Here is a 72,089-nt window from a genome sequence, read left to right as displayed (position 1 = left end):
ATCGCGTTAACCACAGTCCTGAACTGGGATTTAATCACGATTAATCGCAAATGTAAAATACTAGGATTTACCTGTAAATGTGTTGAAATAAAGGAATGCATGACAAACTAGTTTAAGGAAACATAACCTTTCACACCTCTGCCAGATATGAGACATAATCCTTATTATTCTTTTGTTTTTATTCAGCCATTATCAGCCTTTATACTGGCAATAAAACGTTTACCAAGCCACATCGCTTCAATCTCAGAACACATTTACCCAACTATTATCAAAAGTATTTCTAAATAAATACAAAAAAACATTTTCTTGCGACCTTACATGAAGTATTATGATAAAATGCATTATGAAGGAGAATTGGGCCTGTTCTGCAGGTGCTTTAGAGCTAACATTAGCATCATGCTACATAAGAATTTATGAGATTAATAGTACACTTTTACTCAGAACTCACTTTAAACCACATGTGTATACTTTGGGTGGCCGCGGTACATTATAAAAATTTATATAATTTTTATAATAAATTAAAAATAAATTATGGCATAATTTTTAAATAAGTATTTAAAAAGTATCAAATTATGTATTGTTTAATTACATTCCTTGATGGAAATGGCATTTAGCAATAACATTTCTGACTATATATATATGTGTGTGTGTGTGTGTGTGTGTGTGTGTGTGTGTGTGTGTGTGTGTGTGTGTTTGTTATTAAATATAATATCTTTTTAAAAAATATATTGTATTTTAAAAAGGGAAAGTATTCAAATAATCTTTTTAAAAATGTAGCAAATATAATAAATTATGAAAGCATCAACCCCTGGGATATAAAAGTGCACATAGTTAAAGAAACACCCTTATATTGCTAATGAATAGCAGTCCAAAAATGTTGACGCATATTAAAAAAAGAGGTTGCCATAGAAGTTGAGGCCAAAAGAGGCATTTCTTGTTTGTTAGAGTGAGTCAGACATTTGGCAGTGGTAAAACCCTGCTTTTACTTTTGAAGTATCAAGCTTTGTTAGCCATTATTTTTACCCAAACGGCTTGGGGGTCTATATCTGTGCTAGCAATTGTAAAATGTACCGTTATGTTAGCACGTTGGCCACTCTTGAAAGTATGTGTAGTATATCTGAGGCGTTTGATCTCATTCCTGAGATAGATCAAAACCTAATGAGCAAGTATACGTGTGTTGATCTTTCCCAGAAATCCTGCATTCGTACTGCGCTGCATGACCTTCAAGGCAATAAGATACAGGTTGCATTCTGCTCTGTTTTGCTTGATGTCTCTTAAAATATTTTATAGCACCGTTAGCATCTGGATTTTCTGTATCTAAAAGATCTACCGAGACAGTTTCTTGAGGTAGTGAAAGTCAAGTCTAGCATCCAGCTCTTAAACCTTTCTCAAGTCCAAAGACCCTCTGGAGGGAGATTTAGCAGTTAGCTCATCACACCAGATGTTTAACCCACACTGGATGAGGATTAGCATCCAGCCTAGCACTTGAATTAATGATTTTATGAGGGTGGATGTGACATTGATTTTTTTTTATATCCTCTCTAGGGTGTTCTATGGAAAGTCTCGGGAGGAACAGGAAATGCAGGAAATAGTAACTGAGTTTAATCACAATTATGCAGCGCTGATGCAATTGCATTTTGGGAATGAGTCTGGTAAATGCTGATGATCCGTCTACGTCAAACACTTGAGTGTTTTTTAGGATAAGTATGCAGAGTTGGACCGACAGATTCAGTCATTTTTCATCATCCCTGCGGGATTGAGATCTTTTGTCAACGACACAGCGGTGTTTCTCAACATCCCAGAAGGAGGACACTGTGACTGAACCATGGCATTATGGGAAGCTGTCCATTTTTCTACTCAGGCCCCATAACGGTTATAAGCCTGGACAAAATCAACATTTCTCAGTTCAGACTTGAATACAATTCCAAATTTATAGTATTCAGCAGATGCTTAATATTAAAACAAGTGCATTTTAAGTTTTTTGATGTGAATCACATGATCATTTGTCTTATGAAAAAGACTTTTACTGTAATTATGCAGATATCTGCAGTCTAAGTTAGAGATATTCAAGTTCAAGATATGAATGGTATGAAACATCTCAAATGTCTCCAACAGTGCTAAGATTTTCCAAGATAACCAAAGTCTGCAACCAAAAGTCAGAGATTTCAACATGAACTTTGATAAGACCAAATGAATGCCCAATTTAATTTTATATCATTATAATCTTACTGTATGACTGTAACAGCAAATGTCTCATTTGTGGCTGTTTTTAATTTTAGGAATATATGTTTAAATGTAGGAATTTTAGGAGAAAAAATCTGAGGCCATCATGTTTTTGTTTGCCCTTTCAAAAAACATGTTTAATATGGACATATCAGGATGGATGAATGGACATCAAGATGGATGGATGGATGAATGGACATCAGGATTAATGAATTTAGAATGGATGGTTGGATGAATGTATGACAGTGTTAATTTTGTTGACAAATAATTTTTGTCAACAACATTTTTTCACACATGAAAACGAGACTGTAACAAAACTTGTTTTGAATGGTGAAAATCTATTGACATTTTCGTAAGTTAAGTAAAAACAAGGCGAAAATGTTATGGAGGGATGATTTGGGATAAGATCCAGTCAGAATGAATCTCCTGTGTGGTTGGGATGTCAGATGCACACTTTGAGTTGTACTGATCTGTCCGACGGGACACAAGCTATCATACACTTGCTGCACAACTCATAAAACATTCAAAAACGTCAATGTCTGGGAGTAAAGGTCTCAGCAAACTGAGTCCGAAATTTTTGCACGTTAAAAAATAAATACAACCTCACGTTGTCAATCACTGCCTCCGAAAATTTCATCCGTCAAAAAAATTTTGTATCAAGTTTCTATTTTCTGCGTTTTCGCATCCGTAGCATGCATTTTGATAAAAAAGGATGGGGAATACGGAAAAACGCATGCAAAAAATTCTGACTCAGTGTGCAATGACCTTAAGAGAAGAGCAAACATATGGATAAATATGAACAATGCAAAAGAGAACTCAGTTCGGTCTGGTTTTCTGAGGGCACACACCAGAATCACGCACACAGAAAAGTGCCCCTCAGCGGAAGAGTACTGAATTCAGTTCTATTTTGCATCTTATCACACATGAATGGAGAAATCCACACAAAATTATGTCAAGTTGTCTATTTACAGTACAGATGGTTGGACGGATGTCAGGATCAATGAAGGATGGATGTACAGATGGATGGATGGATGGATGGATGGATGGATGTATGAATGGATGGACGGACGGACGGACGGATGGATGGATGGATGAATGGATAGACGGATGGATGGATGGATGGATGAATGGATGGACAGACGGACGGATGGATGGATGGATGGATGGATGGATGGATGGATGGATGGACGGACGGATGGATGGGTGGTTGTACAGATTGATGGATGTACGGATGGATTTACAGGTGAATGTATGGATGAACGGATGAATGGACGGATGGATGGATGGACGAATGTCAGGATCAAGGAATAATGGAATGATGGATGGATAGATGGATGGACGAATGGTTGAATGTCAGGATCAATGAAGGAAGTATGGATGGATAAATATTTTACTAGTTCTGAGGAACATGTTACAAAAATAAGAGGGGGAAAAGGTTAATTTTGCTAAAACTGCTATTATTATTTATATAAACACAGTAACACAGTCTCCTGAGCTTTGAAAGAGGTTTTTCAATGGGACGCTTATGACAGTCAGCATTAACAGGAATTATCTAAAGGTTTCAGCACAAAAGAAACTTTTAGTTTCAATGGTGCAAAGGAACTGAATAAATGTCACATCTGACAATCCTCGAGGAAGGACATAATAGCAGTGGAGAGTCTAGCACAGGGACACTGATTCACTCGCACACACACATATGAAACAAGAGAAAGAGAGCAGTGACTCTCTGTGAGGCCTGTACTCTGTAGCCTTTTGTTCTTATTGTGCTGTTTCTGGGCCTAAGATGGTGAGGCTGCTCTGGGTTGTATTGTTCACACTGGACCCCCTTTATTCTGCTACATTCATGGAGACTATTCACAGAAGAGAACAAAGAAAGAGAGAGGATGTGAGACACTGTTAAATGTATAATATATAAAACTGGACTGTTAAGGGATAAATTAAATAAATACTAAATAGTATAATAAATAATAAAACATTGATATTTGAATAGAAATGAAAAAATCCAGATCTCTTTTTCTCTATCAGTCTTCCTGTGTGTCTCTCTCTCCAGCTGTTTGTCATTTGGCCACCCATGTGACCCACCTACTGCCTTCACTGAAAGAGCCAAAGCACCAAACAAACTCATCATCCAACCTCACAACTCCTCTTCCGCTGTGACCGTTCAGCCCTCTTCTAACAAAGTATTGTTCATATTTTAGCTGCTGACACACACAATGTGCTAATTGCTAATTTAACCTGCCAAATGTCCAGGACGTAAAAGTAAATGAACAAAATAGCAGTTGTGTCCCAAATTATGTACTAATACGGGTAATGTCATCTCTAATGAAACACTAATGTTTATTTTTAATTACAGGATGTAATCGTTGTTTTCCAGTTGAGTGATTTAGCATCTTCTCTATGACTGCTGAGTGCAACAAAAGTGTCTTCCAGGTGCTTGTAGTGCTTGGTAACATTGTACGTTTGGTGTATTTTTTTTTTTTTATTAATTAATTGTGTTAATGAATTAATAACACATTTATTCAGAAAGTATACATTAAGTTGTCCACAAGCAAAATAATTATATTTCAAATAAATGCTGTTCTTTCTATTCAGCAAAGAATCCTAAAAATTATTTTTGGTTTCCACAAAAATATTAAGCAGCACAACTGTTTTCAACAATAATAATGTGTGCAAATCAGCATATTAGAATGATTTTTGGAGGACCATTTGAAACTGAAGAGGTGGTGTATGGTGTATAGATTGATGTGGAAAAATTCATTTAAAGCAGTTTAACATAAGGCAGCAACATAACAAAACGTGAAAAAAATGAAGGGGTATGAATACTTTCGCAAGGCACTGTGTATGTATATATATATATATATATATATATATATACAAATAGTACACAGTTGATTTGAATTGTAATACTATTTCACAGTATTTTTATTGTATTTTTTTCAAAGAAATGCACCCTTAGTGAGCAAAGACGATTAAAAAAAAACTTTAAGAGAATGTACTTTATGTAAATTTCCTGCTAAGCTCTGCATATTAGTACAATTGTACTCCAGGTTCATTGTAATTGTGATATAATTATTTTGACAGCATCTGAATGAATCATTTTGGCATGTTAGTTTCCATAAATGGTTTGATTGGACTTTTGAAGGAGCTTTGCATTGTGATCATTAGCTATATTAAAATTAACTCTCTTATTTCAAATATGCAAGGAGTTTTATATAAAGACCTCCATGCTGATTAATTGCTGAGCAGATGTTTAAACGTATACTACCCTTTTTCCATTTAAAATAATAAGCTACTTATTAGTTACTTTTAATTGCCTATTGATTAAATAAAATGGAATGTTCTCCATTCAGTTTAAGATCTTGGTAGATTAGTATGGAACATTTGCCAGTGGTTTTCAATTGATTGCTCTTGCATAAAACCTTTTCCTGTGTCTTAAAGTAGTGCAATTTTATTCATTGTATGTGTGCACTTCTTTTGTGATTATACACAGAGAACAGGCCATGACCTCAGCAGTTTGGTAGTACTCAACATTTCCTCAAAACTACCCTCAAGGCAGAGGACACATCATGATATTCATGCATGAGAAACATGAAACACATTACCTTATAATCATATTCTAGCAATTAGTCATTTTACTTCCAGATTTATGTTACTCTCTAATTTAGAAGTTTTTTTTTTTTTTTTAAATCATCAGAGATGACCAAGAGAAGTCAAAAGCCAAATACCTTCCAAAGTCAAAAGAAATAGTTTGGATTGTGGGAGATTTTTAATGAGTATTTTGGCACCACTGAGTAACCGCTCTCCATGTCGACCTCTTCAGATGACACTTGCACTGCATACAGATTATTTATTTGTGCCAGTAACCATGACACTGGAGCAAACATGTCTCTGTGTGGTGCAAGGGAGCACTGGCAGGCCAACTATATCCTGAAAAGAGACACTACGTATGTATGTTTGGATGTGTGTTGAATACACAGAGTTTAGCTCTGCCACTTCCTCTGGGTTTGGCCCTCGAGCTCCATTCTCTCAACTGCTCGTCCATCCATACAGCACAACTCAAGTGTGTGTGTGTGTGTGTGTGTGTGTGTACACTTGGACGCTCTGAGAGCTAAGACGAGGTTTTAGTCTGTGCATGGCCACAAATTTTAAAACCATGTTAAAACTCTTGGCTAAGGCATAATTTAATACAAAGCATTGCCAAAAACACAAGATCTGCTGCACAGCATTAAAACAGAAGCATGTGCGCAGGCAGAAGGTATTTTTATTTGGCTATTTGAATTTATTATAAAAATGATGAATTTGACCAGATAGTGGTGAAAAGGCATCGAACTCGCCAACATATTTGAATTATAATCTCGAAGTGAGATTTTTTTTTAGAAAAGAAAATGAGTGCTGCCTGTTTAAAACTCACCGCAATGCTACAGTGTTACATCTTGTTGCCAGGGTTTTGCTCTGTGGTCATTAGAGATTTCTGAATGGTAGCGAAGGCATTGCTTGGTTGTTCCTAGTCTACTGTCTTTGATTGCTTGACGGCCCAATTTTAAAGAACTCACCTCCAGATATTGTAATATTGCACCTTGGCAATTTGACAGGAAAATATGGTTTTCAGTCCTTAATACGGTTGCATTCACAAACTGTCTGTTTTAAGTGTTTTCACGTGTGGTTTCGGCAACTTACAGAGATGCAGTTATGAGCCATGTGTCATTTGAAGGTTTTAGATCCAGTCAGTGTTCTCCACCAGAGCTGCTTCTTTCAGTTTTGTGTTCTATGCGCTTCTCAAATGCTCCGCTCTTAAATGAAGGTTTGATGAATGAACTCGTGGCTTGATTGGACTCTTGTTGAGTCAAACAATGATAAGACTTTTTATGAACATTGATATTTTGGATATTGCTGTTGCTATGGTTACTGGTAAGGAATATGGGCTTGACTGTTGTGCATTCATGCAGACAGTATTCGAGATGCTACTATTAATTGCTGTGTGAATGGGCCTTCACACCTGTAAATAAATGCGGTTGTCAATTCCAAGAACTGACAGTGTTATCATAGCCTAACAGACTGGGCCGCACCGCACTACTCACTTGCGTATTTCTTTCCATAACATAACAACAGGAAATGGGTTGGCTCACTCTGAGTGACTTTAAGTTGTACCTCCATCCTGCCAGTTTGCAGTGCACGCACTATAGTTATGGATCATGTGGGAACACTGAGGGAACCGTGATGTTTCTGTCTGAGAGCACTTCCTGTTTCCAAGAATGGCATTCGCACCATAGTACAAAAATGTGTGTGAACTGGTGACCAAAAGGTCATAAATGTGCCATTTTCATGTAACATTGTGAGTGAAATAATTGGATTTAGCTATGTGCATGTACAGTGCCCTCCATAAGTATTGGAACAGTAAAGACAAAATTGCTCTGTTGGCTGTGGAGTCAAGACATTTGCAAATATGATTAAAAGATGAATATGAGACAAAACTGCAGAATGTCACATTTTATTATTAGCCGTTTCAACACATAGATGTTTTACCAAATAAAAAGAACAGCAGTTTTAGAGTTCATCCCACTCATTGATGTGAGCATAAGTATTGGGACAGTTGAACATAAGGCAGATATAAAAGATTAAAAGCTATCATTTAGTTGCAGATCCCTTGCGCACAATCACAGCAGTGAGTCTGTGACCCATAGACATCACCAGAATCTTGGTCTCATCCTTTGAAATACTTTTCCCAGCCTTTAATGCAGCCAATTCCAATTGTTGCTTGTTTTGGGGAGTTTCTGCCTTTACTCTCCTCTTCAGCTGGTGAAATTCATGTTCAATCGGATTTAAATCTGGAGATTGACTTGGGCAATCTAAGACTTTCCATTTCTTTGCCCTTACAAATTCCTTGACTGAACTGGCAGGGTGTTTTGGGTCATTGTCCTGATGCAATATGAAGCACTTCCCAATGAATCTGGTGGCATTTTCTTGAATATTGGTAGGCAAGATGGTTTTGTACCCTTCCAAATTCATTCTGCTACTGTCATCATACATTAAGTCATCAGTAAAGTTGAGAGGGCCTGTTCCAGAGACAGCCATGCACGCCCATGCCATGACACCACCTCCACCTCCACCATGCTTTACAGATGAGGCTGTATGCTTGGAATCATTGCAGTTCCCTTTTTTTCTCCACATTTTTGCTTTCCCATCACTTAGATAAATGTTCATCTTTGTCTCATCGGTCCATAAACACAGTTCCAAAACTTTTCTGGCTCACCTTTGTGCTTTGTTGCTAACTCTAATCTTGCCTTTCTATTTTTGGTGCTGGTCAGAGGTTTGCATCTTGCTGTGTAGCATCTGTAATTCTGTGTCAAAGTCTCCTGAGGACAGTAGATTGTCAGAGCATCACCCCAGCTTTCTGGAAGTTGTTGGTGATTTTACAGACACGTCTTTTAGGGTTCATTTTCACAGCTTTTATGATTTGTCTGTCATCAACTACTGTTGTTTTCTCAGCCGATCAGGTCGTTGTTGGTTGCTGGTGTCGCTGGTGGTTTCCAAACTCTTGATTTCTCCATGCCCTTTGTTTTTGCTATAGCTCTAATTGACTTTTCTTTTAACATCCAAATTGCTTGCTTTTCTCTCCAAGTCAGCTTCCTCATCTTCATCCTGGTTTGAGTGTGTCATCATCGAATGCAAGATTCAGAATGCAGAAGTAATGGATATAACTGATACGACACGTTCCCTGCTTTTAATATCTGAAGAATTAATGCAACAGGACACAGCTGATCACTTAGAAAGACCTGTGAGGCAACTGTTCCAATACTTATGCTCACATCAGATAGAGGGATGAAACTCTAAAAGTGCTGAACTTCTTAGCTGGTAAAACATCTTTGTGTTGAATCACCCAATAATAAAATTTGACATTCTGTAGTTTTGTCTCATATTCATCTTTTAATCATATTTGTAAATGTCTTGACTCCACAGCCAACAGAGCAATTTTGTCTTTACTGTTCCAATACTATTGGAGGGCACTGTATATACACTGTTCCGCAAAAGATGACGTTCGAAAAAAAACACATACCCTTGTGGTCGTGTTTGTGAATGGACAGCGGAACTCTTAGAGAGATCCATATGTTAGGATAGTAATTAAGGAAAGTTTGGAACATTTAATGAATCTGGATACAGAGTGGAAGTGGAAGACAAAACAAATTAGAATGCAAAGTGTGTGATGGAAAAAGGAAATAAGAGGGGTTTGGATGTGCAGATAAGTGGGGTAAAGGTTGGAGGAAACCCCTGTGAGACTGGGGGATGAAGGAAAAAATGGGAAAACTGTATGGAGGAGAAAAACAGTGATTGAGAACCACACATCCCAACCACAAACTGACAGACTGTAATTTGGAACTCCCCAGAATAGCCGGTAAACGAGAGGGGAGGAGACACTCTATAACATAAACTCCTCATCAGCACGCAAGTCACACACACACACACACACACATGCACGCACAAGATCACGGGTCACGGGAAAAACACAGAAATTGACCCTGATAAGACAAGCAGGACATAGTTAGGTCACTATCTACTGACATTCTGACAAACCTGCATTTTAAATGTATGATTTCATGTAGCTTCAGATGTAGAGGCTAAATAATGTTTCTGTTTTGACATTATGTTCATAATAAAGGAAGACTTTCAGTGTTTTAGCACATACAGCTTTTCCTTAAGGACATGTTCCTGTCAATCAGTCAGATTTTAAAGATAGAGTTATGCTATTTTGGACACATCATCTTTATTTGTGTTTGTCTATTATCTTTATAAATTATGCTTAATGTATTTACACTTGGATATTTTATTGATATGTATAATACGTATTTTAATAATTTATTAATGTTATAAAACGTTAATATGATTTAAATTGTTTAATATAAATATATAATTAATTTATAAACAGTATATATAATATTATATTATATTATATTGCTGATGATGATGGTGTGTGTGTGTGTGTGTGTGTGTGCGCGCAATTTATAAACCCTAATTATATATAATTGTAGATATTATTTATCAAAATGATTGACATAAATAAAGTAATACATACTTTATAAAGTTTATAATGATTTTCTTATAACACAAATAAAGAACACAAATATTATGTTATGGTTCTATATTTTATTGACATTGTTCTAGAGCTGAAGCAGATTATTTAAATATGTAAAATATTGATCCGCAAAATATTTCTGCTACTAAAATATATTTTCTACCCACTGTTAATGTACTGAAGATGTACAGTATAAGTGACATTTGAATTAAAAGATAAACTATTTTAAAACTATAAAACTATTTGCGAGGCCACATAAAACTCATGTTGTGTTAGCGGGTGTTTGAAATAAACCCTGGATTGATCTATATTTCATGTTATGGGTAATATCACAGTCCTGAAGCAACAGGACTGTTTCAATGCTTTTGGAGACGACCAGTTTCTGGGCATCCTCCACTGAGAGAACACAGTTTAAGTGAACAGACATGTTTCTTTGACTTAATTATAGTTTTTTCCCGACATACACACAGTTATGTGTATGCAAGACACAAAATAAATGTTTTATTCAGGTTTTTGGCAGCATTAGTAGCTTCTACTTTCTCAAATGAGATGAAGGTTGAACATCTTTGTAGTCAGTAATGCAGCTCAGGTTGTTTTGTATGTCATCATCTAGATATGAGTTTCTAGGAAAATCCCAGGAAGAGCATAAAGCTACTGATGTTCTACCTGGAATTCTGTTGTCAAGAATATCAAGATTTTCTTAGGCATGTTTGTGAGTTCTCAGATGTGTTCAGGAATGTGGTCTGGGACATGTTGCCTGCCAGTCAACTCTTATACAACCATATAGTGCGTACAGTACATAACCACCCTCTCCATTAAACACTGACAGAGTGCTACAAAAACATGTCCTTCTGACACCTATTTCCAAAATTAAATGGCAAGCCTTGCTGAAAGTCATAGTTTTATTTATTTATTGTCTTTTTTCTGATGAATAATTTCAGAGTTTTTTTCTTTCAAATTAAACAGCAACAGCAATATCATGAGATATTTTTATAGCTTAGCTCAGCATGAATTATTCTTTTAGAAAAGCGATGAAGCTTTAAACAGAATTCATATATCCTCAAAAATCATTTGAAAACAAAAAACAGGTGTTTCATATTGTTTATTTTTGTATATTACAATCTCTGTGCCTCACTTCTCAAAAATACCGTCCAATTTCAATTCCATTTAGTTATTGCAACAGTTGCACAAACCCTTTCGTGTTTGCTTTCATGCTTGATTTATGATATTTGACCTGAGCTAAAATAGTCTTTGATGTGACATGTTACATTATTCTTTGCATGCATGGAATACAATGAATTCACTGTTAAAAGAACCTCCTCAACAGCTCGGGTGTGAATTTATACTTTGCACCAGTCTGGCAATAATTTCTCACCTAAATTCACTCCTTTTGGACAGAAACTTGTTCCATCTGGTTGCATTTCACTTTCTAAGCAATCTTAATCTCTTTCTACTCGCAGTGCCACTTCTCGTATCCAGAGTCCAGTATGATGATGTAGATTAAAGCCGGCATGGCGCAAAAACATCACGCTTATAGGTAAGGAAGGTGATGATTTTTATAAATTCATTGCTCTGTTAAGTTGTGTTTTCACAGCACTCACCGTGTTTGTTTCACATCACAACCAAAGGCATGGCAATGAGCCTCAGTTTTGTCTAAGAGATCCGACCTCTGTCTCTCATGGAGGCGGATTTCAGAAGATCAGCTTGTGTGCCAGTCCAAAACAGTGGGAACCGGGTCCAGAGCAGAACAGTCTTTTTGTATTAGGTTACTGAATTACACACTCAAAAAAGAAATTTCCATATCCAGATGGCGTTCAGGTCGAACCAGCTAACTTCTCCTGACACTTTAGAAATACTTGAAGATTGCAGTCAGGATTCATTCGCATGACCTCTCCGCCTATGTGAAAGGAAAACAGATGCTTTGTTCGAGTCTAAATCTCGTTCAGACCTATACGTGCATGTAAACCACCGCTGGACTCTCTGGTTCCTGTGTAATGTTTGAATCGCATTCAAGAAAACCACTGACACCCACTGTGATCTCTGCTGTTTCCACTGCTAAGCCTGAGCACGCAAACAAACAGACTTTTTTAATAGAGTTCTACTTTTCCAAAAATCCCATGCAAATTCCAGAGAGCCGGAGAATGACCGATGTGAAAATAATGGGATAACTAACAAACGTATAGCAGCAATTCATCCGCGATGGCTGTTATTTGCGAGGGGATTCCTGAAAACCATGCAGTCTAATTGCATTTGATTTTCCTCTCACAATATCATGTGTTCGCAAAATGTATGACAACTGTGGCAGACTGTCTATGGACTGCTTGGCTTTCTGCACAAAATAAAGCTCATATACAGTGGGGATCGAAAGTTTGGGAACCCCTTGCAGAATCTGTGAAAATGTGGATAATTTTACCAAAATAAGAGTGATCATACAAAATGCATGTTATTTTTTATTTAGTACTGTCCTGAGTAAGATATTTTCCATAAAAGATGTTTACATATAGTCCACAAGACAAAAAAAATAGCTGAAATTATTAAAATAACCACATTCAAAAGTTTGGGAACCCTTGGTTCTTAATACTGTGTGTGGTTACCTGGATGATCTACGACTGTTTTTTTGTTTTGTGATGGTTGTTCATGAGTCCCTTGTTTGTTCTGAACAGTTCAACTGAGCACTGTTCTTCAGAAAAATCCTCCAGGTCCTGCAGAATCTTCAGTTTTCCAGCATCTTTTGCATATTTGAACCCTTTCCAGCAGTAACTGTATGATTTTGAGATCCACCTTTTCACGCTGAGGATGATTGAGGGACTCAAACACAACAATGGTGAAAACTTGGCCGGGGGTGAAAACTTTTTGAATTTGAAGATCAAATTGTACTTCATTTGTCTTCCAGGAAACATGCAAGTATCTTCTGTCGCGTCAGAAGGGCAGTACTAAATGGAAAAATATGATATTTCAACAAAATAAGAAAAATTTGGACATCTTCATCCTGTTCAAAAGTTTTCACCCCCCGGCTCTTAATGCATCGTGTTTCCTTCAGGAGCATCAGTGAATGTTTGAACCTTTTTTAATTGTTGTGTTTGAGTCCCTCAATCATCCTCAGTGTGAAAAGGTGGATCTCAAAATCATACAGTTACTGCTGGAAAGGGTTAAAATATGCAAAAGATGCTGGAAAACTGAAGATTCTGCAGGACCTGGAGGATTTTTCTGAAGAACAGTGCTCAGTTGAACTGTTCAGAACAAACAAGGGACTCATGAACAACCATCACAAAACAAAAAAACAGTCGTAGATCATCCAGGTAACCACACACAGTATTAAGAACCAAGGGTTCCCAAACTTTTGAATGTGGTTATTTTAATAATTTCAGCTATTTTTTTGTCTTGTGGACTATATGTTAACATCTTTTATGGAAAATATCTTACTCAGGACAGTACTAAATAAAAAATAACATGCATTTTGTATGATCTCTCTTATTTTGGTAAAATTATCCACATTTTCACCGATTCTGCAAGGGGTTCCCAAACTTTCGCATGCCACTGTAGCTCATATTCAGACTCGGACGTTACTATGGGGACAAAAGGAAAGGCTGTTTACCTTTGCTTATCCCTATGATTGGCCTGGATTTCATCAACATGCTTTTCCTGATTTTACTTGGAATTGAAACAGGTTAGCCTAAAGATCATGTCTAAATATTTTATCTTTGAGAAAATATACAAAAATACAATATTAAGTTAAGGTAAATTAATATAAATTATTTTACATCAATAATGATTATTTTCATGGCACTGCAATGCATAAATTATATAAATGCTAAATTCTTTCATAAAACTCTAGATTGCGCAGGCTGATAGGTTCTTAAAGTTACTGATGATATTCACAGCCTTAAACGACTTGGCACAAGCTGACTGGTTCACATTGTATATGCAGCCAATGAGTTTACTGCTTTACATTTAAATGGCTGGTTAGCATATACTTGAGCATTTTTCAGCATGCGTTCCTCTGAAGCCCTCCACCTTCCCCAGCTCCACCTGTATAGATCTGCTATGGGTTATTTTATATGTTATTTTTGCAGCAGCAGTATGTCTTAAATACTCACAGTATTGTATCGCTGTTGCATTGGCAGTAGCAAGTTCCCGTACTTTGCAGCAACAGCAATAATCTACAACTACAGCAATAACCAACAGCATGAGCAACTCAGCAGCATAGAAGATCTATTCCACCAAATACATTAACATTGTCATGTACATAACCATGCTGAAATCTGAGTTGTCATGATAGAAATACATTAATATTGTACTATACTGCACCTCAATATATTGCAATATAATAGCAATGTTGCAATATGTGACGTTGAATTAAATAGATTTTAAGAATCTGAACCCACAAGACCTCGTCTTTTAATATCTATAATTTTCTGAGTGCACCTAAATCTGAAACAAATGTGCTCATAGATAGTTTATTATTTTGTTAAACAACCCCCAAAAGCCCGAGCAACAAGTTAAACACATACTCTGTTTATTTGAATGCTCTTTTGGACATTAAAACTGACAGATTCTGTGAAATGAAGCTTTGTGGGTGTCCGCTGGGCACTCTTCAGGAATCAGGCCATGAAGAAAATGGGTCAAGTAGAAATGAGGGGTCAGCTGTTTGCAATATGAACTAGTGCTTGATTAACTACCCTCGGGTCATTCTCATGAGGATCAGTCATTCTTCACAGTCTCAACATGAATGATGGGTTCATGCACAGATTAGATTCACAAGTCACTGACGTGATGCTGTATATTTGATCATTTTTAAAATTGAAGGTAATTCCACTTTTAACCGTTTCAAATCATCTTAAATGTTATATGAAATATTCTAGTTATTTATTTTTTAAAAACATATTCTGTTCTAACGAGTGCTTTTTCCTGTTCAATAAAGTGGATTTATGTGTTAATAAACAATGTTTGTGTATAAAATGTGCAGATTTTCAAATACAGCAAGAAGTGGGGATGGGTACAGGCTACAGGCTTTTTTCACTGGCATAAAATATTCACAGTTTCATTCAGTGTTATTTCACAAAAGTTAACTTGTGTATTTTTAATCTGTTTTTAATCTGTAATTGTGTATTATATTGTGTATTTTTAATCTGTTCTCATTTAAAATTCTATTGCCTATTTATGAAATTGTTTGTTTTTCTTTGTTTTATAAAGTAATATTGCTTGTACATTTCATTTGATCCAGTTTTTCCAAATCCCTTTGTTTCCTTTTCTTTCTCCTGACAACCTGAGCAAGCCAAACAAGAAAATCGGTGTGACCGCTGTGGGTCTGAATGTGCAGCCTTGGTTTGATATGATTCGTGTTGAAGTGTTTTCCAGCATGTGTTCAGGGCCTAAAGGCCTCCGGTTCTCTGAACACCAGCCCAACCTGTCAAGACCAGCTCCACACTTTCATCTGATGCCATTGTGCTCAGCCTTCACAAACGTGTAAGACAAAGACTGACAGAGATACAATGTGGTTTTCTACTTACTTGAGTGACAGCAAGATTACAGCATTTCATCACTTTGTCATTCTCTGCTTTGTCAATATTTTGACAGAGGTTATTTTGTTCTTTTCTTTTGTTATAGCTCAGGTTTCAACGCCCCAGCTCAGAAAACCACATTATCTCCTCCATCATTGTGCTTCTTACTGCTGTATGCAAAGTAGAGGTTACAAGCAGGATAAACACTACTAAAACACACTGATGTGGTTCTTTTAGTACAGGCAGTATTTAGTATTCATATTTTGATAGTATTTTTTATAATATTTGCATATAAATAAATAAGGAAATTGCTCACTAATGCTGCATTTTATCAAAAATAGTAAAACTGTGAAATATTATTTATTTAAATATTATTGCAGTTAAAATACATATTTTACATTCTATAATATTTTAAACTGTAATTTATTCCCGCTATGTCAAAACTGTATTTTCAGTGTCGCATGATCCTTCAGAAATCATTCTGATTTGCTGTTTAAGAAACATTTCTTATTATTATTAAAACAGTGCTGCTGAATATTTTTGAGGAAACAGTGATAAATGTTTTAGAATTATTTGATGAATAGAAAGTTTAAAAAAACAGCATTTATTTGAAATAGATTTTACAAAGCAGCTTAGCTGAATAAGTATTAAATTCTTTGAGAAAAGAAAAATCTGCAGAAGTATGCAGCAGAAAATAAAAACCTTGTGCTTGCATTTGTTTGAGTGACAAAAGTGGGACCGCATCTTAATGTGTCAACCAGAAGGTGTGCAATTACTTCTGTCATAGTTGTGACTAGTACATTTATGACTAAAAGCTTATTTTTCCTTCTTTTTGTGAATATTTTGCTTGAAAAGTGTGCTTGTGCTATATTTGAATTAAATTTAACTTGGTTTGACATTGATTCTTTGATGCAGTGGCATTCAGACATTTTCAAGTGTAGCTTAAGTGTCCAAATACTATTTGAGGCCGCTGTACTATTCATACTCTGACCACCACATAGAACTTTCTCCAGCTTTGAATGATTGAGTGTTCAAATTACGTATGAATAATGAATTATCTAACATGTTCTTCATTCTTGCCTCTCTTTCTGTCATGCGTTTCCTCACTCTCACCTCTGCTTTGTGTTTGCACAAGGATTTTCATTCCCCAAACTATTATTCTTAATCTATATTGGTAATGCAAGAGAGATTTATTGTTCTCAGGACTGTTGATTCTGAGGATTAAACCTGCTGACATGTTGATACCTGTTGGAAATATGCCCCAAAGACCCTCTATTGACTGTTATGCTAAAGCAGGATTAAGGTGTTTTATGCAGAATTGTCGTTTAATGCTACTGCTTGTCATATAATAACGATCCAAATCCTTTTGCATAGACTGTAAAAGCGCCGTTAAGTTCAGTGGTTTGATTTTGACCTTAAAGTGCTTTTTTCATGAAATTCATGTTGGTTTTATACTGTCTCAACTAAAGTTTTGAATTGACATAATATTTGTTTTCCTATGTTTAAACATTTTAGACATGATATTTAAATTCATACATTCTAGAGAGGATTTAAGGAATATCTGCCAGAAGTTCAGACTGTAAATCAGTGCAAGCCAAGGTTGTTTTATCATAATGATGAACAGGGGGAAAAAATTATTTAAAAAAAGTTTAAAACGTGTGAATTTTTAAGACCTAATATTTGTATTCATATTGTCAAGAGGTATAATTATGAGTTAAAAGTAATACAATTTATTTTTTTTATCTAAATTGTTTTTCAAAATAAATATTCAGATATGTTTTAAATTATCAAAATATTTATGCATTTAAATCTTAATATTATTTGGAATTATTGGCAATTATTATAAAGTTATTTAGCATTATTGTTTAATTAAATTAAATTAATATTAACATTTAATCTTTTAAAATAATTTTAATTAATATTATTTATATTAATTCATATTATTTTTAAGTAATATTTATAATACAATTCCAAGCCATCTTTTTTCAAGAATTTATTTTTATTAGAGCAAATATTAATATTAAATGTTAAATATTAACATTTTAATTTACATAGAACTAAAGTTTGTTATTATTATTATTAAAGCAACTACTTCTGTGTATTTAATAACAATCCAAATCTCTTTGCATAGACTGCAAATGTCATGTTAAATTCAGTGGAGTTCCTCAAAGTGAATTTCTGTAGCATAACTGTCTCTGTAAATGTGTTCAAGCGAATAGTTGCTCAAATATAAGATTTATATAAGTTTTATGTTACGATCAATATACGGTTTGTTTGTTCAACTTCCATTTGTGCTGTTTCATGCCTTAATAGTGCAAAAATACAAAACTAAGTATGTTTGGCCAGACTGTTTGTCTGGTAGTGTAAATGCAGTGCATTAAAGTCTCATTTCAGCACATCATTGAGAAGAGAAGATTGGCCTGCTTTTGCCCTCAGTTTTCTGATAGCAGTTGATGGTCATGGTTTTATGGTTCAGTGCCTCGTGCTCCTGTTTGCCCTGTCTGTGTCCCCCGCTATGAGGTCAGTCCTGTGGAAATGCCTCAAAAAAAGCCCTGAACCGAGTCATAGTGAATCTGGAAAAACATCACGCGCTGCCCCTAAACAAAGTGTTGGCAATCAATCGGCTTCCTGGGTTTCCACTCAGCCCCGTCCAGCCCATAAAATGCATTTAGCCAGGTCATCTTTTTTCGAGGATTCTCTGTAATATCAATAAAGTCTGATGTGGTTTGAAAATGGTATGTGGTTAATGGCTTGTGGAAATGGAGAGAGCATCATCTCAGTTCAATGACGAGCTGGCAGACTCACGCTAATGTTATTTTTGCCTTTATAATGGGCAGCATTTTTGCTGGGTCCATAATTCAAGGAACATCTGCCAGAAGTTCAGACTGTAAGCTTAGACCTTGTCTAAACTGTAAGTGAGTGATAAGATGTGACATGACAAAACTAGAGTGTGCTGGTTTTGATGAACACACATGTAGATGTAACCATAAAACATGTTTATGGATCAATGACAAGGTTGTTGAATCAAGATTATTTATATTCATGTTGGTTTTATACAAAAGGTTTAAAAATGGGGGGGCAGCAATCGAGTGTTAAAATATTTTAAGTTATAAATATGAATTTTTAAATGACTATTGAAATGTTATATAGAATTACTTTTATTTTAAAACAAATCTGCTTCTGTGCTTTTTAAAAAATTATAATAATAGTAATAAAATTACTAAAACCAAATTTCTTTGAAAGAATTTCAATTTTTAAATTAGAGCTAATATTATTATTAGATAGAAATATTTTACATCAAGTTATTTATTATTATTACCAGCTGAGGTGTTCAATTTTAAATGTTTTTATGTATTTTCTTAAAAATGGTTTTGTGTGTGTGTGTTTGTGTGTGTGTGTGAGTGTGTGTGTGTGTGTGTGTGAGAATCAAATTAAGTTTTGATATATTTACAGTAGGAATATCTTCATGGAACATGATCTTTTACTTACATGATCCTAATGTTTTTTGGCATAAAAGAAAAGTTGATCATTTTGACCCATAAAATGTATATGTACATTGACCCTGGACCACAAAACCAGTCTTAAGTCGATGGGGTATATTTGTAGCAATAGCCAAAAATACATTGTTTGTACATATATATATATATATATATATATATATATATATGTACAAACAATGTATTTTTGGCTATTGCTACAAATATACCCCTATATATATATATGAAATGATCTTGACAACACAGAATTTAGTTTACCATAATCTGACCTTAAACCTGTGGAGTATAGACTTGATAGTTCAAGGAATTTTCTGAATGAAGAACAGTTGTGTTCCCCTCCATTTCTGATTTAATATGGTCTTTGGCTAATCAGTAGAAACAGCAGAGCTGGAATAAATTATAAAGAGAAAAGACAGATTGGAAATAGACAGAGCCAAAAAAAGAGAGATTGAAAAATGAAAGAGACATGGGGTAAGAGAAAAATGGCTATGGTGAGAGAGAGATTTGACTGTGCTGACACTCTGGAGACACTGAGCTTGGAAACTGTGCAAGACTGTGGTCTCGTCTGAGAGGACAAACTCACACACGTATTCTTGTGTTTGCTGAAATGGGATGAGGACATACTTGGCCCAAGTGTGTGTGTGTGTGTGTGTGTGCGTGCGTGTGTATCCATTGTGTTCACTTTTGTTTGCACATCAGAAATTCAATTTTCCAGTAAGAATGAATGTTTCCATCTCTTTATCCAGTTCAAATGTTTTTCAGATTTGCTTTGCTTAGAGATAATTTACATGGAAGCTTGTTTCCACCATGGGATATAATAATAAAAAAAGGTAATAGCAACTTTAAATTTCACAATTCAGTTTTTTCAGGCAATTCTGGGTTTGTATTTTTTTTTTCTTGCGATTCTGCGTTTAAATCTCGCAATTCTGACATTTTTTCCTAGCAATTAAGAGTTTATTTCCCACAATTAGGACTTTATTTCTCACAAATCTGAGAATTTTTCAGAAAATTTATATTAAAAGTTACAATTGAGGGTTATAAACTCACAATTGCAAGTTAATATCTCACAATACAGATTTGTTTTCTCAGAGTTTATTCATATATTCTAAATTTATATGTCAAATATGTTCTAAGTTTATATCTTTGTATGTGTTGATGAATGTCTTCTGACCGAAACGTTGCTTTTTAAACATTTAAAATAAAGGGATTAACAGTGTGCAGATCTTTTTTCTACTTTTTCTAAGTTTATATCTTGCCATTTGTTTTTCTTACAGGGTTTGTATGTCACAATTCTGACTTTTTTCTTGCAAATTTGCAAAATATATTTGTTATATTTTTTGAATTGCAAGATATTATTCCATAATGGAGACAAAAACATCAGATTTACAAGATGTAAACTCAGAGTTTAGAGGGAAAAAAGGCAATTGCGAGGGGGGAAAAAAGTGAATTCTGGGTTTATATCTTTTTTTCTCAGAATTACACATTCTGAATCTAGCAATTCTCTCTTTTTCCTCATAATTGTTTATATCTTCCAATTTAGACTTTTCTTAGATTTGCAAGCTACTATTTTGTACACTGACTTTTTTCTGACAATTACAAGACAGAATTGCAGATAAAAAGTTTCATGTTTATGCAACATGACTCCAGTGCTGCTTACTTTCATGTCAAATCGCTGCTGTTTTAGACTCGTCTTACTGCAAAAATGTGTGTCTTTGTGTTGATGTATGTCTGTGTTTGAGTGTGTGTGTGACAGCTGAGAGTGTTTAGCAGAAGTAATTAAAACTAAGTGTTCTAAGGTGTAAGACTGAGCCCTTGAACCCCCACTGAGACCCCCGAGTCTGTTCAGCTTGACTACAACTGACCCTAAGGGTGTCCCAAAGGCCTGATCTGGAATCAGATGTCTCACCATTCCTGACTGCAGTTATCATGTCACAAGGCCAAACTTGCTCTGGTCCTGCTTCCAGGCAGAATTTCTCCCTGTAGGCGGCCAATATTTCTAGATCTTTCAGCGAGGTCCGATGCCTTGTTATGTTTCACTGATTTCTGGAGAGAACGATGTACTAATAATGTAGAAAACGTCAGTCTTTATTATATTTAAAGTGTGTTGGTTTTGTGTTAACCCCCTGGGGTCTGAGGGTGTTTTGGGGGCCTGGAGAAGTTTTGACATGCCCTGACATTTGTGCTTTTTTCAGTTGCTTATAAAAATATAAATGGCTAAAGTCTAATGACACTGTAAACAGCACAAACTGGGCTACAATATGTTAGCAGCATTAACATTTTATATCTGAGCAGAGTTTTAATAATAAACACTTCGATGCGTAGCATTCATCATGCTGTTGTTTGGGAAAAACCCAACTAGTAATGTGTTCAAGTTTATGTCACAATAACAAAGGAATTACCATCCATATTACAACATTATTGTTTCGTTGGACTAAAAGTGATCTATGGGATGTTCTGTGGACCCTTATCTCTCTAACTAAACTAGGATTTCAGCAGTGGATGCGTTTGTGACTCGTTGTTAAGACGAATCTGGTATGTATTGCATTTTTATTCTGCAAATTTAGCAAATACATTCCTTATAAGTTTTCAATCGAAAAACAGCGATCTATCATCAAAGTTTGAGGCTTAGACCTTCAAAATGATATATAGTTTGTCAAGATTAACTTTTCCCGTTTCATTTATTCTATTCGTAAACAATGACACGTGCAAACAAAGATGGTTCAGTGCGCCGGCGTCCTGGTGCGGGTTAACATGTTTTAATGCAAAAACAGAAACATTACTTAGCCTACTCGTCAGATTGATCTTCTCCTCTGGATGAAATATTGCTCTTTTGAGGGAAATCCAGCCTTTAAACAGCGCATCTTCTTCCAGAAACGAACAGTAGCCGCGATGAAGGATCTTCTTCACTCTTTGTTTATGTTGGGCGTCTCCAAGCGTGCGTCTCAAGTGGATATTTACATATGAACGGCGCGAGCTGCGAGGAGGCGGGATCGCATTAGAGATAATGAGTTAGACAGGAAAGACTTGTCGTGTTGGTTTCATTCGGATTACTTCATCACAGAATATTTGTTTTCGATATGACTTACTTCATTTAAAAGGAGACACTTCAAGCTTTCTATAGATATGACTCTCATGTTTTTGTGTTGAGTATTTGCTGAGTTACACTTCATTTTAGTGACGCATTTCTAAATGCAGTTCGTGGAGATGGAGAAGACACAGAGCACACCCTGTTTGATTTCTTTATTTTATAAAATTACAAAGTTGTGTTGTTATTATGAGTGTATACAAATAAAAGTAGATGCTTTACAAATTCGATTGATGTATTACTCTTACCTGTACGATTAAAACTCACAGGAGTACTTTAAGTTCCTTTTAGGGGCTTTCAAAAAAAATGCACCAAAACGACCCCAGGGGGTTTTAAGAGAGAAAATCACAAACGAGTTCACATTTGCAGTGAGACTGAAAGGAAAGCAAATGTTTTGCCAAAGTCTCGTGCTTCTCTGATATTTCTCATGAGACGAAGGCTTCAGTATTCTCATGTGTTTCCACTCAAGTTTCAGAAAAGATCTCAAACTGTGCTCAGACTTGCTAAGACATAAAAGTCTGTAATCAAACATTAGAGATCTCCAAGATTTCTCATCAAATTCTTCCATGGCCAAATGATCTGAACAAATGTTTAATTCCTCCAAAGGCATTTAAGGAGAAACATCTGACACAAAGTTTGTAAAATCAACCTCTGAGCAATAGAATCTTTTTTTTTTTAAACAATATTTAACGGAATCCTTTTTTGTCCAGTTTAATGTGGAAAACAAAACAAAAAAAACTAACAAAATAATAATAATGATAATAATAAAGGTAATTGCAACTTTTATTCTCATGATTCAGACTTTTTTCTTAGAATTGCAAGATTTAAATTCATAATTGTGAGATTAAAATTTTACAATTACAAGATTTAAAAAAAAAACACTTAAAAACTCATTTATAATTTACAATTGCAATTCTGAGAGTAAAGGTCTAAATTGTAAGATAATATGTCACAACCTTTTTTTATTATTTATTATGTGGCAAAAATAGAATTGCAGGATAAACTCATAATTGTGAGATGTAAATTTGGTACTGGAAAAAAGTCTGAATTGTGAGATAAAATGCTGCAATTATCTTCTTTTTTATTTTTATTTTAGTTTTATTCTGTGGTGGAAACAGGCTTTCATAATTTCATGCATCCTTGCTGAATATAAGTATTGATATTAGAGTGAATTTGTTTATTCATTCATTCATTCATTCTGTCTTGCAAACACTGCAAATTCTTTCAGGAAGTGCAGATCTACTAATGTTAGGAGAAACATCTGAGACAGTATTGATAATGAAATGAAGTCTGTATGTACTAATTGTGAGTAATAAATCTTCCTCTGGGTTATATTGTTTTCAGACACACTAGATGATTGTTCTGTACTGTACAGGTGTGGATGAAGTGACTGGATTTTCCTGTTCTGTGTAATACTCATAGGTACTGCATGTGTGGAGTGCAGGTGGTGAACGGTTGTGCGTGTAAAAGCAGGCCTGTGTGTTTGCCGTGCGGTTGGCCGTCTGCTGACTGACTCTGTGGGCAGTATTTAAATGCAGAGGTCCGCTGGGCTTTCTTCAAAAATGCGGAGCAGGAAAGCCAAAATGGTGGAGCCGCGGGAAAGTTCCCTCCGACGCAGCAGTATTTGAGTGTGTGCTTGCATATGTGTAGGCCTGGATTATTTTGAGGAACATACTACTTTGTATGCAGCAAAGAAATCAGTGCTGTTTAGGACGACTGATGTTAATGTGTGAAGTTATGATACACAGTCCCATAACCCAGAATCAGATTTATCATTCAATAACTGAAAAGGCTTTCTTAATGACAAATGTATTTTAAAGTCAAGCCCAGAATAGACTTTTAACGCAAATAAAGTACTTGTGTTAGCACCGATAGCCTTGTGGGCAGCGCGTCAACATATAGCGTCATTGCTATTTTGGCGACCCGAGTTCAAGTCCTGGTTCGCAGTCCTTTCCTAATCCTGTCCCCGCTCTCTCTCACACACACTTCCTATCAATATATATAAACTGTCCTATCCTATTAAAGGTACTTGTTACTAAGGAGTACTTTTAGAATAGGATAATTTATTGTCAAGAGAGAAACGCAGTTGACGATATTTTAATGAGAAGACCAACATTAGACTGCATCAATGAAACGTGGTTTATGTTATTATGTAATGTTTTTCTTATGCAAAAGGAACTGAATGTGTGTGTACACACACACATATATTATAATTTTATCATATTTTATTGTGTATGAATATGCACACTAAACTGTAAACATATTTCAATATTATATTAATATTCATTTGTAAATAAAACTGATTGGAGTACATTTTACAAGAATTTCAGTATTTCAGTCATGCTCAATTTCAATGTGTTACTTTTTTTTACAAATTTTGGAGTGAAAATGAACAATTCTATTTCTTAATAAAGAGTAATATCAACTTAATTAATAATATCAATACCATATCAACTTAATTATATTTATATATATATATACATACATATATACAGATACACACACACACACACTACTTTTTTCACCTAATTTCTTTAGGAATCTTATATTCTTATTTTACAGCTTTAATGTTTTTGTCTTATGCAAGGATGACTGAATCATAAGTACTCTAATATGCTGAACTGTCTTGGCAATATTAAAAATGTGTTTTTGTACATCTGTGAGGTGGAAGGTGTTTTATTGTGTGCAGGTTCACATCAATAAAAGGTTGATGATATTCTATGCACCATGGAAACAACAGGCAGTGGGCTCTGCTGGCATGGAGAGCAGTTAGCCTGAAACTATATCTTCACAGATTCCTTCTCTCTGTTCTCTCCAACACTCTCCATTCCCCAGTCGTTGGAAATTCTATTCCGCTGTATTGTGTGTGGGTGGTATGGACTCATAAATTCACTTATATCCACACATACTGTACCTTTGGATGAGGGATGCAGGGAGACTTTCCTTTCCAAACCAGTGACATCCTAATTCAGCAAAACGGTTGTGGATGGAGTGGAAATGTGCAACATCACAGCTCTTCTGTGCACAATGCTAATTAAAAATCGACTGTGTCATTTCCTGAATGCACACAGTCAAACCACACTGTAAAAAATTTCTGTAAATTTACAAGGAAATTTAACAGTAAAATGCTGTTTTCATACAATAACAGTACGTTACTGTTTTTTGCAATGCATTGTGGGACAAGATGACCAGCAACAGTAAGACACTGTTATTTAAAAGCATAATACCATATTTTGCCTTGTACGTGCGCATAGGACGACATCTTAGTTTATCAGCATGAGGTAATTTTGCAGCTCTGCCTTTTATTGTTTAATTTCTAACGTACTTATTACTTTTAAATATTAAAGTTTAAACATCCAATTAAGCTTTTGGAATCTAAATTGGATTCGTGATCATGTGTTTTTATCAGCAAGTTACCACAGGAGCGTGAACCCTTTGAACGAACTGTCGTCGAATCACACACAAACTGGTAAGAAACTCTCTTTTTTTTCTAACCTGCACATCCTAAACTTTATCTGAGTAAAAAATACTGTATAATGATGTTGTTTATCTTGTGTGCATGGTTAAAAGTTTAGCGTGAGGTTCACACCGTCCATTATCTGCTGCTGTTAGTTGCAACTACGCTTTTGGTTTTATCTGTAAGTTACCAAGAACAATTCTGAATATTAACATACATTATAAAGAGCCAGCAAAGCGTAATTTGATGACAGGATAGTGTGTTTTAATCACTGAACAGTAACCGAGCAAGATATGATAGCATTGTTAGCTCGTTAGCATACTGTATAAGTTTACTCAAACTGCATTTGATTTGCTATTTACTACCATCACAATTTATGCAATGGACACATGTCCCAATCTTTATGTAAGCAAAAGATATGTGTGTATGAACAAAATTCATAATTCTTGCATGATTACTGTGAATGTGCAAACCACTGCTAGGGATTGAAAAAATAGCGGAATGACAGTCGACAGACGGTTTTATTTTATTTTTAAACTTTGTTTAAATGTTTTTTGTGGGGGATGTCTGTAATTGGTTAACTAGAGAAGCTATCTGTTCTTTACGTTATGTTATTCTTGTCCTTGTAGTTCAACTACTGAAGGCTGACTTTGCAGAGAAGCAAAGGACTCATTCTTTTAAAAATAAAGGTAAGTTTGCCTATTGTTTGTTGAAGTAATCATTCACCTAAATCTCATAATTTCTGAACCTTATGCTGTCTCAAACTCTTAGGACTTTTTCTTGGAGGACAGGTGAAGATATTGTCATGGAGAAATGATGTCTGTTCTGACCATACAGTGGAAGACCAGTGGGAACCAAACTGTCGAGCTCCAAAAGGAACATAAAGGTATGATTAATCACCAGTCATTTTGTCTGATATCAAAATATCAGACCAAAGGACCACAAATTAGAGAATGGAATTGCAAATACAGTGAAAATTGTTTTCACCCAATTGAATCACTTCAGAAAACTGACTAAACCATGTGAGTAATAATCTTTATCCTCCATTTACTGTTTGTCTGTTGCTACTTGAAAGTTTGATCCCCATTCTTTTGCATCGTAGGGACAAACAGGCATATCATCTTCATTAAAAATCATCTATTGCATCATCAGAGTTTAAATCAGCATACAGGTGAGTAAATGATCAGAAAATTATCATTTTGATTTCCTACTCTGAATCTAAGAGGCTGTAGAATATTGCAACAAGTAGCACATTGTTTTTTGTTTGTTTGTTTTGTTTAGTTTTTTAATTTGTCATTTGCAGATACTGTGAGCCATCTTAAATTGTTTTCTTTACTAATAGATGTCTGCCACTCCTTCTGACCTTGAGAATATGGGTAACCTGCCTTTGATTCCCTGCTTGATCCTTCTTGGTAAGTATATCATATTAGATATGTCTGCATTTTGTTTCACTAAAACAAAGCTCACGCTCCAGACTGACACTAGTTTCTATTATCAGCAAAATATCTACCTTAAAGGGTTACTCCACCTCAAAATGAAAATTTTGTTATTAATCACTTACCCCATGTTGTTCCCGTAAAAGCTTAGTTCGTCTTTGGAACACAAATTAAGATATTTTTGATGCATTCTGACAGCACTCTGACCCTCCCATAAACAGCAATGTAATTAACACCATCAACATCCAGAAACGTAGCAAGGAGATCGGTAAAATAGTTCATGTGACATCATAGCTATGAGAATACTTTTTTGTACGGAAAATAAATAAAATAACGACGTTATTCAACAATTTGCCTCCTCCACATCACTGAAGCACTATTTTGGAGAGTATCTACTGAACGCAAACAGTATATGCTGTTCTGTGTCAGCTGCACCACGTGGATACGTTTTCTACATTTATTTACGCTTTCATTTGAATGAAAACAACGTATCCGTAAATTCGCACACTTACGGTTGAACCCCTGATGTCACAAGGATAATTTTACTGATGTCCTTGCAACTTTTCTGGACGTTGATTGTGTTAATTACATTGCTTTCAATGGGAGGGTTAGAGAGCTGTCAGAACGCATCAAAAACATCTTAATTTATGTTCCGAAGACAAACAAAGCTTTTACAGGTTTAGAACAACATGGGGGTAAGTGATGATTTTCGTTTTGGGGTGGAGTAACCCTTTAATGTGCCTCATATTAGAAACCACTTATTATAAATGCAGTATGTATGACTTATCAAAATCATACACTGGAAAATGTTTAGAATTGAAACTTGTCTACTCTTATTCTTTAGATACTTTGCTGGTATAAATCCAGAAAAGAGGATCAAAGCTGCATGGAGAAAAGAGGTGTCTTAAATAACTGGAAAAACTGCAGAAGAAGACCCAAGATGCCGAAGACGACCATCAGTCCAGAAGTATCTCATCCTTAACTCAAACTTATGCTGTCTCAAATCTGTAGTTCTTTCTCTTGAAGGACAAATTAAGATATTGTCATTAAGAAATATTTGCCCATACAATGGAAGACAAATGGGAGCCAAACCTGTCAGCTCCAAAAGGAACATAAAGTTATGATTAATCAAAGACACCAAAATATCAGATCAAAGGACCACAAATGAGAGATTGCAATTGCAAGATGTACAGTGAAAAGTGTTTTCACCCAAACAAATTGAATCACTTCAGAAAACTGCCTAAGTATTTGAAAGTTTGATCCCCATTTTCTTTTGCATTGTATGGACAAACAGACATTTCACCTCCATTAAATTATCATCTATATCAGAGTTTAAATTGGCTAATGCTGAAAAAACATTAGCTGGTGTTCACTGAAGCTTGATTTGAGAGTATATTTGCATTTTATGAACAAAGACTTTATGTACAGTATGTTTGGATGCATGCCTGTTTTAGGGCATATTGTAAAAGTTTATCTAGTGTTGTATCAAAATAAAAAACAAAACATAACTTGACTTTGTTCTCTTTTGTAATACACGGTCAAATAGAAAATGCAGGGTATAATCTGCATTTAAAATTGAGATCATGGCATTATAAGTAGTATGTAATTTAACAGATATATGCTGCTAAATTACAGTAGTATACTGTAGATGACAAAACAGCATATTACTGTTAATTTAAAAAACAGTAGCACACTGTATTTTTACAGTATGATGCTGGCAACCTCAGCTGCCAGTAGATTACCGTTTTTTTACAGGGAAATTTTTTACAGTGCACACACTTAATCATATTCACTAGCTATTCAGACAAGCCATCCAACATTGCGATACTGAAGAGCTTTACACATGGGACAAAAACTTAATCATTGAGGCGGATGTATTTAACACTCACACCAGCATTTTACATTACAGTTGCCTTAGTATGTGGGAGTATTATAATATAGTTAATGAACAGCATTCATAGAAATGCTTCAATAGAGAATGAGAGGAGGGAAAGATGGAGTGGTTAGCATCTGGCCTGCAGATATGTTTAGGGCTTGTGGTCTCTGAGAATCTGCCTCCATCTCTGAGAAACAGCCACACACACACACACACAATCCCTTTCTCCACCGTTCCCCAGTATTCTGAAGCTACCAGTTCAGGCAGTAAACCTAAAATCTTGCACACAGACCATGTATATGTTCCGCAGGTTTATATGGTTGATGTGAGTCTATATTGCATGCAAATTTGAAGGTGAAATCGTAACTGTTTGCTTTCGCTGGTAGACATATGTAGACTTGAGTTCCTCCAGGCCAGAGATAAAGATGGAGAGATGGGATCTGTGCATCGGGTCTCACTCTGATAATTAAGGTGTAACTGTGTATGGCTTATGAAACTTTATATGTTTTGCAGTGCTGTGAGGCACACTGAGCTCAAAGATGCCTATCGTATAGAATTTTTTTTGTTAGCTATCCAACCCTAACAAAATTTTCCATGGTAACCATAAAAATATTATAGGTGCTACGGATATTGTTACCACTGTAAATAAATAGGTAACTGACTATTAGCCACAACTGTCATCAGAAGAAGCAGTTTTGTCAATCAACTGTCAATCAGTTTTGAAGCACTTTTTTGGCATTGTTTTATGTACGAAATTGCCAAAGAAACAATATACATACATAGACATGCAAACAGTGCCAACGGACAGATTTAAAATAATATTAATAATAATAATAATAAATTGTATAAAATATATATGTAATGAACCCAAATATCCCTGTTTTAGTATTTTATAGTATCTGTTAATATTTTGAATTAGCTTTTTTGTTTTCAATTTTAGTTTAAGTATTAGTAATTTTGTATGTGATTTTGTCATTTTAATTAGTTTTAGCTTTTTAGTAATTTTAATACTTATTTATTTCAGTACTTAATTTGTTTTAGTTTTGTTTTCCAATTTTTGTTAGTTTGTTTATTTGTCACAAATTTTCTCTTTTTTAATTTTATTTTAGTACTTTAACGTATTTATTTCAATACTTAATTTGCTTTGTTTTTTCTTTTAAATTTTTTGTTTGTTTGTTTGTTACAAAAATTCTCTTTTTTTTATTTCAGTTTTGTTTTAATATTTTTAGTTAGTTATAACAACATTGCAAGTTTCTTTCAGGTCAGATAATGTTTTTTTTTCACATGTTTTATCAAGCACCATGACTAAAGGGATTTTTCTTATATTTTCTGGTTCATTTCGAATCACACTAACAATGGAGCAAGTTGTAAAATTGGTACAATTCACTCCCAAAGTGTGTCTGATTTAAACAACTAATTCAGGAGCGTGTTTCCCAAATCTGGATAAAATTGGATATCACAGCTCGCTCATACTGTGTTTGTTTTCTGCGCTCTAACAGCATGATCTCATGCAACCGATTACAGACGCATATCAAGTTTTACCAACTTTTGCTAATGGTGACTATAGATTTTTATTGTCAGATGTTTTCATTTTTTGTTGCAAGTAGACTAGATTTTTCTAATCACGGTTTCATTTTTATTTTTTTTATTTTTTTATTTTATTTTCTCAGGTAGCCCTGAAATATTTACCATTCTATTATCTGCAAAGGTAATTGACAAATATATGGGATTAAGGTTTGAAATGCAGAAGGTGAGTGTATAAACATTCAGGATGAATGGCAAACTCTCTTCCACGGTGGTGTGACAGGTGCTGCTGAAATACCGAAAGAAGAAGGTGTTGAGTTGTCTTAGCAACCTTCAAAAGCTCTTCTTTAAAACAGTGACCCCAATTCTCCTCAACACTGAACAGATCAGAGGAAAGTGTGCACAGAGCACCTGTATGGTAATGTTGTGTGAGTGTTCTACTGATGGTCTTGTACCACAGCAGATTGCAATGGTGTGTGTGTGTGTGTGTGTGTGTCTGTGAATGACCATTGAGAGGATTTTATTGATCACTCTGAAGCTTTTCTTGAGGTGAGGGATGAAACAATAGTGATGGATGTCGGGCTTGTGCCTCTTGTTTTTTGGTTGAAGTGGGATTGTAAAGTTAAAGTAAAAAAAAAAAAAAAAAATCTAGACCAGAGAAGGGGCAGAAGTTTGACATGTGGCATGGTTGGAGGAGAGGTGGAGTTTCTAAATCGATTCTCTTCCCTCTTGAAAGGCTCTGTGAAAGGGACGGTCATTTTAGGGAAGATCTTTCAAATGGATTTTCTGCCTCTTTACAAAGAGTAGATGAGTGAAAGGGTATGAAGGGGCAGATGGAAAGAAGGAAGCTGTAAAATTGATCTCCAACTTTTAAGTGATATATTGAAGGTAGAAAATAGAATGTGCCATTCTTTATAAGGTCATTTCAATGAGTGTCGTTGTGAAAAACAGCGGATCGGAGTTTGTAATGATCCTGATAGGATTCATTCTCCAGTGTAGATGGACTTAATGCTTGAGGTTTAGAAATGGAAGGAAGTGTTGAATTTTGGGGGGATGGGTCTGACAATTTTGGGTTATTTTTTTAAATCCGTATCATTGCTAACAGCTAGAGAAGAAGAAAAAGACAGATAGAGGAGAGATGAGAGAAATAGACCTAGAGGTAAAAGCTATTGTAACACGGGTCTGGACTGTCAAGGAAGAAAAGAAGCAATAAAACTCTCTTTCCTCTCTTTCTTTTCTTTAACCCACTATGGTACGGTGCAGCCATATGGCAACATATGGTAACACTTTAGAATACTGTTCCATCATTAATGAATAACGACACAAGAACTCATGAGTAACGCAATATTAGCACTCTAGTAACTATTAGTAACTAACAAGAAACTCTGATTAATGAATTAGTAAGTAATAGCGCTTAGTCGAATGTGATTCATTATTAGTATATTATTATAATACATAATGTATAATTCATTCTAAAGTAAAGGTCATGGTAACCCACTAGTAATGACTCAAGTATTACCAAATTCTTCAGAAGGAATTACTAATTATTTGGATCAGTATTCTAAAGTGAAGATCATGATAACTCTCTAGTAATGACTGAAATCATTGTAAGATTTTGAGAGTGTTGTAAAGCATTGGATAGTAATTATTTAGGTACTACAGCCTTCTAAAGGAATTACTAATTATTTGGATCAATCATCTAATGTGAAGATCGTGATAACTCCCTAGTAATTACTGAAGTCATTGTAAACTTCTAAGGTTTTTGTAAAGTTTTGGTTAGTAATTCATTTTGCTGGATTTGGTAACACTTAAATCATTACTAGCGGGTTACCGTGATCTTCACTTTATATGTTATATGTTGTTATTCTAGTTATTTGAGCTATTTTATGTAAAATCTCTTTGTAATTGAACTTTGTAAATATATGTGACCCTGGAGCACAAAACTAGTCTTAAGTCGCTGGGGTATATTTGTAGCAATAGCCAAAAATACATTGTATGGGTCAAAATTACTGATTTTTCTTTTATGCCAAAAATCATTAGGACATTAAGTAAAGATCATGTTCCATGAAGATATTTTGTAAATTTCCTACTGTAAATATATCAAAACTTAATTTTTGATTAGTAATATGCATTGCTAAGAACTTAATTTGAACAGCTTTAAAGGCGATTTTCTCAATATTTAGATTTTTTTGCACCCTCAGATTCCAGATTTTCTCATAATTGTATCTCGGCCAAATATTGTCTTATCATAACCTATCCTATCATACATCAATGGAAAGCTTATTTATTCAGCTTTCAGATGATGTATAAATCTCAATTTTGACAAATTGACCCTTATGACTGGTTTTGTGGTCCAGGGTCACATATTGAACTATATATTTACTATGGTAAAATTGCCATATGATAATATTTACTTTTCTTGGTGTTTGAGCTATTTGATGTAAAATCTCATTGTAATCTGACTTTTGCACTATATAATACATGTTATTGTTCACAAACTTTCTTTTCTAACTTTTTTTTTACATAAAATTGAGAAAATTAATGTTGTCATATCTTCATACCATAAAGAATTGTAATAATGCATTGCTCGTTGGTCATTTGTAAACATAATTGTATATTTTAACAATGCAATAGTATGCATTAATAATACATTTTTGTTTTCTTTCTTTGGAAATGTGAACATCTGTATTCCATGGAAGAGACAAGAAAAATTGCAAACAAAGAGGATCAGGTGCACTTTTGAAAACCATTTCTTTGCAGAAGTTCTGAGTTTTCGCTTGTGGTACAAAATTTCCACATGACAATATTTATTTTTCTTTAAAAATCTGTTATTCTTCTAATTTGAGCTATTTTATGTAAAACCGCATTGTAAAACTATTCCATTTGTTAGAACATAATATGTACCCTTTTTATTAATCAAAAGAAAAGTAGGCAGAGGTAATTGCAGAAGTGTGCCGCAGCAGGGGCTCTGAGGAGCAGTAATATGCAAAAGTTTCCTCTTAAGTAATAAGAGAGATGGGAAAGTGTGGAGTGTGCCGCTGGAGATCCTGGTGCAATTAACTTTCCCTTTTTCCAGTCCAAAGTAAAAATTTGCATATACAAGAGGAAGGCTGTAAAATTGATTTTTACATTCTGTCTTGAAGTGTTCACCTACTTTTAGTTAATGAAGAAATGCTAAAATAATAAATCACAAAATCTGAAATGACATTATCTATCTATCTGTCTATCTATCATCTATCTATCCATCTGTCTATCTATCATCACTTGCCACGGTGCTGAACACTTATTAAATTTTCTGCAAATCTACACTTTTTGAAAGATTTTATTAAATGGAATTTCAGTTGTCAGAAGCCCCTCTGTGTCCATCTAGCCATTTCTATCTTATGTTTTATCAGAGGTTAATGCTGTGTGATATTAGAAAGAAGGAGGAGGAGGAGACAGTATGGTTCAGCAGATCAGCAGAAGTGTGGCAGATGGGGGGGGTTGACCGGGTGTGTGATGGATTGAGGCAGTAAAATGTATTCTTTCATTCTCTTGAGTAGTAAGGAGCAGTGAATGCAGAAGTGTGTCAGTATGGATGGGAAATGAATGGACGCAGAGGTGGAAGGGAGGGGTGATGTCCATTAAAGTGCTTTTTATTAGCACACACTAGAACCCAGCAGAGCAACAGCCATCAGTTTATCACGACATAATGGAGGCTAGACCACACACACACACTGTAAAACAACAACTGGACTGACCTCTCGAGTGTATATTTACCCACTTTATTTGACCTGGCTGGCAATGCGAGACAAGTGCCTTTGTTGAGGAATTCCCCTGTGTGTCCTCTCCTAAACAGGAAGGTTCTTCAAACTTTGCTCCACCGTATGATCAACAAAGAGTCCAGAGTATTAGGTTCCTGAGGTGCCTCTATTGTTCTAGGTTTTTTTTTTTTTTTTTTTTTAAGGTATCTGCTGTTTCATCCTTGTTCTGTCTGTCTGTCCATCTGTCTATCTGTCTATCTGTCTATCTATCTATCTATCTATCTATCTATCTATCTATCTGTGTCTGTCTGTCTGTCTGTCTGTCTGTCTGTCTATCTGTCTATCTGTCTATCTATCTATCTATCTATCTATCTATCTATCTATCTATATCTATCTGTGTCTGTCTGTCTGTCTGTCCATCTGTCTATCTGTCTATCTGTCTATCTATCTATCTATCTATCTATCTGTGTCTGTCTGTCTGTCTGTCTGTCTGTCTGTCCATCTGTCTATCTATCTATCTATCTATCTGTCTGTCTGTCTGTCTGTCTATCTATATATCTATCTATCTATCTATCTATCTATGCATTTGTCTGTCTATCTGTCTTTCTATCTGCTGATCCACCCATCCATCCGTCCATCCATCCATATGTTTATCCATTCATCCATCAATTCATCTATGCATCCTTACATTCATTCATTCATCCATCCATCCAACCATGCATCCATCTGTCCATCCATGCATCCATCCATCCAGCAATCCACCATGCATCCATCCATTCATTCGTGCATCCATTCATCCAACCATCCATTCATCCATGCATCTATCCATTCATCCATCCATCCATCCATCCATGCATCCATGCAACCATCCATTTATCCATCCATCCATCTATGCATCCATCCACCTATCCAGGTTATAAATTATAGAAGTATTCATACTACATGAGGCCTATACAAGCATTGAATTTCATGGGGGGGGGGGGGGGGGGGTTCACTTTTAAATAAGGTAACATATGGTTTTCAATATGGTAACATCAGTACACTTTGGTTTTCATCACAACAGAAACATGCCTCATGATTCCATCATGACATCATTCTTACAATTTTTGAGGGAAGTGCTGTCAAATGCGATTTGTCTTGCACCTAATTACAGTACAGATCTTGTGTCAGTGGTGGAAGTTTGTGGTTCTGTCCCCAAACTACCTCGAATTGCTGTAAATGACTCAAGCTCTTGCTTACAAATAGCTTGTTTGTACATCCATAGAGAAATAAAATCACTTTTTAGAGCTTAAAAAACGCCCAAAGCTGTCTCAAAGTATTGCCTCTGTCTGGTAACATAAGTCTGAGAAACAATAAAACTGTCACAAGAACCCGTTACAGTGACACTTTATCAGAGATTGTTTGAGATATACCTAGAAAAAAAGCGTGTGTGTGTGTGTGTGTATGAACACACTTTTTTTGATGATCAGAAAGTTCAGATGAACAGCACTTGAAACATGAATCATTACCGACACTGAGCAATTGAGTCCATCCTTTCTGAATAACATTAGTTTCTTAATTTATATTAATATTAATTCATCATTAATCATTAATAATTTGAAACTAAATTTCACATATATTTAATATAGTAGTTTGAACAGGGAATTTGTTTTCAATCACGATATATGAAATACATGTCAGTAAAGGTTTGTACTTCATAATGATGGAGCTCATGCTGCCCTGAAAATAGTAACAGTTTCTTCTGTGAGGATGAAGGTTCTGACAGGTTTAGACAGCCCTGCGTGGTTGTACAAAGAGTGTGGATGGTGTGTTTGGGTTAATGAGGACACCAAGTTTAGGCATATGTGGAGCGTACAGTGAGGAACATACCCACTTATCTCTGACATCTGGCCCCTGGTGCTGCGAGACACTGCGTGTGTGTGTGCTGCCTGTGTGTGTGTGTGTGTGTGTGTGTGTGCATGCTGCAGCGGGGCTCAGGAGCTGCTATAATTTTAAACAGGCTGCTGGTATTGGGAAGCTAGCTTGCTGTGTATCTGTCCGGGTGGTCCGGCATCTGTTTAATTTGTCTGTGAAACACATCGAGTGTGGGTTCTTTATGTGTCCACAAAGACCACTGCATAATACACCGCTTCCTCTGTGTTTTACTTTAATGCTGTTATCAGCAAGATCGCTGAAGTATTGACTCTTTTTTTCCAGAAGCAACAGAAATTAGTGGTAGTTGTGTGATATTTTTTCTGAATTACATTTGACCAAAATTACATTCACAGTTCAATGAAAAAAGAAAAAAAAATGTCACTATGTAAGAGACTAATTGCACTAATAGCTCTTGTGGTCACATTTTGTGGGTTGAATCAATGCGTTTAGATGACTTCTCTTCTTGAGAATGTCATCCTGTGCACTGCAGGCTATTGGGTTGTTGTTGTTGTTTGTTTGTTTGTTTGTTTGTTTTTTAGATTGAAGAAAAATACTTGGTTACATTAATGAAGGAAGGTAGAAGGAACAAATAGAAGGTAAAACCATGAACATTCGTGGATGGGAGAATCTTTATCTATCTATCTATCTATCTATCTATCTATCTATCTATCTCCGCCCGTCTGTCTAGCTACATCATTCTATTGTTCTGTCTTTCTAGATGTATGAATGAATGTATGGATGGATGCATAAATGGATAAATGGATGGATATTAAAACTTATAAAAACATCATTAAAACTTAGATATATAAACCTTAGGTATGTACTTAGATATAGTCCAAAATATTAATAAATACGATCATGTAAATAATACTAAAATTGTATTATCTATATGAACATTTAAAAAGATGATATTTGGTTGGATTGATGTATTTTGATACAATTTCACTTATTTGCTTGTTGAAATATTAGATTATTATATATTAGAATATTTTAGAAATACTGCAATATTATTATGTATTACAACATATTAGAAATACTACAGCAGTCAGTCATGGTAGCTTATAAGAGCATAAGTCATTTGTTTCCTTAGGGAGAAGAGGATGTTGGGAAATCTTTAAAGTCCATGACTAAAAGAGATACAACCTGGGTGTCTTTTGCATGAAATAAAAGGATACAAAATCAGAATAAAGCAACAGTCTTTTGAGAAATGACAAAACGGTTCAGCAAACAGCAACTCTTCTGGCCAGAGCTAAACATGCATGAGATATTTGAAAGTACCTGGCTTGGATTATCAGTATTGCAAGAAACAAAAGAATAGCCAAAGGAAAGATTGTGCAATGCTGTGCACTGGCACAAAACAGGGCTCGAGTTCTCTTTAACAGAATGACATTTCTGCCGTTATTTGCTCACTTTCATGTCACTGCAAACCAGAGTGGCTTTTGTGTTCAACAGAAGAACGAAAATCAAAAGAAACAAGGAAATGATAACAATGTGAATAATGTGAACTGTCTCTTTAAGACTTGTAAAGTATATGTGCTTTGGAGGATTACAGCTACAGATCATGCCACGGAAGTTCACCTATGGGCAAGGTTTAAATTAGCCTCATTAGAATCCATTCCTGGATTTAATGCTGCACTGTCCGACCAATGCTCATGCCTCCGGATATCTGGCCACCTCGGCTTAAGACTCTTATCACATATGTCAGACAAAAGACAATGCCAGCAGAAGCTGTCTAGGCACTCACAGCATTTAACTTAATGTGGGCAAAACCTGTCTATTTGTATTTTTATTTAGCTGTTCTGAAAAAAGGTCAAGCTTCAGTGGTCTCTTCAGCGTTTTGTGGGGGAGAGAAAAAGGTGCTTACTTTAATGCCAAAAAAAAAAGAATGTACATTTTGTGTCAAAAAAATTTTAAAGAAACTTTTATACAGGTATTTCTGTACAAGTAACTTTGTCAGCTTGGAAAAAGATATAGTACATTGTGACAACTTATAAAAGTTCTCCATTCGCAGATTAAACTTTGCCCAGGGCTAAAGGTCACTGTTGACATTGATTCTCCTCTGAATACCTTTTATAGTTCAGGAATCTGTTTCTTGGGAACAAAACCTTGGGATCAAGAATAAGGTTTTATAACCTTTCTCCCTAGACTATATTTCCTTTCTTTATATGTCAGAATATTACAGTTTTATATGTACACACAGGGTGTATATGGAGTGTATATCTATTCACATCATCTTTATGTAACAATGTAAAAATGCAATATAGACTCTGATGTCATCCATGCTAAAAAAAATTGTGCCAACATCCAACTATATCATTTGTGATACCACTGCCACAGCATTGTTTCAGCATTCTATCCCATCTGTCTGTCTTTGATAAATGTGAGCAGTGTGTATAAAAATAAGAAGGAAGTAGAGGAAAAGAAAAGGAAAATCAGTTCCTTGTAACATTTTCAGAAAAGTTCAACTTTATGATGCCAAGACCAGGACAAGACCCAAGAAATAAACACGTTACAGCAAGCTTACAGTGGCTCCCTTCCAAAATGCTTATAGAGCCAGAATCCTAACCTCATAAATGACCGATACGAAATGCCTTACAGGACAAAGAGCAGGACAAATGTCTCACAAAAAGCACTCCTCTAGCAAAGTACACAGAAACTATTGTTTTTAATAACTGCCTTTATAATGTTGATATTAATATACTGATGTATTTATATATATATATATAAGTTATTTCATTATAGAATGTATTGAGCCTTAAAATACATCCTGCATGCTGCTCACTAGGCTTTAGAGCAAACACATTTGCTGTACACCATAAACCAAAGCCTAGGCCCTGATAGATTCCCATAAACAAACACTGAATATTTATTGGGTTGACATCACGAACCTGATTCATTTGCTTTATGTTGTGCAATACTGACTGCTCATGAGGAAGTCGCTGTCTGTTTTGATGAATATATGTTATTGCTACCTTACCTGTCCTGTCTGGCTTACCTGTTAGGACATACAGCTGTTGCAGACGTCACATACCTTACTTTCAGGACCAAACCGGATTGAACTAGAAAGATAAAGGTGGTACGACAATCCAGCGAGATCCTGATGGATGTGTGTCATGCAGCTGTTTCCGAGTTGTGAGGAAAGCTATGCAATTCGCAAATGAGGGAATGATACTGGGAATTTTCATTATATCGTGCCATTTTGGTAGTAAAGTAAAACAAATAGAACTTATGGATGTCAAAATAAAATTTAAGATTGCATGCAAAAAAAAAATATTGTGAATATGAACAATGACCAGTTGTTTCTAGGTTTATGTATTTGTTTTGGAGTCTAGTTGTTGGTTGATTTGGATCTCACCATTCTCAGTTGTGTATAGTTATCTTTGTTACTTATACTGGTCTCCATGTTTGTGAAATTATACCTTGAAAAAGGCTACTAGCCGAAACGTTGGTTAATAAACATGCTTAAGTGAGTGTGCAGTTGTTCTCCTCTTAACTGAATCTTATGTATTTGTTTTACCATTTTTTTTTAAATAAATAAATTATACAGATCTACAACACTGTCAAATCAAGTCCGTTTAGAGGCGAAGTTTTATAAAGAGAAGGCTTGAAAATGAGCTGCCACCATAAAACATGATTTAAGAGTACACATCTAAAAGTAAACAAAGAAGGAGCACTGTTTACCCAAGTTTATTGGTTAGGTTGTGTAAGAGCAATATGTAAAAATTGTACATTTTAACAATACCTTTGACATATTGACACAGCATTAAAAACTGAACCTGAAAAAAATCTATAGGTGCCCTGGAAAAAACGCTTACCAGTATCGAAATTAAAAGATTAAAGATGTTGCCTGAGTTTAATAAAGTTACTGCTAATGATTTTTTGAAAAATTTCTATTTGTTGGTGGGTTGAGTAGATGTTGGGTTTGTCTTATTATTAAAAGGAGAGATAGAGGAGACTTGAGCCCCACGATTTGCTCCATGAGAGGTGCTTGAATTAGGCATTAGCATTCAGCAGATGTAACTGCTGTTTTGACAAGAGTGCTAAAACGCCTGCTGGCTCTTCCTGAATCTGTCAACAGACAGTGTGTATTGTGCAATACACAGTCAAAAGTGTGTATGTGTGATAGTGAGCAACTGGGACTAGATTGAAGATGCGAGATGCACACTAGACATTTACTAGAATAAAAATGATTTCCTGAATAAGCACGGACAGCAAACAGCAGGGGGTTTTTACATTACATTGTCTCTGAATCCGAATATGCATACTTATAGCTATATTATGCAAAAAGCAGCATGTCTTGGATATTCAAATGCACAGTGTTTTTAACACCAAGATGACCTGCATGTATGTAAAAATGTACTTCCATGTTTAAGAAGAAATTCTTCATCAACTTCAGTACAGAGGCTATTCTGAAAATAGCTATATGCTAGTCACTTCTTTTGAATTTATATTAGGAGCATGACTTTTCTCTGTGGGAGGTTAATCAATTGTGTGTATTAAGCTGATTCATCAAATAGCCTATCAATTGTATAAACTACAGAAAACAAATGAAAATAGACCAAATTGGATTGACCAAAGACTAGTCTAACTTGCATTTCAAGTCTGTGTGAAAGTGTCAATGGTTTGTTATTTATAAAAAACTTTGTTGATTGGAAAAGATGAAAGCATTTATACCCTAAGTGTTAAAGGGAGCCTTTACGAAACCTTTAACACTTCAGTTCGCTCGCATAATCCAATCACAACGCGATGTCCTTTGACTGGCCGGGAGGGAATCGATACAAAACGCTTATTTTTAATCATATGATGTTCCATAACCACGTCGGATTTCTAAGAATAGTTCCTATTCGCAGTTTTTCGGAAAATATGATAACAATCAATTCCCCAAACTGAGCCTGGGCTACAATACATCTGTAGAGGGCGATCGACTGCTTCTCCGTTGTGGGGAAGGACGCCTGTGCGCTGATTGGCTGTTGGAGCGTTGGGGCGTGGCTTGTGCGGAGGTCTTTCAACAAAACCAAAATGCGACGCGAGGAAAGTTTCATTCAGTACTGACCAGAAAGATAACAAACACGGATCTCTTGATTTATTGTCAATCTTTGAACGCTTAGTACTAACAGCCTATTACCTATTCAAAAAAGCTTAGAGCTACACGGCTGTACGGAAACAGGGCTTTAGAAGAACTTTACCTATAGCTGGTTAATTTCTTCATTTGGATTGAATCACAGAGACTCTGTAATGGATCTGATGTGGCTTTTATACATCGCTGCGAGTATCTGCGCTTTGCTTGCATCTGCTGAGAGACACACTGTTTTCTGGAATCGTACCAATCCCAAGTAAGTCAATTATTTAGTATATTTTACCATTCTTTTATTTTCCTTTAAACTTAATATCAGATGATAATGATTATAATAGAATTTACTTTACGCTGAAAGGCTGCTAGTAATTACTAACTTTTTTTTTTTTTGCAAATTCTAGCATCATATGGCTTTTTTCATGTTGAAGTAAATTATTACAACTTTTTTCTCTCTGTGTGAATGTTTCTTGGGTGTTATGTTATGGTCGGAGGTGGAGACGCCTGCTTGTTTACATTGTGGCTACGTTTTGATGTTACATCTTTACCTGTAACAGATTGCATAATTCAGACACTCTTATTGCGTCATAATCTGTCCATCACTGAATGTTTGTTTGCCTTATTTGTACATGTGATGCGCAAATCTGCCTCTTAAGAAGAAGTGATGCTTGCTGGGTGTGTGCTGGCCATGCTCGTTCTCCTATCTTAAGGGGAATAGCAGTAGTTATGGTTATGAGCATATTAATATAATGTAAGCTCAACAGCGGTCCTGCCATATGGTGCTGTTAATTCAAGTTGGGAAAATCCAAAGGGCTGAACAGAAAAATACGAGGAAATTGACAGGGCCGTTTTGCTCTTTTGACGTGTAGCCTGAGGTGTTGAATGTTGAGCGACTTTTCCGGCTGAAACGCGCAGAGCAGAAATCTCAAATTGCCGAAACGAGGCAGACGCGAACGAATCAATTCTGGCTCTTTATGATGATTCGGTTGAACCGACTCACCGAGCGCTTGCGATTGACTGAAAGGAAGAACTTTGTTTCAGGGGTGCTAAGTAAGGTGGTACAAGGTACAATTATTTTTTCGAGCATGTGGTAAATTGTAGCGCATGTACCTAACTAAATACAGGAATATTTAACTACAAAAAAGCAGTAGCCTAATTTCTGTTTGTGGACTTCTGAGAATAGTTTTGAGTGGTAATACAATAAGTAGGCCTACTTTAATAAAATAATGGGGGGGGGGGGCATATTTTAACCGGTTCACTGAAATGAACTGATTCGTTCAAATGAATCAAAGCTAAACCTGACAAATACAAGGTAGGATCATACTAAGTTACAGCAATGATTTTGTCATCTCTGAACAATTGGTGTTAAAATTTACAAGACCCCAAAGGTCCTGTTTTCATAGAAATACTAGAGGGGCTGAGGAGACGCTTTTTTCATGCACTTCTTTCTTTCTTTCTACATTTCTTTCTGCATTTTCTTGCATTTCTTTTTTTCTTTGCACAATACTTTTTGCACTTCTTTCTTTCTGCATTTTCCTGCACTTCTTTCTTTTTCTTTCTTTCTTTCTTTCTTTCTTTGCACAATACTTTTTACATTTCTTTCTCTCTGCAGTTCTGTCTGCATTTCTTTCTTTTAATTAATTTCACAAATGAAATATAGTCCATGAAGTGTAATAATGAGGTTCCATTTATACATTGATTTCTCTGATACACATGGTCGACAGTGTGTGTGTGTGTGTGTGTGTGTAGGTGTGTATAAGTCTTGGGGGAAGGTTGACTTCAGGGTCGACAGACCATTGCTGAGCTTGTTTTTTTTGTTAGTTTTTTTCAGCATAAGAGGTGATTCCGAGTCCGGTCGTGTAAGTGTGCATGTTTGAATTTGCTGGTGCGTGTTCTTGTTGTGCTTGCAGCTGCTTGCTGAAACACATGTGTTGTAGTGTTACTCACAGTCAATAGTTGATCAACTGGAAGGTGTGAGCCGATTAAGGAGTGTCCTGGTGAGCAGTTGTAATTCAACCCTTGCTTATGATTTACTGACTCGCTCATATATTTATTAACTAATCTTCCTCTATTAAATTCACTCCCGTAGAGGGTGTTTTTCTCCATGTTAAACCATTTGGAAGTACCACTAGTCATAGTTCACCTAAAATTAAAAAGTAAATTATTTATTCACCCTCATGTTGTTGAAACCAGAAAGCGAAAAAAAAAAAAAAAGCAGTGCACCATTAACATATAATAAAAGAGCTCCAAACAACTATATTCGAAGATTTCTGAACTCATTTGATAGTTTTTTTGTGAGGAACAGACTGAGACCATTATTCACTGAAAATGTTGACATCTACCCTAGCTTTCTTTTCATGAAAGTTCATGAGAAACACACAAAGTCCAATTCATGAACGAATCATTCAAGTGGAACTTTTTCAATGAATTGTTTAATCCGGTTTAGGAAACTGGTCTGACTGATATACATACTTACCATCTCTATGATCTGGATTATCACTCAAGCCATCGCATGAAAGTTAGGAAATTTGGAATATAGCACATATGAATCAGTTTTATTATCTTTTATTTATGCTTTTTGAAAGCCAACATTTATTGTAATTATACAGCAAAGAGCAGCTTGCCCACTATTTACTATTTCTCCTTTTATGTTCCACATAAGGGGGGAAAAAATGTTTTGGTTTTGGAACAACATGAGAGTGAATAAATGATGACTGAACTTGGGTGAACTAATCTTTTAATATCACTTATGGATTCTAAACCTTTTCTGTAATTGTTGCTGTTGTTATTTTATCAGCACTCAAAAGCTTATAGAGATTTCTTCTCTTTCTGTATCTCTTTCTTTGGCCTCTCTCTCTTCTACCTGTCCTTCCCAAACCTCCTCCCTTTTCTCTGGCTGTGTGCCCCGTACCGCATGGTTAACTGGCACAAAGTTCAACCTCTCCTCTGCTCCTTTTTCTTTAACTCTTTCCCTCGATCGTTTCGCTCTGCCCCTATCCCATCAGTACCCCAAAACTCTCAGACCTCCTCACATTTTTGTTTCTTCTCCGCTTGTTCGTGATCACCCCATTGTGTTACTGTTTCACCCTGCAAAAAGGCCTTTTACATGGTTTAATTCAGCCAGAAATGGGTCTTTCTTGGTTTTCTACCCAAAATGTCCCATTCACTGGTGATTTTTTTTTTCTTCTTTCATGGAACAGGGCTTTTTTTGCTTGTGGGATTTTGCCAGCTAAGTGCTTTTTTGTTATACGTTCCAGCCAAATTAGCACGTTCCCACAGCAGATCTGCAGTGGAACAAAACCAGGGGCTAGTGTGACCAATTGCAGGCCAGAGTTCACAGCCAAAATGAAGTGGCATTCATGCGGTGTGTCTGTCACTGTGCGTGTCTGTAAATGTGTGCGGAGAGGAGAAGTGGAGATAGAAACCGGTGATAAAGTGCCATTTTGCTTTTGTCTGCATGTCACTTAGCATTAAACTCATCAGATCTGTGTGTGTGCGTGTTCGCTGACAGTGAGAGAGTGAGTGATGAAGTGCCATTCACTCTCTGTAGTCTGTCACTCTCTCTGGTGGTCTTCAAATAGGGAGGCCGCCACTTGAGCCCACCTCTCTCCCGATCTTCCGTCTGGCTTCTCCCTCGTCCCCTCTACCTTTTATCTCAGCCATACACACCAGCGCTTTTCATCCTTTTATTCAGTTCCTGTCCTTATTTCCTTTCCCTCTGTGAAAGAAGGAAGAAAAAGAGGTGTTGAATTTTTTTCCTTGCTTTTCTTTATCGGGTTTGGCAGCCATTACCACCAGAGCCTGTCTCGCTCCCCTTTTCTCCTCCCTTTCACCTTCTCCATGCCTATTCGTCCATTCCCTGAATCTGAATTCTGGCGATATCTGTTTAATTCAAATGGCTGTAATTGACAAAGCTCTACAGATTCCCGCCCATTGAGAGTTGGTTTTTCGGCTGGTTTAGTACACATTTCCATTTAAAGGGTTAGTTCACCCAAAAATGAGAATTGGCCTCATGTCGTTCTGAATTCATAAGACCTCATTCATCTTTGAAACAGAAATGAAGCAAGTGTCATATTTGATAAACTCTGTGTATGTTCGTCAATCAATGTTTATGTGTGAATAAAAGCCTAAATTAAATGTGTTCATCGTATAAAGCACTCAAAATAAACTACTTGATTAATTATTTACTTTTTAACTTTTTGAAGCCTCAAAATGCTGAGTAATTTGACTTCCTCAATGGAAGGACAGAAATCTCTCATATTCCATTAAAAATGTCTTAATTTCTGTTTCGAAGATGGATTTGGAACGGCTATCTCTTTAAGACAAACCCATTCCACAGAACTGACTTCATTGCCTTCATCCCTTTTCCAGATTGTAATCAGCTCTTAATCTTTCGTCTTGTGAATTGAATTTGTCTCTTTTTTTGTCGATTGCTGACCCAAGATAATCTTCTCCAGTAGTCCTTATTCATTTAAGCTCCTACATTGGCCGGAAGTGTTTTCTTTATATAATGTGTGAAATGTGTGATATTTGTCGAATCCTGAGAGATTTACCATATTGCGATTTCCAGACATGAGTGAGAAAGTGAACTCTGGCCAAAGGTTGAGAAGACGGCCTTTTCCCTCGTGAGTTTCCTGGCCAAGTGTTTTCCCGGGAAAATGGCACATCCTGCGCGTACAATAAACAATACCTTTCTCACACACTTGCGCACGCAAGCGGCCCACTACTTACACAAGTCTCAGATACACACACTTCCTCGTACGCAAGCATACTCTGTAAATTATTATTCACACGAGTTAAAGGGCTTGAGAAAGTGATCGTTTTGTCTACGGCTCACTATCGGGGGATAAACACGTGCCTTATGCGCCTGTCTCGCATTTGTCACTTGTTGCTTTCTCACGCACCTTGTTTCAAAGATGATTTGTTCATTACACCTTCAATAATCCAGTTATCTTTCTTTTTATCATATCGCTGCTGTCTCAGTCTTCAACTCCCTCAGAATTCCCAGAATTGTTCCTTCATTCCTTCCCACCCTTTCACCTAATTTTTAACATCTTTGATGTTTAATCAGTTCCTCTCATATTTAAGAACACAGATCAATCTTTTGACAGGTATTTAACAGCGCTTTACAATCACACGCTAAGTATTTGTCAGGGACGTGCTGTTAAGTTTGTGTGAGTGTATTTGTTGTCTTAGGATCTTGTTGTCACAGTCTCAACCCCATGTGGTTTTGTCTCTGCACTCTCGTTGTTTGTACTGTTCTTGAATGGATTGGTTTTTAAGATGAAGGTCTATTTCCACGACGCATTGCACGCATTTTATTATACGGGACGTGCGAGAGGCCACTCCCCCTGCAGGATGGCTAATTCCCAAACAATGCAAGGAACTACTGAAGCCATTTTCATAGCGATATGAGTCGCCTTGTGTACTTCTCATTTCCCTTCACACCGAGTGCTCCCATGTTTCTTATTTATGTAATTAATTTATCTTTGAGAGGACATCAGAGCTGAGCAGAGCCGGTTGGTACAGTTGAACTGTCGGGTCTGTAATTGGTTTGACAGATTGGACAAATAAGGAATTAGATAGCTAATTCCTAAATCAGCTTTTAAGACGTATGAATTAAGAGTTTAAAAATTTAGCTCTTGATATTATACACAGTTTACATTCTCTTGGTTTAAAAAAAAAAATTAAGGGACAAAAACATTGCATTTTTGAGTAGATCTTTCACACACTAACATTTCTTCACAAAAGAGGAAAGAGTTCAGTAATTTGAGAAAGCAAATCTGACAACTTGATCAATGGTGCTGAGAGACAAAAGATTGAGCGATTTGAAAGTAAAGAAAAAGATTGATGGGGATAAGATGTATGTAAACAAGATAGATTGAAAAACCCCGGTATGGAATATTGTCACAAAAGGGGGTAGAGCCCTGCATTTCAGCCCGGGCCGAAGTATATCTAGTATATCTATAGATTTTATTTTAGGCAAGTCGAGATGATATGAGAAGGCTAAATCGATCAAACATGATCGATTTAGGCTATGATCAGCTCATGCCGCTGGCCGCTTGGTCGTTACTTTAAAAAAACAAAAATTTATAGGCTATTTAACGAACAAAAATCCTCCAAACGTTTTTCTAAATTAACTTAATAAAAAAACGAAACTAAATATAATAATTTTGCCATTACACACAAAACTGAACTATTTTAATAGCCAAAACAGTAGTATAAACTGCTTTAGGAGAAGGGGGAAAAAAAGACGGGCTCGGGTCGGACTCGGGCCGGTAATTCTGATAAGCTGTCGGACGTGGGCCGGGCTAGGGCCTGAGCGTCTCGGGCCAGGGCCGGGCTAGGGCCTAAATTTGAGACCCGTGCAGGGCTCTATAAGGGGGAACCGGTCAGATTTGGTTGTCATGGCAATCGCAAGGGCCAGAGTTAGTGTCCACAAGCATAGGTCACTAACCAACATGCCTCGAATTCCAGCGATCTGCTTTCTGATTTCTGGGGGAGGAGCTACTGGGAGAATGAATGGGGGATCAAACAGGCTTATTGAGTGCTGAGAAACGAACCGAGAGAGTGGACAGAGATGGATGGATTGAAGAAAAGATGAAAGAGCGGGTCTGGTCTGAGTCAGGGCGAGGACAAGCGCAAGAGCGGCCCATTCTGGTTTATCAAAGGACTCCTCGCTTTTTTCCATTTTTCGAATTCTTTATCTCTCTTACACCTGCACGGTACAAAAGTTTTGTGTGTGTGTGTGTGTGTGAAAGTATAGGCAAAATCTTCCTTTCCAAACTGAACCACCTCACCAATTTCTTTCCCTTTCTCCTTCTATGGCTCTCTTTCTGTCTCCCGCCAACCTTTGTTGCATTTCCAACCGAACTCCTCCACTGTAACGCTCCAACTGTGTTTCAGAACAATAAAAGAGCTTACTATGGGCCCCTCATCTCTCTCTCTTTCTGCTTGTATTAAACTGAATGAGGCCCCTGGCCCCTCAGCAACCTAGGCTGAGTAATCCCAGAGCACAGAGCACCCGATGATCCTGCTGAACTGTATTCCGAACCAGTCACCCGGAACAACGCCGCCTGCATTAGCACTGAATTAAAACGACAGGGGCTAATGACATAGTCGTTTTAACCAGCAAACGCAGGTGTGCGGGCGTGAGTGAAGGATGGATATTTGAACAGATCCGGGGTCAGAATTTCATTAATTACCGTTTAGACTGTAGTAACAGGTGGTAAAAGCTACAAAAGATCACAGATCGAATGACAGGGATGTTGGCAGACCTATTGTTGGAGCAAGTGTGTGTGTGTGTGTGGGTGGGCGTTTAAATACCTCAGACCTTCCCTTTTAAACAGGTGAATGTGGGAAGAATGTTAACTTTTTCTAGAGTATTAACCAACTTCCCTGTATGTGTGTGTGTCTGTGCTGCTGACTCCGAGTATTTCCTCACCCTCTCACCCCCCGCTGATCATCCCCCTTTCTCTGAGCGCCGACATTCCAGCAAGTGATAGAGTGTTGAAATGAGAGAGGGAGAGGGAGGAGAGACCAATTGATACACAGACTTAGAGGGGCTAAAAAAGAACAACAAAAACAAAACTTTGAACTAAAGATTAAAGACCTGAGATTAATCCAGTCGCTCATTTGGCATTAAGTCAATTCTTCCTACTGAGCGTTCCACTGATATTTACAGGAAGAGTTCAGCATGAAAAAAACTTCAGCTATTCACATTTTACAGTAAGTGCGGACGTGACTCACAAGCAACCGTATTCTTCATCTGCCAGGTTTCAAAGTTCATAAATCAAGCACAGAGTTCATTCATTCTCGTTTTTCTTTACTCAAATGAAAAAGATAAGGATGGAACTGGAGTATAATTTTGTTTTATGTTATTTTGCTATTTTATACGAAGAGAACATTTTTAATGTTTCAGCTGTCCCTTTGTTAAACCTTAACACCATTATGGAGCCTCGTCTGAAGCCTGGAACCAAAGATCAGAGGACAAAACGCAAAGCATAAATGATTTAGGTTCATCTATGGATGCTCAAGATGAAGTTTGGCCCAGTATGTGTGATGAATGATGCAAGAATGAGCAAACGGCATACTGTATGAATAAAGGCATTGATAAAGTAACTGTAGTGTTTGAAAGGACACTGGCGTGGAGAGCACTCGCTGACCCCTGTATTGAGACGGGGTCCATCCCCCACTGCTTTCTCCCACCCTCCCCACTGACTCCCAGCCCCCAGGGGCTGAGGGGGGAGCAGCATAATTGCCCCCCTCTGGGACCACTTTAATTCCAGTCTTTGTGTTTTAATTGCCCCCCCTCCCGACCCCCTTTTGATGAACACATTGGGGCCATACCACAAACAGATTTTAATCAGGGCTTTAACGGGGTGTGTGTGTACTGGTGCGCCAGATGACTGCTCCCAAGCCTCTGGTGACAGCAGTTAAAGAATGTGAGACATGCAAATTATTATTGGTGGTGAGATATATTTGCTTCATTCATCAAACAAAGATGCATCAGTGTGTGACTCCCGTTCACAGTCTCCAGAGAATTGAAGTGTGTGACTGGGAGTGCTAAGTTTGGCTTTTTGTGTAGCTCTGTGTGTGTGTGTGTTTGGATCAGCAGTGAGTGAAAGCAGCAGGCCAATTAAAAGGGCTGTGTGTGTGTGTGTGTGTAAGACTAGAAGAGGTCTGGAGCCAGATCGTCTGTCCTAAGACCAAGGGGCCCCCCCATCAACAAACAAGAAAAAGAGAGAGCTAGACAGACTTTGGAGACTTTGATCATCGAACAGACGTGTGGATGTTGTCACACACCGACAGAAACACCCACTCTGGGAAATAATGCTACTGCTGTTTCCAGCAGACAGGGAGGAAAGCTGAAATTCACCAGAATTTAGGAGGATCCCAGTTAATGTCTATGACGCTCATTTAGGCCCTTGAGGGGTTTGTGTTACAATATTTCATTGTCAACCGATACTTTACTCCATTAGCAAGAGTATTACATTTTCTAAAGAAAATCTGAGTGGTGATTGCTTGAGCGAGACCCACTGCCATAAAGATAGGGTGTTCTGGATTGTTGCCAGAGGGTTGCTATTTGGTTCCTAGGGTCTTCTAGACTGCTATAAGGGCATTTGTTGCTGTTTACTTACTAGTCCAAGTGAAGAGAGTCTGTCCACAAGTCTTAATGATATTCTAGATATGGCTCCTTGGTTTACTCCTTTATTATAAGTAATTGTGACATTTCACATCCTTAGTGTAAACAGTGGCAGACAAATTATGCACCAAAGTATAGCACTTTGCAGTCAGCATGAAATAAAATTTCACCCTAATTATATTTGTAAATGCATGTTATTGATCTCATTGTTAACAATTCAACAATGCATGCTACAATGAATCGAAACATCTCAACTGGCGAAACGTCAGACTCCTCTCTGGTGACATATGCCAGAATTCTTAAACCCATTTTTTTTTTCAATCGAATGCACGCTTGTGACAACATCCAAAGAATTGAACCAAGTATCCTTTTGGATGTACTTCACAAAATGAAAAAAAAATATCGCTCACTACATCCGTTTCATCGCAACTTTAAGGGCTAGCAAGCATTAACAAGGATCACTAATAAAACTTGACCTTTAATAGCAAATTTCAGACTACAAAAACATTTTTAGAACACAAACCTGATCACCATCCAAAAAGTTGCACCCAGGGAGCCCAAGAACTTTTTATAGCTTATTTTAGACCTGCTGGATATTGAGCTCATAATAAAAAGTCTGAGCCTGAGCCGAGCTCAGAAATGAACATATGGAAGCTAAAGTGGCATCCGATGATGGATGGATGAATAAATAAGCGAGGGCATTCTTTCTACCTCTGGCATTCTTCTATCAGTGGGCAGCACATAAACAGAGATAGCATACTGCCAGAAGAGCTACAGGAGCAGAACCAAGAATGAAGCAAATGCTGGGAGAGAGGGAGGGCGTGGAGAGGAGCAGACTGTCTCCGTCTCCTCCCTCCATGTGTCAAATGAAAGGGAGAAGTGTGGCATAGACAGGGTGTGTATGACTCCGTCAACCGGAGTGCGTGTGTTTATCTGCAATGAGTAAGGGAGTGTTGACGAAATCCAGATTTATTTCTTCATTTGTGTTTGTGAGTGTGAGTGTGAGCGTGATTCTGCAGATAGTCAATAGTCATCAACTGGTGATGCAACCTGACAGATTGCTAATGTCTTTACGTAAATAAGACTCTGCTCTCACGAGGCAAGCGAGATCAATACGTTGTGCACATTCACGCCAACATGTCCATGTTCTTGTCGACTCTGACCTATTCTCTGACTTCGGACAGCATGTGGTTCGATCAGTGAACCGATGTTTAGAATAATCTATATTCATGCATCTGTCTGGGCTCTTCTGCAAAGAAATCAGCATACTCATCTGTCTTTCCATTGTTCGCATTTTTTTGTCTTTTCTTCCCTGCCGCCGTTCCTTTGTGATTTGCTGTCTGGTCGTCTTTGAGATGGTATTGTAGATCAATGCGAGGGCAATTGAAAATGTGATTGCATCAGGCTTGGCATTCAAGTCAGACGTTCCGTGAAAGTTCTCTAAATGAAGAATTCTTGTCACCGTCGCTGAAGTTTTGCTCGTTTTCTGCAGATCTCTAATGCTAGACGGTCTTGTCTCAAAAAATGTAGTTTTTTGATGGGTTAGTTTGCGTTATCTATATTTTTATACAAAGTATTTATGAAATCACTCATTCTTTCAGGTTCAGATGGGACAACTATGCGGTTGAGGTACGCCTGAACGACTACCTGGACATCGTTTGCCCTCACTACCCACTGGGCGAAGTGCCATCACAGGATGCCGAGCGCTACGTGCTCTACATGGTGGAACGTGAAGACTACGACTCCTGCCGCCCACAATCCTATGACCAGATGCGCTGGGAATGCGGCCATCCTTTCGCCCCACACGCACCCGAGAAGTTCTCAGAGAAGTTCCAGCGATTCACGCCATTCACTCTGGGAAAAGAGTTCCGACAGGGCGAGAGCTACTACTACATCTGTGAGTACAGGCCTTACAAAAGTCAGCTTGCACTTGAGCTATGAATGTAACATTTATGGTGGATCGTTTTGAAGAATGGTTAGGGGTGGAAATGCTTTTGAACGTCCGAAAACCCATTATAGATTTATTGCCCCACAAACCATGCGCTGAATGCTAACTCTGTGAGTCATATTTGAGCCCTCCGTTAGCACAACAGTAATGAATACATTTCAATTCATGTTTTGGACTGCTAAACTGGCAGCAAAACCGCTACGTGTCATTCTGGCATCCCCATAGGCTATCCTTGGGGAGTCGGAAACACAAGGAGCACAATTCAGCCAGCATGTGGACTGGAATATGGAGGTCTAGAATTAACAATGGTGAAATTCGACAACCCAATTTAGACCCTTCTAGGAAAGCATACTGCTAAAAAAGCGAATTGTGCAAGCATTGTACAGTCGAAGGTGGAGCGTTTCATGGATAAAAATGCATTAGGTCTGTTTTGACAGTGTGGAAAGATCAATGTCAGTGGGTCAAATGCAAATACAATGAAATCCAATTTTCATTGTCGCTGTTTAAATCAGTGGATTTGCAGCTCTGACACACTGTGAACTCTAGTGGTAGTGAGCGCTTTAAGAATTTGAGTACAGTTCCACCACTGTAATAAAAAAGATCAGACACAGGTCACAGGTCCAGATGGCTGCTAAAGAGAAGTGGATTAGCCACTACACGTCTAACACTATTAACCTCCTTTCTAATTAACCTGTCTGCTACTCATTTTCTCATTTACCTCTCTCTGTTATCCTTTTATCCCCCTCAATCCTTATGGTCTTCTTTTTTTTGCCTCACAGCCAAACCACTACACCACCACGGACAGGAGTGTCTGAAACTCAGAGTGGACGTAGTTGCCAATGATGGTGAGTATCGCCGCCCTGGTGGTGTGTAGATGAATTGGCAGATCTTAAAACTGCACATTTCAGTTGATCCGTGTATTCACTGGTGTTTGTTTCCATTCAGGTTCTCAAGAAGCCAGGGTCGGCACAGGAGGCGGAGCCAAGGTGGGCGCAGGGGGAGGAGCTCACACACCGTCTAATCGGTTACCAGCAGGTACAGTCACTCCAATTGAGTTTTACTGTATTTTTTGATTAAACAAATGCAACCTTGGTCGGCATAAGAGATCTCTTACAAAACGATTTTCAAAAAATGTATTATTCCAAACTTTTGAATAGTAGCGTGTAAATGTGTACACAGTTTTATCAAATTATAAAACTATATATAATTTAAAAGAACAGCATTCATTTAAAATATAAATGTTTGTAACATTATAAATATATAATATATATATTTCAGTAAAATGAAAAACTAAACACTGTTAATATATAATATAATAACGCATACAGTATGGTCTCTGGCCTTATATTGGTATACAATCTACAACTACTAAAAAACAAAATATTTATTGCTTCGCTGTTACAGATGATCCTGTTGTGGCTCTTCCTGAAGTACAGAAAAGCATCCGGACAAACTCTGCCATTTCAGTAGCATCCTGGACTGTTCTTACAACTCTACTCCCCATTTTATTATTGCTGGTGTTACAGTGAGATGAACATTGGACTAAATTACACTTACAAAAGACGATAATGACGGCGGCCTGTGTTGATAGAAGCACACAGAGGTAGCTCTTTACATCCCAGTGCTGGCCATTGGGAGATGCGTACAGGAAGTGGAGCTCTCTCACACCGCTGGTGCCGGTGGAGAAGCGTACCTGGAATGAAGAGGGATTTGAAATTTGGACACTTCTAAAGAAACAAAACGAGACGTCAGTATTTTTCTGGAAATAATGTTCATGCAAAGGGAATTTTTTTCCCTTTTCCATTTTTTGGTCCTCATATAAACACCAGACTAAAAAAATCTGGATAATAACAAACTGAAACAGTAATGCAGATTTTGAATTAGCACATACTTCAGATATGGACAACCCCTTTATTCGAGTGTCATAATGAGGGGACGCAAGCCAAGAACGAGCCAAAGACCACAAAGCTTCTCACGAAGGAGCAGAGCGATCAAACCTTTTATTGTTTTCTCATGTTTTGTTAATCCAGAGAAATAATTGAGTTTCGTATTAATTTATGTAGCATCAGTGGATTTTATTCTCATGATTTTACAAGACTGTGTGCTGTACCTGGAAATGCAGCACAGAACACACACAAACCCCTTTTCCACTGAAATGGTGCTGGTTCCTGTGACGGGACGTCTGAGGAAATGAATAGTGTATGTCATATTGAGCGCCGGCACCCTGTCAGTGGAAAATGGGGGCATCCGATACTGTTTACCAAATCCACTGACACACTTCCATTCACAAATGCTGTGTTGTTTTTGTACATTCTTTTTTTTTTTTTTTAAAGAGTTAGTAAATTATTAGGTGTGCTACAGTACAAATTACTGTATATAGTGAGCAAAAATGTTTACTGTGTGATAGAGAGAGAGGGGAATGAGACGTGAGAGAGGAGAAACTCGATGGATTTATGTGTACGTAGATGAAAGACAGAAAGAAATGCTGGCAAAACAGAAATGTTGATATGTCCAGAAACACACACTGCCTCTCAAATGTGTGTGTATGTTAACAAAGGAGATGTGATGGTCTGTCCCGGGACAGTGGGTCAGATCAACACCCTCAGCATTTAAACTGCCAAGCACAATCAATGACACACACACACACACACATCACTTACACATCACAAATGAACAACTGGAAGCCAACAGAAGGGTTTTAAAGGTTTGGACAATACTAAATAATGCAAAATATTAATGATATATATTAATAACCCAAATTATATGGGTTATGGGGGTATATGGGGTTGCCCATGTCTAATGAAATGTAAAAAAAAAAAAGCAAAACACAAATTAATGCTAGAAAATAAGACATTTTAAATCGTTAGATTGCAATATATATGCACAGTATATAATGCAATTTAATAATAGTGAATGATTTATTTATAACATTTTATTTTTAGCTATTTAATTAAAAATCTCAAAACAAGCCACTTTTATTGACTGATGAATCTCAAAATGGCCAAATATCTGCTGATTAATTGACCTGCCTGATATATCAGTCTGTTACTACAATATAAGTCTGCTATTTTTGTTTTTAATCTACATATACTATATACTACCAGTAACTGTTTGTGTGGGGAAACTGGACGGGGTTTACAATTTGAGAAGAACACACGTTTATAACACTAATCGTTAAAGCACTATGAACAAAACAGCGCATACACTGACTCTGACATGATGTAGCTGTTTAAGCTCAATTCTGGGCAGTTGTTCGTACGACTGACGCAGCTGTATACGACTAACGTTAGATCACTTCCATTCATTTTTTGACTTTTGTTTTCCTTTTTTCATTCTCACATTCTTATTTTGTACATTTATTGTGTAAAATGTATATTATGTATATAAAGAGGATTATATAAAAAGAGACCTTTGATAAAAAACTAAAGTTAATGTGAAGATTCTTATGTGAAAATAAATGATATTTTTTGGAAAATGCGATTGTCGCCAACCTTGTGTTTTTACAGAGATGTGTGATGTCATTTCCTGTGACATTCACACAGTTGTCCTGCTTGCATTTATTTAGTGCATGCAAAACAATGTGGTACTGATATTCCTTCCTTTTGATAACTGTGTTTCTTACTATATTGTATATAGTAATCATGGACCAGAACTATATGAGCTCATTTAGGACAATGGAATGATAGTTCCTAAGCCGAGCAAAAGCACATATTGTCCAGTTCGTGTGTCAATAGGATGAAGTATTTTGTCTATCATGGTTTATGTTTCACCGGAGACAGGAAAAGACCACAATGGTCGGAGGTCAGAAGCATCAGTTTGACCGTGTGTGTGTGTTTCAGGAGGATAACGCACAGGTGTGACTCTTCCCTTTGTATTTTGCCTAAACTTGGGCTTTTGCCAGACGGCTCAGTAAACATACGCACACCTCTTCTGTTATTGTCTTCCATTTTAGAAGATCTTTAGAAGAACAAAAAAAGTTGTTGACTGTATGCTTCAAGGTGTGTAAAGTTTGTTTTTTTTTTTTTTGATGATTAGAGCTTATGAAATGGCCCTCAGCTCATGAAAGAGCTCATCAAAAATCCAGTATATATTATAAATATTATAATATTTCCTAAGATCAATTAAAAAAAGGATTTTCAAAACAAAAAAGTTCAAGTTCTTTAAAGTATGTTCATTTATGCACTCAATACTTGGTCGGGGCTCCTTTAGCGCAAATTCCAGCATCAGTGAGGTGTGGCATGGAAGTGATCAGCCTGTGGCACTGAGGCACTTGTTGAGCCTTCAGCTCATCTGTATTGTTGGATCGACTGTTTTTCATCTTTCTCTTGAAAATATCTCATAGATTCCACATGGAGTTCAGGTCAGGCATGTTGGCTGGCCAATCAAGCACAGTAATATCATGTTCAGCAAACCACTTGGTTTTGGCACTGTGGTCTGGTGCCAAAGTCCTGCTGAGAAAGGAAATCAGCATCTCCATAAAGCTTGTCAGCAGATAGAAGCATAAAGTGCTCCAAAATCTCCTTGTAGATGGCTGCATTGACTTTGGACTTGATAAAACACAATTTACAAACACCAGCAGACGTCATGGCAGCCCAAATCATCACTGACTTCGGAAACTTCACACTGGACTTCAAGCAGCTTGGATTCTGTGTCTCTCCAGTCTTCCTCCAGGCTCCAGACTTTGATTTCCAAATGAAATGCAAAATTTACTTTTATCTGAAAAGAGGACTTTGGACCACTGAGCAACAGTCCAGATCTTTTTCTCCACAGCCCAGGTAAGATGCTTCTGACGTTGTCTCTGTTTCAGAAGTGACTTGGTAGCCCTTTTCCTGAAGATGTCTGAGCGTGGTGTTGATGCACTGACTCCAGCTTCAGTCCACTCCTTGTGAAGTCCAAGTGTTTGAATCAGCTTTGCTTCACAGTATTCTCAAGCTTGCGGTCATCCCTGTTGCTTGCGTACCTTTTCCTACCCAATTTCTTCCTTCCAGTCAACTTTGCATTTAATATGCTTTGATACAGCACTCCTTGAACAGCCACACCTTTCAGTAATGACCCTCTGTGACTTACCCTCTTTGTGGAGGGTGTCAATGTTCGTCTTCTGGATCATTGCCAAGTCAGCAGTCTTCCCCATTATTGTGGTTTCAAAGAACAAGAGATACCCAGAATTAATACTGTAGGGATGGTCATTAATTGAAACTCAAATGTAAATATTCTAATATTTTGAGATATTGTTTTTTGACTTTCATGAGCTGTAAGCTCTAATCATCAAAATTAAAACAAAAAAAACTTTTGAAATGTTTTACTTTACATGTAATGAATCTAAAATATATGAAAGTTTCACTTTTTGAAATAAGTTACAAAGGAAATGAACTTGCATATATATATGAATCTGAATTTTTGTGTCTTTCATTTAAATTTTAGTAGTAACTATTTATTTTTAGAACTTTTTTTAGGTATATCTATATAGATTTATAAATTTTTATTTCCGTTTTAGTTACTTTAGTACATCATTAAACTAGATTCAAATAAGATATATATAGAAAGAATATATATATATATATATATATATATATATATATATATTATTTTATTTTATTTTTTTTACAAAAATGTTTTTTCTGGTTTTTAGTTTCAGATTTCATTAACTGATTACTCTGTCTCTAACAATTTACATATTTCTTAAATGTATGTGAAAGATTTTGAGTTTATTAATGTTTATTAATAACCACAAACATTTTATCAGCTAGCTACCCTCTACTAAATGAGAGATTGATTTAATCAATTTTGCCACCCTGTTACCCATTTTTACATTAAATACATTTTATCAGAAATTTGAATGTAAATTTGTATTGTTAGAAAATGACAAATTCACCAAAAAACTGACTTTGAGTTGCACAATTTGCAAATATCACAGAAAATGAATAGGATAAAAAGATAAAATGGTTTATATCAACACATTCTGAAAGTTAATCACCTCTTTTTTGTGGACCAATTGATAGTTTTCAGTCACGTGACCAGCTCGCAGACTTGGAGGGCAAAACATCCATAGAACTGCTGCACAAGCGTGTCCATTTTTCATCTGTTTCCCAGCCGCAAATATTTAGATCACCTCTCATTCTCATTTCTGAACAAAATGCAAGTTTTGGCCATTTGCAATCCATATTAAGCACCCGCGACAATATTTCAATCAAAGCAAAGTGCCTTAATATATTTAAAACAGTAATATTAAAAGATCAAATTCAGTAATCACCACATTAATGATGCATGGTTTACACAGGCAAGCAGATGAGGCCATGAACATGAACGCAGTCCGCTTAACGGTTCGGTATTTTCCTTCTAATGGTTTTCTATGGGAAGCCATTTAATGTGAAACTTTGCACATTGCGTTTATATTCTGGCTTCATCCTCTTGCCTGTACAAAATATACATCATCAATAAGGTGTCCACTGAATCTCGCCTTTTAATATCTGCTTTACTACATTATTACTTGAGCTGGCGGTCACTGGCGCAAAGCTTCTTTTTGCCCGCCAGGTGGGCGTTCCTATAAGGGCGTGACGTCATATGAAAACTATCAATAGTCGAAAAAAGGGACAACGCACTATCGCTCTCTCTTCGTTTCTTTCAGCCTCAGTTCTTCGTTTACCTTCCCTAAAGCTCTCTCTTTTTTTCTCTCTCTCCGTCTCTCTGTGTCTGTCTCTGTCTCCTACACACTATTGTTCCTCCCTTCCTCCTGCTCATCTCCAGAGGCCTTTTCTTTTCTCTTATTTTTTATGGCTGTGACCGTAAAAGCAGCTGTCACACTGCAGACTGGTTTCGCAGCTCACACCCTGACCGTGTGTTTTCAGAACTTTGACCCTCTGACTGTAAATCAGCCCCTCTCTTAACCGTTTGACCTCCTCTCAAGAGTTTATGGAGTTTAAAGGGAATAAGTGGCACTTCACTAGAGGACTTTTGCTTTAAATAGTCATTATTGCTAAAGAGAAACCACAAAGAGTAAGTCAAATGAGTGACAAAAGAACAACAGGAGCCGTATGAAATATTATGTCTGGAGACAAAGAGCTCAGTATGATACGGAAAAAGGACAACTGTTTAGGTACAGATAGCAGAAAAGTTTGTAGAAATAAATAAATAAAAAGGTAGGAAAAATTTTAATTCTTTTATATTTTTGTCCTGAAAAATTCTAAATAATAACTAATATAATTTATGTCCATTTTAATTATTTTAATATAATTTATAACTAATTTCTAATTTTAAGTTGTATTACTGCAAATGCAATTTTCACTTTACAAACTGAACGGATGAGTAAAAATAGTTTTCTGTGCTAACGGGCGGAATGTAATTCCACAATTTAATTTCATTTTAAAAATGAACCGCACTTGAATTGAATGAACTTTAACTGCAGTGTCAAAGAGACTAAAAAAACTAAAGGGCAAGATCTCTCCCTCCTTCCTGCATATTATTCATTTCACATCTGGAAAAAATGTTGGCCCTCTCTTATCAGCTTTTTAATGTGTCCTGAAGATTGAGAATGTTACTTCGGCATTTTTCTATTTTCAAAATAATGCATTAACTTGGTCCTGCACATCTGTTTCTGTGCTTATGATAAATATGTTAAGCTTTTGTCCTTGAGCTACAAACACACATTGTAAGAGGGTCTGCATTTACACACACACACACACACGACTTTGATCAAGAAATATGCTTAGTATGTTTTATACTTGCGCAAGTTGGGGCAAATACTGTGGCTTTGTATCCCATTTCTGTTACTCATCTGATAAAATGTGCTGTAAAAGACAAAGCGCATTCATTAGATGATAACACACTTCATTTATAACTATTTAAATGGCTATACAATCACAACAGGAAGCTTGGATGAAAGCCACATGATGTAACATGAAGTATATGTTGAAATCAATACAGGCTGTTAATGTACGTGTTTTGTCTAATATCACATTTGCTTATTCTCATATTCAGTCATCGGTGGAGGAAGCAGGTTGGAGAACAGCAGCTACTTGTCTGGACGCAGCATGGGCATCATGTGGAGAGAAATATGATACAAGTCTTCCTCAGACAGCATATGTCTCATACTGTTATCCAACATGACCAGGGTTGGAGAAACACTGTACAGAAAAGAATGATGACATGAATGTGGAGGCAGACAAAAAGAGCTCTTTATAAAGGTATACATTTATATGTATTTTTAAGCATATATATATATATCCATTAGTGCTGGGCAACGATTAATCGCATCCAAAATCAAAGTTTTTGTGTACACAATATATGTGTGTGTATTGTGTATATTTATTATGTATATGAATACACATCCATGCATGTATATATTTAAGAAAAATATGTTATGTTTATATATTAAATATATTTATATATCATATAAATTATATTAATATAAATATATACATGTAAATACATGTAAATATTTTCAAAATATATACTGTATGTGTGTGTCTTTATACATACATAATTAATATACACAGTACACACAGATATATTATATAAACAAAAACTTTGATTTTGGATGCAATTAATCGTTGCCCAGCACTAATGTCCATATATGATTCATATAAGTATTTTTAAGCATATAACAAATCCATGTATGATAAAACATTATTACCACCATTTCTGAATCATTTTTGTTGCATGAATTGCCATTTGAATAATCAATTGAAATCAGCTTAAAACTTTGTGCAACAAGAATTATTTTAGTTCCTCAGTGTTAAAGGAATACTCCACTTTTTTGGGAAATAGGCTCATTTTACAACTCCCCTAGAGTTAAACAGTTGAGTTACAGTTTTTGAATCCATTCAGCCGATCTCCGGGTCTGGTGGTAGCACTTTTAGCTTAGCTTAGCATAGATCATTGAATCGGATTAGACCATTAGCATTTGGTCATCAATAATGCCCAAAGAGTTTCGATAATCTTCCTATTTAAATCTTGACTCTCCTGTAGTTACATTGTGTACTAAGAGCGACCGAAAATAAAAAGTTGCAATTTTCTAGACCGATATGGCTAGGAGCTATACTCTCATTCCGACGTAATAATCAAGGAACTTTGCTGCAGTACCATGGGTGCAGCAGGCGCAATGATATTACACAGCGCCTGAAAGTAGTCCCCAGCTAGGTAACTAGTTATGATATAGCTGGGGACTACTTTCAGGCACTGCGTAATATCATTGCGCCTGCTGCACCCACGGTACGGCAGTAGTTGGAGTTGTAAAATGAGCCTTTTTCCTCAAAAAGTGGAGTGTTCCTTTAAAGCCTAATGTAGCAACTAAATGTCACAATCTTGATTTTAGATCAAGTCAAGATACCTTGAGAAATTGAAAATCTGCTTTTTGACCACATTTGGCCTTAAAAGCAGATGGCTCAGTGAACCCTGAGTAAACATGGTACACTTCCAGCCAGATGTGGTTCCTAAAACAAAGAAAATGAGTACTGAGTAAAACCTGGATTTCTTATTATTATTTTTTTTATTTTTTTTATTCATTGGGGATTGAGAGCAAGCAAATATATCGATATATATATATTTTTTTTTTTTTAAATGCTCCATTTTCACTGCTGAATGGGTTATCCTATTTCAAAGACACAAAAAACCAAACCCAGAGACATACTATACCAGTCCAACAATATCAGAAATATGAATACATAGAACCCGTAATTATTATTATCAAGCCATTTAAACGACAAAGACTGTCATGCAGCTTCTCAGGATGGAGTGGGTGGCCGCTGTATCTAGATTTTAGCTCTGCTTGATTTATTGTGCATAAATTCTTGTTCAGACAAAGAAAATGTGATCGGATTTCAAGCTATGCTTGCCATAAATTTCAGAAGAAATCAACCAGGATACAAGTTTCAAAAACACAGACCAAACTACTGAGCCAATTTTCTTACAGAGCTGCCGATTTCAGACATCTGTTCAACCGTTCATTATGCAATTTTGAAAAAAAATAAAATAAAGGTTTAGATTAAGAGGTGAAAATAAGTCTCACATAGTCACTCAATCCAAAACCATAAACACTACCAAAATTTTGATCAGGCAGTTTAATAAGCTACTGGGTCAAACGTGTAGCACAAACTCTTGCGGTGAACACCAACTGAATTTATCCATTTTATAGGATGTATTATCTTCTACATACTCTTAGATGGTCTCTACTGGTTTCTGTCCTAAGAAAGGCATATTTGCATATTGACTTCTGGTTCACAGGGAAAGAAAGCTGGAAGTGTTCCACGGTCTTGAATTCTTTGACAAACACACCTTGCTCGCACATGTTACTAAAACAGTGAGCTAATTAGCTTAAACAATAAGGTTTACATTCACTGACGTGCATACCTTCAGAGGAGCTAAAGTTTTCAGGCATTATTCTACACTTCCACTCATTTTTCCGTCTTTTTTACATTTGTATTTATTTTAACAAGGCTCTAGAGAAAGTTTGGCAACTGGCACTCCAGATAGGATTTCTTTTTGTTCATATGTTGGCAGCACACTACTCAGACACATTTTTAGACATTTTAGACCATTTGGTGTGCTTGACGTTTTACTGAATATCATATCAAGTCGACATAGAATCAAAATTGATACTATTTACATTATTGATACACATTCCTAGTTTTATTGTGTATGATTCATCAGTGCTTGTTATTCTAAAGGGAAAATGTTTGTCTTTGTAATCTTTGTAATCAAAATGTAATAACTCACAAATTTCCTTTTTGTCTGACACAACTTTGGCTGTACATGCTATTGGAAAATGTTAACTGATAACCAAATTACGGTGGCCGAGAGAGCTCAACGCACTGCAACTTCAGAAAACACATGCAAATAGACAAAACACCAGCAAATCAAGAAAACATCTTCATCATTTTGACAACACATACGCTGCAAATGCTCACAACACATGCAAATTGAGAAACGCTGCAAATGCTCACAACACATGCAAATTGAGAAACGCTGCAAATCCTCACAACACATGCAAATTGAGAAACGCTGCAAATCCTCACAACACATGCAAATTGAGAAACGCTGCAAATCCTCACAACACATGCAAATTGAGAAACGCTGCAAATCCTCACAACACATGCAAATTGAGAAACGCTGCAAATGCTCACAACACATGCAAATTGAGAAACGCTGCAAATCCTCACAACACATGCAAATTGAGAAACGCTGCAAATGCTCACAACACATGCAAATTGAGAAACGCTGCAAATGCTCACAACACATGCAAATTGAGAAACGCTGCAAATGCTCACAACATGCAAATTGAGAAACGCTGCAAATCCTCACAACACATGCAAATTGAGAAACGCTGCAAATGCTCACAACACATGCAAATTGAGAAACGCTGCAAATGCTCACAACACATGCAAATTGAGAAACGCTGCAAATGCTCACAACACATGCAAATTGAGAAAAGCTGCAAATCCTCACAACACATGCAAATTGAGAAACGCTGCAAATGCTCACAACACATACAAATTGAGAAACGCTGCAAATCCTCACAACACATGCAAATTCAGAAACGCTGCAAATCCTCACAACACATGCAAATGTCCTTTCTTTCATTAGCCTACTAAAAGGGCCTGAATAAATTTTTTTATATTATTCTTACTGACATTTTTATTTTGACCTGGTTTTAACAATTAATGAAGCATTGCAAATTTATTTTCATTAACCTTGAAATTATATTTAGTTGAGGATAAGTTAGCCATCTTACATAATAACGTTAATCGTGTAATTTGTCATTATTAATCTAATAATATCCAAAAGACAAAGAAATCATGCAACCAGGGTGTTAAAATAAACAACAACAACAAAAAAACACTCACCTTTCAGTTCACCAACAACTCAACCAATAGCCACTGCACAATAAGCAAATCCCAGCTGGTCCGTCACTTTTTTTGGGTCCCCTTGAAACATTTCCATTGTGGTCCATGCAGCGTTTCTTAATTTGCATGTGTTGTGAGGATTTGCAGTGTTTCTCAATTTGCATGTGTTGTGAGCATTTGCAGCGTTTCTCAATTTGTATGTGTTGTGAGGATTTGCAGTGTTTCTCAATTTGCATGTGTTGTGAGCATTTGCAGCGTTTCTCAATTTGCATGTGTTGTGAGCATTTGCAGCGTTTCTCAATTTGCATGTGTTGTGAGCATTTGCAGCGTTTCTCAATTTGCATGTGTTGTGAGCATTTGCAGCGTTTCTCAATTTGCATGTGTTGTGAGCATTTGCAGCGTTTCTCAATTTGCATGTGTTGTGAGGATTTGCAGCGTTTCTCAATTTGCATGTGTTGTGAGGATTTGCAGCGTTTCTCAATTTGCATGTGTTGTGAGCATTTGCAGCGTTTCTCAATTTGCATGTGTTGTGAGCATTTGCAGCGTTTCTCAATTTGCATGTGTTGTGAGCATTTGCTGCGCATGTGTTGTCAAAATAATGAAGATGTTTTCTTGATTTGCTGGTGTTTTGTCTATTTGCATGTGTTTTCTGAAGTTGCAGCGAATTGAGCTCTCTCGGCCACCGTACCAAATAGCTATTTAGACATTGTTTTATTTTTCATAGCCATTGTCCTCTAAAATACTTATATAAAATACTTATATACTCCCAATGCTTAAAATTATTTTCTAAACATTATATATATATATATATATATATATATATATATATATATATATATATATATATATATGGTTTAGAGAATAATTTATTTATTAATATATTGTATATATTTTATTTACTTTAAAACTCCTTCATGAATGTATATTTTTATTAATTATAATTTTTTTATATTTTATTAAATTAAACACCATTTTATGATCAAATACAATAACATTCAAACTGTTCTCTTCTTAAGTGTCCAGATCCTTTTTTGTTTCACTGTTGGTTTGAGTTTGAACCATGTATTCAATTTAAATGAGGCACATACAGATCATTCTCCCAACAATAACAGACCAGAAGAAGTATCACGTTGCATAACAGACAAATGTGAAGTATGAGGCATAAAGGTCTCTTGACGTACAACAGCAGCATGACCTGTCTTATATTTCGCAAAATGTGGCATCTCTAACCCCTAAAGGCAGTTGAAACAGGTCAGCTGAGACAAATGTGCTTGTTTTTAAAGTCTTGTACAAAATACTGCTTTCAGTGATAATCAGTCTTTGAAAACCAACAATGAAAATAACTACCATTAATTCTGTTTATAGCATCTATTTGTTGAACTTTATACAATTTTTTTAAAGAAACAGTTCACACAAAAATTATATACTCACCCTCATGTCTTTAAATCTGTATTTTCATTCCTCAGTGGAACACAAAAGGGAATGCATGTTTGTTTTTCACTTGTTTGCTTTAAACATGCCCTGGCTGACAATGCCTTCATTTCAGAGCGCTTTATTGATCAGGAGCAGAAAATTACCAGGGAGCAGAAAGCAAACCCTGCAATTTTCTCTCTTTCTTCTCAATAATGGGTCATGGAATCAGATCATTGAATCTTTCTTAATTCCAGCACATTCAAAACTCTGCGATAGATATCATTTGCTTAGTTTCTCAGCTGTTTAAACTGCATCTCAAAGCATAAACGTGGCGTTAATCATTCTGTGGTTTCAGGAGAAAATGCTGATGCTGTTCTCTCATATGCTACTATGGATTTGTGAAAAACAGGCCTTAACTAACAACAGCTTGTAAGAGGCTGCAGGGGGTTACATCAGAGATTTGAACAGGAGCCAATCAGCAGTCAGGCGGAGCCTAGTCTTACAAGAAAACTGCAAACTTATGAAAAACCTACTTTTTTCTACTTTGTTCTGCAAACAGGTATAGGCCTGTTCACAGCAGCATTGAAGGGGCCTAAAAAAAAGAAGGTTACAAGAGCCTACTTTAAGCTTGAAGAGAACAAATTGCTTGCCAAAAAACACCAGATTAATTCAGCACTATATACAGCGCCCGTGTGCACTTAGTGACTTTGGGATTAGTGTTTTAAGAGCCAACACATGGACGTGAATCACATTTCAGAATTTATGTGCACAGAAGTTCATTTTTTTGGGATTAGAATCTAAGTCCAGCAGAGCAAAAATTAAACACAACTGAGAATGAATAACTCTGTATTTTGTATCAAACATTAATTTTCATCATGTAGAATGTCTGCCGAAACGCAAAAAATTGAGAATAATGAAATGGTGAAAACACGTGATGGCTTTTAACACTGCGTTTAACCCCGGGCAAAGGTAGGCCTACGTGTCACACTTGTAATTTAGAAGAGGGGGTAGCACCGCTTTTTACCTGGGGTTATTAAAGCAGCTCTTTTCCAGCGTTAACCCTGCATTGCGGTGCCAGACTCATGCAGTGTGAAACGATGTGGTCATTGTTACGGTTTGACATTTAGGTACCGACAGCCAATCGTTTGTCTCATATTCATGCTTTAACCCTCTGGTATTGTTCATTTGGGCATCGGGCACCGGGCACCTGAAATTTAACTTTTTTTATTTTCAGTAAAATCAATGTAATATATTATTGTTCAATAATAAAAATTTTTATTTTGAGAGAATTTCATGGTGCTAATTAATATTTGTGCAATAATTATAAATTTTTCCCATTGAAAATACAAATGTTTTTTTATTTCTATTACTTTTCAATTATGGCAGTATTTCATGTTAAAATAGAGATAATGCCTTTAAAATCCAATTTTTGAAGTCAGATTGGTGCCATCTGTTTGCTTGGAGTGAAAAAAGAAAAAAGAAATCTGCAATTCCATAGTTTAGCAACTACATTCCTGTCAGGGTTGGGGATGAAGGGATGAGGCGAGGACTCAATGGTGCAGGAGATGGGCTTTTATTAATAAAAATAAAACAAAAACAACAACAAAATCTACCCCGTGGGGGAAAAACAGGAACAAGGCAAAAGGCTTGGCAAGGCTGGACAAGACAGGACAGGACAGGGCAGGATACAACCAGGGTAACATCAACAACGAACTGGCACAGGACTGCAAACACAAGGAGATTACAAAAGGGAGCAAATGAGGAGGGTAATGAGGTAAAAACAGGTGGGGCAAATTAACCAGTAATCAGGAAACAAGATGGGTGGAGTCAATTGACATAAGAGCACGTGGCACACAGAAAGCTAAGACAAAAGCCATTTGACAACCCTGACACTACCCCCCTCAAAAGGGATGCCACCTGACGTCCCTAATGAGGAACACCAAAAACAAGACAGGAACATGACAGCACTAGGACATGACAAACATGACTACACAAGACTGACACACAACAACAGACAAGACAAGAAGTCCGGAAGTGGGCCAGGGCAGGGCCGGAGGGAGGGACCAGGGAGGCGCCAGCATAACAGGAATCCCAGCAGACCACCAGGGCGGAGTCGGAGGGACAGACCAGGGAGGCTCCGGCTTAACATGAACCCTTACAGCCGGCCTGGGCGGGACTGGACACTTGGCAGGCAGGAAGGGGGGAGCCCGTATCAAGGAGGGAGCTGGCAGAGCAGGGAGCTTGGGCAGAGCCAGCAGAGCACTCATCAAGGGTGGAGCCGGCATCAGAGCAAGGAGATTCAGCGGCGGCAGCAGAGCAAGGAGCTTGGGCGGAGCCGGCAGGGCTAGGAGATTGGGCAGAGCCGGCAGGGCAAGGAGCTTGGGAGGCGCTGGCCGGGCCAGGACCTTGGCTGGTGCCGGCAGGGCAAGGAGCTTGGGAGGCGCCGGCAGGGGAGGAAGCAAGGGCGGCTCTGGGATGGCCCCTGGGCTGACAGCGGGCTCCTGGATGGTCTCCAGGCCTTGTGGGATGGAGGGAGCCTTCCTCTTCATCCTCCTCCGACGAGAGCAAGGTGGTGGCATCACAGCCTCTGAGGGCGCTGCAGCCTCTTCATCCACCACCGGGGGCGCTGCAGCATCATCAGGTGCTTCTGGGGGCATAGCTACAACATCAGCCACCACTGGGAAAGCTGCGGCGTCTTTGGCCGCCTCTGGAGAAGCTACGGCTTCTTTGGCCTCTTCGGCTGCAACTTGGGGCACTGCAGTGTCATCAGCCACCTCTGGGGGTGCTGCAGCCTCCTCTTCCGTAGAGGTGGCTGATGAGGCGGACCCGTTCTTCCTCCTCCGTTTCATTGGAAAGCTGGGGACTAGGTAGTTTGTGAGGGGAATGAGAGGGCCAAGAGGAGGAAGGCCACCCTCTTCCCCATGTTAGTAGACATACCCCACAAACTGCCAGAAGGACAGTATCCCCAGCATTCCCATCTCCCAGGCATGGACGGGCTCAGTAAGGCTGGTGTTAAAAATGTCCTTGAGCTCTGCATCACTGATGTTGAGTCCCTCCGCTACAAACAGAACTGGTACGCAAATTCCTTCACACTGGCTCCCCCTTGCCGAAGAGAAAGGAGACTCCTGCGTTGAGCGGCCATCAGATGAGCGGAGGGGCAGGGAGATGGGAACAGGAAGATGCCCATTGTTCTGCTGAGTCCTCTATTGGCCAGTTCATATTGTCAGGGTTGGGGATGAAGGGATGAGGTGAGGACTCAATGGTCCAGGAGATGGGCTTTTATTAATAAAAATAAAACAAAAACAACAACAAAAACAGGAACAAGGTGACAGGCCAGGACAGGACAGGACAGGGCAGGGCAGGGCAGGATACAACCAGCCCAGACAGCAAGCAGTGTCGGCCCAGATCTGAGCCAACACTATGTTGCTGTCTGGGAGGGTAACATCGACGACGACGATTGTTTTTGTTTGTATGAATTTTACAACAAACCTGAACACAGAGAAGGAAAGACATTATTACACATAACGTCAAAGTTAAAAAAAAAATATGAAAAATGAACAGGAATGCTTTATCTGAGATTAATCAATCTGAATTTCAACCTCTTGAGTCAATTTTGCCATATTTTTAAAGACACACCAGTTAATTTGTGTCTGTGAGAGAGAGAGAGAGAGAGAGAGAGAGAGAGAGAGAGCGTGTGTGTGTGTGTGTGTTTTGCATGGGCGTACGTTTGCTTTTGACATTGGTGGGAACATAAACCCAACACCCCATTCATTTGTGTGTCTGTGAGAGTGTGTGTGTGTGTTTTACTGATGTTTTAGAGTGTAACCCCTTCCTTGGTGTCTGTTTTCACTGCATTGTGGCTGAATAAATTTTTATTTCACGCATTTGCAGAAACATGCTTTGTGTTACATTCACACTAGTTCATGTCTGTGGGGGGGTGGAGTGTGTCTGTTTTGCACTCTTGATATTTTGGAGTGTCACCTCTTCATTACTGTGCACATTTTTCTGCGTTATGAATGATTTGTATATTGTGCAAACAAAAATTCAAGATGACATTATTTGAGATGTCTTTGTTATGGGCTAGGGTTAGGGGTAAGGGTAGGGTTAGGTTAGGGTTAAGTCAAATAATGTCATCTTTGCATTAAAAATTACATAACTGAGCGAATGACACTTAATGACAGTTGTCATAAACATGCATAAAATCTCCTTCATATTCATGACGTGTCATATCATGATTATGAAGGTGTCATGTCAGTCTTATGCAAATCCCTTCAAGTAAATTGTTACCAAAATTCTTTGCATTTTTGTATATTTCCCATTAATTTCCAATTGAGTTTCATACCATTCCAATGAAGTAACAATTTTTTAAAATTTGGAAAAAAAAAAAAAATTCCCAGTCTTAAATTACCAAACACCAGAGGGTTAAACAGCCACGGGAATACCGCGCACTGAGGGGAAACAGAAAATACATGAATTGAAATTAAGAGATTATTGTATTCGTACCTTTGTTGCCCTAAAACTCCATTCAGGAAAAACTTAACACATTTGGCAAATAATTGCTAATACGAGGATGCTAGAATCCTTGTGGAAAAAGGTTGCGTGCTACGTGACACTGACACCGCAAATATGCAAATAAGAACAATAACCCAGGAAATGCAGTGTGACATGTCAGTTTATGATTAAACAGCATTAATTTTTAATCCGGGAAAATTATGAGCAGTGTGAAACAAAGCAAAATAACCCTGGATTTCGTTTAAAATGACCCAGGCTTAATTATTTCAAGTGTGCCACTTCTCTTATTACGACCCTATAATATTCACATTAGATGGTTGTACTTACAACACTTACAGTACTCCAATTACACAAAAATTGCTCATAACCTTAATTTAAGGTAAAAAGGACAACATCATGTGATCCTTGAAACAGTGCCATTATTTTATATTTTAAATCAAAATTTAAGTCATTTGATTTACTGAAATGCTGCCCTTGTGCAAGCGCAAATCTACACAGTGGGTTCATTTCTAAGTCTGACTCAGAATTCTGACTTGCTAAAAACAACTGGTTCAAGAAAGATGTATTCATTCCCTGGCCAATGCAAATACACACACTCTGGAGGTTGTACAGAAATAGCTCTGCTCTCCATTGACAATACATCCATGTGCCTGTAATGTTTAAAATAAGACTGTCATAATGCTGGAAATAGATCTTTCACAGGTGTGCAGGTGTTTACATTTCAAACTATTATTTACATCACGTTGAAAACAAGACTTGAACAAAGGTTTAAGCTGCAGTTTTGTGTGCATATTGTAGTACAGACGTCATAAAGTAAACAAACAATGAGACTATGTTTGCATTTGTACATAAAAACAGAAGCTAAGATGTAATTCTCACATCTTCAGTCCCTTCTTCTTTAAATCCTCTTTGGCTTCTTTTATTTGTGCTTGCAACTCTTTGGAAGCGTCCTCACAGTCATTAAATGTGGCCACACGGTAGCCGACAGTTGCCAGTGAATAACACCCAAACGCCACCAGCAGATATACAGGCATGGGCCATGCCAGCTCTCTATACTGGGGAGGCAACTGCAAATCAAGGAGGTCAAAGGTAAAGAGTCCCCATGCCACGCCAATCAGTGACACTCCCAGAAGCCACTCCAGAAGCTTGGTCATTGTGATGAAGACTGTGGGACGGTGGAGGGTTCAATTATAAATGAAGAATCCACCTGTGAGGATAAATGTGTTTCTATTAGACAGTTCTATTTCACATATTATGCTTTATTGTAGATGGCACACACTGTGAAACTTAATTCATTTTAAAGTGGCCATACATTAAATAAAAACATATAACGTTATATATTACTATATTAATACTACATTATCAAGAAACCATTTCATGAAATGAATTCAATTAAAGGTGATAGTCACAATGTCTACTAGTGTTTGAGACAGGCGAAATCGGATGATTAAGAAATCATAAATATTACAGAAAAATTATTTTAAATACAACACCGTTGTTTAATATTCGCATGGATGCTCACTCGTATTGAACAGCTAGCACGAATGCTGACGATAAAACGTTGTTTACAATTCAATCTGACAACCAACGCTACACGGAGAGAAGATTTTCGCTTAGTAACAACGAACAGCTCCTAAACATTTAATACGCGCACTGATAATATTGAAATAAACTCTCTTACCCGCGGTTCAAAGCCAGCTCACCACTGTCGGAATAATAACGCAGGTTGATGACGTAATGCCGAAAAGCATTATGGAACATGTAGTGTACTTCAAATAGCCTACTAATCTACAAATACTATTAATCTATTCTTAAACCTCTTTCAGTATTTTTAAAACG

General features: G+C 37.0%; 2 protein-coding genes and 1 long non-coding RNA gene across 3 annotated transcripts; 2 read left to right on the top strand and 1 right to left on the bottom strand.

Annotated features, from left to right (window-relative positions):
* The first annotated feature begins 26,862 nt into the window (after window positions 1–26,862).
* On the top strand, window positions 26,863–28,251 carry LOC306885734. Its single transcript, XR_013785570.1, has 3 exons — window positions 26,863–27,002; window positions 27,174–27,243; window positions 28,112–28,251. It is a non-coding gene; the product is annotated as an uncharacterized lncRNA (long non-coding RNA).
* A 13,075-nt stretch (window positions 28,252–41,326) lies between these two features.
* LOC306885726 (ephrin-A1-like) lies at window positions 41,327–55,966 on the top strand. Its single transcript, XM_079442459.1, has 5 exons — window positions 41,327–41,657; window positions 52,142–52,437; window positions 53,268–53,333; window positions 53,434–53,523; window positions 53,893–55,966. Exons 1-5 carry the CDS (start codon window positions 41,560–41,562, stop codon window positions 54,015–54,017), a joined length of 675 nt encoding a protein of 224 aa, XP_079298585.1. The 5' UTR covers window positions 41,327–41,559; the 3' UTR covers window positions 54,018–55,966.
* Window positions 55,967–70,420: 14,454 nt separating this feature from the next.
* Window positions 70,421–71,972, bottom strand: dpm3 (dolichyl-phosphate mannosyltransferase subunit 3, regulatory). Its single transcript, XM_079442463.1, has 2 exons — window positions 71,932–71,972; window positions 70,421–71,457 (listed from the first exon to the last, which is right to left on the bottom strand). Exon 2 carries the CDS (start codon window positions 71,402–71,404, stop codon window positions 71,126–71,128), a length of 279 nt encoding a protein of 92 aa, XP_079298589.1. The 5' UTR covers window positions 71,405–71,457; window positions 71,932–71,972; the 3' UTR covers window positions 70,421–71,125.
* Window positions 71,973–72,089: the final 117 nt, after the last annotated feature.

The sequence above is a fragment of the Barbus barbus genome (assembly GCF_936440315.1).
Source record: "Barbus barbus genome assembly, chromosome: 19".
Taxonomy (NCBI): domain Eukaryota; kingdom Metazoa; phylum Chordata; class Actinopteri; order Cypriniformes; family Cyprinidae; genus Barbus; species Barbus barbus.
This window is presented reverse-complemented; position numbering and strand designations above follow the sequence as displayed.

Bases quoted from the DNA above. Each gene is read 5' to 3' on its own strand.
- LOC306885726 (XM_079442459.1), top strand. From the start codon at position 41,560: ATGGATCTGATGTGGCTTTTATACATCGCTGCGAGTATCTGCGCTTTG. The intron at 52,438-53,267 runs GTGAGTACAGGC...TTTGCCTCACAG, and splicing joins CGAGAGCTACTACTACATCT to CCAAACCACTACACCACCAC. The intron at 53,524-53,892 runs GTACAGTCACTC...TCGCTGTTACAG, and splicing joins GTCTAATCGGTTACCAGCAG to ATGATCCTGTTGTGGCTCTT.
- dpm3 (XM_079442463.1), bottom strand. From the start codon at position 71,404: ATGACCAAGCTTCTGGAGTGGCTTCTGGGAGTGTCACTGATTGGCGTG.